At 42.4% G+C, this 72089-nt stretch overlaps 3 protein-coding genes and 1 pseudogene across 3 annotated transcripts in view; 2 read left to right on the top strand and 2 right to left on the bottom strand.

The window, feature by feature from the left end:
• Positions 1 to 3729: 3729 nt before the first annotated feature.
• LOC142214411 (vomeronasal type-2 receptor 26-like) lies at positions 3730 to 20836 on the top strand. Its single transcript, XM_075283358.1, has 5 exons — positions 3730 to 3768; positions 5642 to 6442; positions 9088 to 9318; positions 11399 to 11522; positions 19917 to 20836. The coding sequence occupies exons 1-5, from the start codon at positions 3730 to 3732 to the stop codon at positions 20834 to 20836; spliced, it is 2115 nt and encodes a 704-aa protein (XP_075139459.1).
• Positions 20837 to 27841: 7005 nt separating this feature from the next.
• Positions 27842 to 42561, bottom strand: LOC142214412 (vomeronasal type-2 receptor 26-like; annotated as a pseudogene).
• A 7810-nt stretch (positions 42562 to 50371) lies between these two features.
• On the top strand, positions 50372 to 57161 carry LOC142214413 (vomeronasal type-2 receptor 26-like). Its single transcript, XM_075283359.1, has 5 exons — positions 50372 to 50578; positions 51897 to 52688; positions 53489 to 53710; positions 55048 to 55171; positions 56242 to 57161. The coding sequence occupies exons 1-5, from the start codon at positions 50372 to 50374 to the stop codon at positions 57159 to 57161; spliced, it is 2265 nt and encodes a 754-aa protein (XP_075139460.1).
• Positions 57162 to 61353: 4192 nt separating this feature from the next.
• Positions 61354 to 72089, bottom strand: part of LOC142214415 (vomeronasal type-2 receptor 26-like) — a 22283-nt gene continuing 11547 nt past the window's right edge. Inside the window, exons 5-10 of the mRNA XM_075283360.1 lie at positions 70534 to 70671; positions 70089 to 70169; positions 68088 to 68906; positions 66755 to 66985; positions 64039 to 64162; positions 61354 to 62273 (exon numbers count right to left, since the gene is read on the bottom strand). Of these exons, the coding sequence (XP_075139461.1) occupies positions 61354 to 62273; positions 64039 to 64162; positions 66755 to 66985; positions 68088 to 68906; positions 70089 to 70169; positions 70534 to 70671 (2313 nt within the window). The remainder of the gene's footprint in view (positions 62274 to 64038; positions 64163 to 66754; positions 66986 to 68087; positions 68907 to 70088; positions 70170 to 70533; positions 70672 to 72089) is intronic.

Consider the following 72089-nt stretch of genomic DNA (forward strand, 5'->3'; position numbering starts at 1 on the left):
CTGATTTGCAGAGGTTGTCTCTTTGGAGCAGACTCATAAACGCACCCACATGGCAGATACTCACTCTGCCCTTTTCATTGCCCGTAAATGGTTGAGGAACCATCTGGACATTTTTATGAATTTGGGAACAAATGTAGCCGCGCGTTAGCCAGATCCCTTCGGGAGCAGAAGTCTCGTAATTACGTACCCTCAATCACGGGGGCGTCAGGTGGTAACTTAATGGACCCACACCATATTGCAGAAGAGTTTTCACGGTTTTACTGTCGACTCTACAACCCCCCCCCCTCTTGGCTCCTCCCACCCCTTCCCTTCTCTCTGCCATCTGGCAATATATTGAAGCTTCGGGTCTGCCTGAGGTCTCTGATGATCTAGCTGCGCTCAGCCTCCCTATATAGGGGGAAATAATTGTGCAGGCTCTCCATACAATGCAACCTAGCAAGGCCCCTGGGCCTGACAGCCTCCCTGCTTCTTATTATAAGAAGTACTCATCCGTTCTCTTGGGCCCATTGGTGCGTGTCCTGAATTCCCAGTCGACAGTTGGTTCTCTCCCTTCAGATTTGACTAGAGCTCATATTGCCGTCATACATAAGGAGGGGAAGGACCCTGCGCTTTGTGCCAGCTATAGGCCCATCTCTCCTCCTTTTATTCCAATCCGTTGGCCTCCACCAGAATCAATAGGATCTAGTCCTCCCCCTGACGTGGTAGGGAACAGCACGTGTTAGGGTTGCTCTCTCTCCCCCATAATTTTTGTCTTGAACCTAGAGCCCTTGCTTCGGAAGATCAGGGCCAATCCCGCTGTGACGGGCCTCTAGATGAGGGGTAAGCACCTCAAGATTGCCGCTTATGCGGACGATCTCCTTTCCTTCTCTCCCTGCCCTAATGTCCAAATTTCAGGAGTTCCATCACCTCACTAATTTTACAATAAATTTCCAAAAATCAGAAGTGCTCAACGTCTCTCTCCAGGGCAGGCTTCAGTCCTCCCTCAAATCTTCCTTCTCCTTTAAATGGTCTTTCTCGGCCATTCGATATTTAGGAGTCTTGATTTTGGGTGATCTTGGTGACCCCAAGAACTACCTACCACTGCTGCAGGTTATCAGGACGGACCTGAAACGGTGGTCTAAGGGCATGTATACATGGTTTGGCTATTGTGCTATTTATAAGATGAATGTTATGCCTCGTTTACTTTACTTACTCCAAACCCTGCCAATACATGTCCCTCTCAAATTTTTCAAATTATTGTACAGTGACCTCTTGAATTTCATGTGGCAGGGTAAGCGTGCCAGAATAGTTTGCTCAATTGTTGGCATAATGCATATTTGTTTATATGTAAGGCAACAACTACTACTGCTGTGTTATATGATGAGACAATCTGTCTGTGTTCATATTGTTAAGTTGTTAAAGTTCTGCTGAAAAGAAAAGACACTCACAGATAGGATGTTCCTCCCCTTCTCTCTCTCTCTCTCTCTCTCTCTCCCCACATGTCATGGCTGCAGAAGCTGCTGCAATGTCTCCACAGAACTGGATTCTATAAGTTTGTAAGTTGTTTGTTGTGCTAAATAAACGCACATTGTTTGCTACTCAAGTGAGACTAGGTGCTGATTAATACCGCTGCTGACATCAATCCTAACTTTGTCGAAACAGTAGGTGGGTTTGGACTCCCGAACTCCCACAGGTATTATGAGGCTTCCATGCTGAGTGTTGGATTGGTGCAGCAACTCCTCAAATAGTGAATCTCATTGGAGGGCTCCTTTTCGGGCCCCCCTCTGCATCTTCTTCCCTTGTTGGACTCCACCCCCACCCTGCGGGTGCACCCTACTATTGGTCCCACTTTGAGGGTATGCAAATCGCTTTTTAGCAAGGAGCAGCCTCCCCCCCATCCCCCTTGCTTCCTATTTTAAGGTAATCCAGCCTTTCCCTGGGGCCTTTCCGGCAATGGCAGGGGGCCATGAACTTTCACTCCAGGGGCGCTTAGCGGTCCTCCCCTGGGACCGTGGTGGGTGTAGAAGCTCTCCCAGTTTCTCACCTCGCTGTCCTGTTCTGAGGGCTATGATAGGCCCCTCACAAGTTTCGAGAAGGCCTGTGTCAGCTCCATCTTGCTCAGATACTCCCTTTTAGACTTTTACTTGCTCCTGGTTTCCACTCCTCTTTGCCACAGACCTTCCTTCCTCTATAAATGGGAGTTGGACTTGAATCTATGCTTTTCAGACTTGCAATGAACTAGAATTCTTGAGTTTGCTCATAGGAGTTCGGTGGCTTGTAACTATCAGGAGGCGGACTACTGTATAACATCCTGACTAGGTGGTATCATGTCCCTTCTAACTTACACAGGCTCTTCCGACTGAGCATAGTGGGGCCCAGATATATCTGGGAGAGGCTCGCTTCCAAGAATGTCCACTCCACTCTGTCAAATGTCTTCTCTGCTTCCAGGGAAAGCAGAACTATGAGGGTATGGGAGCACTGTGTGTAGTGGATTGCAGAGAAGGTTTTTAAGGTATTGTCAGGTAAGTCGTCCCTGATCGTATGCGCATCATACAGGATTTGGGAGGGCTTTTCAAGAGTATTTAAGCCCTTATCATTAACAGTGGATATCAAAATGTCTGCCATGAGGGGGTGACGGGGTGGGGAGCGGTGAAGGGCAAGTAAGAGAGAGAAAAAAAGAGTGACAGAAAAGAGAAGTAAGCAGTAGTAATAAGAGGATGGACAGACTACAGATTAGGAGCACTGGTCTCTGGGTGGTCCTGCACAGCGAGACCCTTGCTATGTGGGGATGTGAAAGGCACGATACGTGCCAGGTGGAGTAGTGAGTGTACAAAGTAGAGAGAAAGTGGAGCTAGTTTTGCCCAGTATAAACAGGAGGTGAAACAGAATATGAACAGAGTTGTAAGAAAACGTGTAATGATGAAGACAGGCTAAAAAGAACAGTCTAAGCAATAGCATAACAATGGAAAAACAAAAAGTCCAGCAATTGTAGATGACCTGGAAGAGGTCACTTCAGGCAGGACTATCTCAATCTTGACCCATTCATTGACTACGGTGGGATCTTTCAGATCTTGCGGAATTCATGTCACGACTCTCAGTAGAGTGCTGTGGCTGCTGGTTGACATCAGAAGGCTCAGTGTCATTGAGGAGCAGCTCCAAGGCTGGGAGTTGGCTAGACAGCAATCCAAGTGCTAGGAGAAAATTCCAGAGGACATTTGGGGAGGTGAAGGAGAGTAGTCCATCTTTCAGGTGGACCTGGAGAGTGAACGGGAAACCCCAGTGGTAGGGAATCCCACATTCCTTAAGGAGAGCAAATGGTTTCAGAGCCGTCCAATGGTGTAGGATATGCTTGAAGAGGTCTGGAAAGATAGAGAGTTTGGTTCCATCAAAGTCAATATTTTGTCAGGTTATCCATGTCTCTTTTGCTTGGGAGAAGAACAAGTAGAGCCTGTAGTTCTGGGTGTCCCTGGAGGGTGTGTACGGTAAATAAAGATACTAAACAAGGTGTCAACGTGTGGCGAGCAATGTTGGCAGGTTGGCTCCTTTGAGTCTTCCTGCAGGTTACAGGAGAGACAGCTTCATCCTCTAAGGACAGATCAAAGCTAGATGGGGGATGAGGTGGTGCAGAAGGAAGCTGCTCGTGGCAAGGAGACTGTAATTGGCTGACAACCCAATCAGAGTCTCTAAAATGTTCCTGGGCTTGAGTGGAGAAGGACTTGAAGAGTGGTGGAGTAGCCATGAGACCCTGACATGGAGTTTCATCCTCCATTTCATCTTGAAGTGGAGGAGGTAGCTGGCAGGTGTGTAGGAGCAGGGGACAGAGGCTGAGCAGATGTGCTCAACAAGGGAGAAAGGGCACCAAGGGTCTCTGGAAACTGCAGGTAGACCTCCAGGCACAGTTAAGTGGAGCTGTGCAGACCGCTGAGATGAGGGAGCGAGCACATAACTATTGGCTGAGCTGCATGTCTCCAGAAAGGGAAGAAAGCAATTTGATTTCGGCACCTCTGGTACAAGGGCAGGTGTAGGGTCTTCCACCTGCTTTCTGGATCATGTCTTCCCCATCTTGGAGTGCTGAAAAGCTCGCTAGTGGGGCCCTGAGCATCTAAGTTCTGCTGCTGTCCAATAGCATGCCAAGCCACGCCCTCCCTGGTGGTATTTTTTTTGTGAAAAGCCAATTTTTTGTCACTTTTCCAATGGCTCAAAGACACAAATTTAATTCCCAAATAACAATAAGTTTATAAAACTTAAGTCATCAAAAGGGTCTTTTTTTTCAACAAAAACCTTTTCCCAATAAGGGTAATTTTTGGGCTTTTTAAATATTCAAACATGTAAAAGTGAGAATCAGCACAGTTCATGGTTAAACTCTGAGTTTGTATATTCTGCTTACCATCTATTATTCCATACATGTCACATTCTTTTTGACATACTATAGGTTCCTAGGAATCCTGACCGTGTTATACACTATGTATTATAGATAGATCCTAGGAGCCCTGACAGTGTCATACACTATGTATTATAGATAGATCCTAGGAGCCCTGACAGTGTCATACACTATGTATTATAGATAGGTTCCTAGGAGCCCTGACAGTGTTATACACTATGTTTTATACACTATGTTTTATAGATAGGTACCTAGGAGCCCTGACAGTGTTATACACTATGTTTTATAGATAGATCCTAGGAGCCCTGACAGTGTTATACACTATGTTTTATAGATAGGTTCCTAGGAATCCTGACAGTGTTATACACTATGTTTTATACACTATGTTTTATAGATAGGTACCTAGGAGCCCTGACAGTGTTATACACTATGTTTTATAGATAGATCCTAGGAGCCCTGACAGTGTCATACACTATGTATTATAGCTAGATTCCTAGGAGCCCTGACAGTGTTATACACTATGTTTTATACACTATGTTTTATAGATAGGTACCTAGGAGCCCTGACAGTGTTATACACTATGTTTTATAGATAGATCCTAGGAGCCCTGACAGTGTTATACACTATGTTTTATAGATAGGTTCCTAGGAATCCTGACAGTGTTATACACTATGTTTTATACACTATGTTTTATAGATAGGTACCTAGGAGCCCTGACAGTGTTATACACTATGTTTTATAGATAGATCCTAGGAGCCCTGACAGTGTCATACACTATGTATTATAGCTAGATTCCTAGGAGCCCTGACAGTGTTCTACACTATGTTTTATAGATAGGTTCCTAGGAACCCTGACTGTATTCTACACTATGTTTTATAGATAGGTTCCTAGGAGTCCTGACAGTGTTATACACTATGTATTATAGATATATATAGTCCTAGGAGCCCTGACAGTACGATACACTATGATATAAGCCATTTTAAGGTGTGGTTCATATCGAACTTGTTTGATCAGAAACTAATCTTGGATCTGAGTCACCCAAACTCAGAATGAATCTTAAGAGGTTCGGCCATTTCTGTTATTGATGCCATTATTTATGACTATCTTTTCAGCATGATTTTTATTTAACTGTATGATTTTACTTTTACATCTATAACAAATGAAATCTTTGAAAGCTAAAGCTGTACTGTTAATAAATGTGACGCATCGTACATCCACGCATGTTGAATGTTTCTCAGATTATTTCCCAGATAATTTATGCTTTTTTAATTAATAATACAGATTAGTTATGGAGCCACAGACCCATTGCTCAGTGACCGACATCTGTTTCCGTCTTTCTTCCGGACTGTTCCTGATGAGTACACAACCTATTCTGTCATATGTCATTTTCTGAACTACTTTGGATGGAACTGGGTTGGAATCATAACTTCTGATGATGACGCCGGAGAGAAAGAAGTGAGCTTACTGACAAAGGTTCTCGCCAGACATGAGATCTGTGTGGAGTTTGTTATAAAAGGAAGATATTCACAATTACGTCATGAAAAAAACATTGAAGAAGACATTGATGTGCTAGATAAGTCATCTGCTGAAGTTATTATACTCTGTGGAACTCCATTACAAATTTTCACAGAATATCTTCATGAGATTGTAGATTTGATACATAAGAAGACCCTAATTTTTAATCCAGAACTCTCTCCAAACTGGAAATATTATGGTGAACCTTATGCACAGATAATAAATCTCTCTTTATCATTTTTCCTGAGACAAGAAGACGGTCCAGATATAGAAAATAACTACAAGAGTCCCCATCCGTTTAAGTATCCTAAAGACTCGATGACTGTTGCTCTCATGTTCATAACATATAATGTTACATCACTAAAAGAAGTAGAAGATAAAATGTATGAAACACATTTTCAGAAACAGAATGAGACAGGAGAACTCGATGAACTTTTACATGTCGATTTTGGTAAACTCAAGTTTCAAGTGTATTCCGCTGTCCTGTCCCTGGCCATGGCCTTAAATAATATGTACAATTATCATGGCCATCCAAATACAGACCAGTTATATCAACATAGACATAAGGTAAATTGATAGAGATAATTCTTTCAAAACAAATGAACAATGTAGATGAACATGGTATACTGATAGCTCTATATAGTGTAATGAGATCCTTGATGGTGTCAGGCAGTGGTACTGCAATGTGCAGTATGTGTATCCAATGGGGTATGTCCCACAGTCTAAAGGGTTACATGAACCACAGCATGTGTGCAGCCCACAGCCTCAGCTCCTCCATACACGTATGTGGGCTCCTGTCATATAGTTATGCCGGGGGTGTTTCCGGACTTCTTTAAAGATGCTCCTAAGGTTCTCAAATATTCAAAACAAAGAGACAGAGGACATACACAGTCCAGTCATATTAATGTGACCACCGCCTACTTTTTATGTCAACGTTAAATAACCAATCGCAGAAGGCGCGTGTCATCATCCATCTGGGTGCACTCATCATTGTGGAAGTCACGATGGATCAACACAAGTATGCATCTATCCTTGCAGACCATGTTCACCCCTACATGCAAGCTGTTTTTCCTCAGGATGATGGCATCTACCAGCAGGACAATGCCACGTGTCATAAAGCGCGCAGTGTATGTGCGTGGTTGAGAAGCACCAGGATAAGTTTACCGTACTCCCTTGGCCAGGAAATTCACTGGACTTGAACACAACCGAGAATATGTGGCACCACCTCGATCGGGTTGTTCACGCCATGGATGCTCAACCACGTAACCTATTTGATTTTTATTGAAAGAAACAAGGGAGATTTTACAATATAATAAAAAAAATAGGTGTGGAAACTAACAAGAAACCGTACACACAGGATATGAACAGAAGGACATTGCTCCACTCAATATTCGGGATGCGAAGTACACACACAAAAAGAGCATGCTTATACAAGAAAGAACCATAAGACAGGGCTGACGTGGGCTCTCAAGGCACATATTGTCCAACTCACAAAAGAGAGATCATATGAAGTCAGGAGCAGGGGGAGGGAGGGAGGGAGCGGGAACAAAAGGGGGGGAGGGGAAAACAAAGGGAGGGGAAGGGCAAGGATAACCAACAAGAAAAGAAAACAAAATACATAATCAGAACAGTATACCAGGACAAACACCTAGTGCCACGGAGGGCACAAGAAACATGAGGCAAAGGAGTAGCAGGGTAGGCAAACAGCAGCCACCAGAACCAGTTACATAAGGCATACGGAGCCACCCAGTTCCATATACCAGCTAAGGAGTCGCAGTCGGGCCATGTTGGGTCTGAGGGGGAGAGGCCGGCTTCCTATTTTCCATGTAGGAGGACCAAAGGGACAATTTGGCTCAAAAGCTGAAAAAGGTGTGATTCCCATTAGCCAGCATTTGCTCCAAAGTAAAGGCAAAGTCAACATGGTGAATTAGTTCGTTAATGGTCAAACAAAGCACAGATTTCCACTGACGGGCAATCATGGACCGGGCCGCCAGCACTATCTGACCCAGCACCACCTGCGTGCCCGTCAACCACGTAACCTAACGCAGCCGGCCACGGCACTGGATTCGGCATGGCTCAACATCCCCTCTCTTCTTGCACGTCTTGCAGCGGTCCGCTCTGCGAAAGGTGGTTATTGTGGATTTTGACAGGTGGTCACATTAATGTGAATGGACTGTGTATTTGACCTAAGTATCTGAGTCTATATGCCTGTGGGTACGTATTTATGTGCTTGGGTCTGTGTATGAAAAGCGCTACTACTCTTCTCCAGCATATACAAGCACTACACAGCACTATTACTCTTCTCCTGTATATACAAGCACTACACAGCACTATTACTCTTCTCCTGTATATACAAGCACTACACAGCACTACTACTTTTATCCTTATCCCTTCAGTCTCTAGATTTGCCCTGTGGCAGACTATTGAGTGATAATAGCTTCCCCTTGCCTCAATGATCAGATGTATTTGTGTATTATATTTGTGGATAGAGAGAACACTGCAGCTGTAACTGAACAGTTCTCTCTATGATCCAACAGTGGTGTGAAAAAATCAGTGACGACTCAATCCACTGGTGAAGTGAGCCGTGACTGATACTTTACACATCTCTGTTAATAGTATCTAACACTTCATATCTCTTGTGAATGTAGTATCCCTTATTTCATGTCCATAATAATAGATGGCATATGAACCCATTATTTTTAAAGGCCCCATTCACATGGCCATATTTTTTACAACTCCATAGGGAGCCATAAGGAATAAATGGCTGATCCATCACGAAATGCCATATTAGGTTCTGTTCACACAAAGTTTTTTGGCAGCGGATTTTGACGTGGAATCTGCCTCAAATTCCGCTGCCAAAAACGGCTCCCATTGAGATCAATGGGAGCCACTCGCTTCTTTTTTCTGCTAGCTAGTAGCGAGATGACCCTTCATGCTGTGGATTCTGCAGCTGAATCAGCCGCAGGGTCCGCATCGTGATGATCCCTCCCGATTACACTCATTCATTTGGGACTAATCTGGAGCGGAATGCTGCGATGGGATGAGATTAGCTGTGCAGAATGTTCACACGCAGAATGAAATTCCGCCATGTGTACATACCCTTAGAGTACAACTGCTTTCGAATAACTGTCCTGTAACGTGTGCTAGTTATTTATTCCTATTCTTTTTATTCTAATATTATATTTGATGTTATCTCCATCTCTTTATGGAAGCTGAAGAAATACGTAGAGGCGCTGATGTGTCCAGATGAATATGGGAATGAATATAAATGTTTCAATGAGAAAGGATATAAAGTATTCGACTACAATGTTAATAATCCTATTTTATTGAACGGTCGATTGTCAGATTGGAACACAGTTGGACAGTACGTGATAAACTCTATGGATGACTTGGTTTTTTGGGTTGACAAAAAAAACATATTATGGAAAAATAATGCAAATGAAGTGAGTTTTTGGATCATTTTGACACTTGCTCTCATAGAATGCATGGTATTTGTTTTATTTTCTAATGATTTTGTTTCCCTTTATTCATTCCTCTTCCAAGAGCCATAACTTCCTTCAAAATAATATGAGGGCTTGTTTTTTTGCAGGATAAATTGTCTTCATTTGTAACATAAGAAGTTATAGTAGGGTGAGTGGCAGCACAAAAAGAAATAGAGCACCTAGAGTAAAACAAAAATTACAAAACGGATTGAATGTACTTAATATCACTATTTATTTTGATGAACCACATATTTGCAATGTAAGATACTGCTCTCTTCTCTTGTTTTTATAAAATTGCAAAAATCAATAAAAATTTGAAATCTAAAATCACAAAAATTAAAATGCTCAGAAAAAAAACCCAGGCTAAATCCACAAAATAATCTGACAACCGTTCTGTGTTTTCATGGCGGCTTTGCATTCATTTGGTTCCTATTTTCACGGAGCTTTAGTGTATTAAGGGATTAGTCAAAATTAAGAAAAATAGGACCTTGTATATATGTTTATTAATGGACTATTACCCAACCCCCTCTGAGGTGGGGGTGCACTTTGTGTAGTTGTGGTAAAAAATTTGGATTTGGATTCGGCTGGAATGTTCCAGGAGTTTTGGGTTTACCCCAAACCTGAATCTTTGTGGATTAGTAAAAAAACAAAATACAAGTGAGACCATTATACCCCAGAGTATGGTGTTTTTTGATGTCTGCAGTATATGGTTCAGTACTGTCTTGCTGAAATATTCAAAGTTTTCCCTGAAAGAGACATTGTCTCGATGTGTTCTATGTTCTACCATGAATAATTTCGGTTAGCAGAGAAATCATAAAAATTGTATTCTTGTTTTCTTTACATTTTACAGTGTCCCGACTTTTTGGTAACGGGGTTGTACCTCCATTAAAGTACCCATGGATCCCTTGAATGAGCAGGGATCCATCTGCTTTGTCTTTGGGTAGGTGTTATGGTCAGCAGGATTTATTTAAAAAAAAACTAAACAACTGAAAAACCCTGCGGAGCCCTCTGGGCTACTGACTGCTAAAAACCTGGTGTGAACAGTGTCTGACAGTTGATGTCACTGCCAGCTAAATTAAAGAACCAGGTTTGCTCTGTTACAAATCACAGAGACCTGTGCAGTCAGAGCAGCCGCACAAATAAACAAACTGGCTAGCCTGAACTCCAGGACAAGCCAGAGACCAAGTAAACCCTGTGTGTAGTTGTTCCACCCAACCACCCAGGCAACTACTGCCAAGCCCACTTCCAGTGACCCCAGACTGAGAAGTAATGTTAGCTAAACCTACTGAGTTCTACCACACACATACAAGGCAGCATGCTGCCTGGCTAACAGTGGTATTGCTATCTCAGGGATAAATTGCTAGCTGGGACAACTAAGGATTACAGGCTGGAAACCATACACACATGCACTCACAAATTATTTCAGGTTTGAGTATGGATCTTAGAGTGCCAGGCGTCCAGACCAGCCCCCTTATATAGGCAAGGGGCGGTTACCAGCAAATAGCCCAGCTGCCCAATCTGAGCGCCCATTGGTCGACACACCAGTCCATCAAAGAGTCACCGGCTGTTGCAAGGCAGGTTAACCCCTGCAACCCTGGACCGTGCAGAAGAACAGGCAGCGACGCCCATCCCATGGCCGCAGCTTCTGCACAATCCTAACAGTAGGGCACTGTACAGACAGGCGGATTTCGACCACACTACACAGAATAAGTAAAAATAGTTCAGTTATTTCTAAACATGATACTAATTATGTGTAGCTTATTTTTAATAGGAATTTTTAAATGTGTTTTTATGCAAGATTTGTATTTAATTTAAAAAAAAAAAAAAAAAAAACTATTTTAGGTCCCCCTATGGTACTTTATCAATAGAGATCTCATAAACCATAACGATATACTGTAATTCATATGTATTGCAGTGTATCATGCCAGTTATCTACTGTATATCATGACAGGCACCTTATAGACCCATGTTCTGTGTCTGTGTGATCACAGTGTATTATGGGATTACATATAACAATACAAATCTTGTCTGCTTTTTGCAGATCCCTTGGTCTCGATGCTCAGAAAGATGTAAGCCTGGAGACCGTAGAATGACGATTAATAATATACAATTGTGCTGTTATGGTTGTGTCCCATGTTCAGAAGGAGAAATATCTAATATCTCAGGTATATTATAAAGCCAAAAGGCTCTTTCACCTGAATATACTGACTGATCTTAGGGTAACATATTACAGCGATATGTCTGCTGCTGTACAATTTGACGGCGGTCCCAAGTTGGGGAAACAGCTTTGTATTTGTTGCAGATTTTGATTTTTTGATACAAAGCCAAGAATGGCTACAAAAGGAATGGAAATATATATAGAAAGTTCTTAGTCTTCTCTTAAGTAGTTAGAGTTCTTATACTTATTTTGAGTATAAGTTCTTAAGTATATAGAATGTTCTTAGACTTCTCCCTTCTGCTCAATCCGTTCCTGGTTTTGGTTCAAAAAACTGCAGCAAAATCTGCAACAAAAAAAAAAAGGCTGGGTTTCTGCAACATGCGGCCTTAGCCTGAGACTTTCTTGGCTGATGCTTAGATTAGGAGGAGTGTTTATTACAGTACTATACATAATTATTTGGGGTGGGGGTGGGGTGTCAGGTTAATATTTTAGGACATTAATGTAAATATACAATAAAATATTTTTGCAAGAATTTCACGCCAAGTAGATTAGAAGTATAAAAAGAATTCAAAATACCTACTAGGAACGTAGTTAATGAGATTAAAAGCTCTATACTATACTTGTAATGTATATAATGTATACTATACATGTGACTAGGCGCATATCTCGTATTGGTTTATGAGGTGTGACTATGCAGAGTAGTAGAAGAGGTTCATATAGTTTAATCTCACCTAGTGTATGTATATGTGGGCTAAATTTTTGGTTTTGTAATGTGTAAGGGGTGTCTAAAATCTGAAATATCAAAAGATTTACCTCCCACAGGATTTGCCAGGGCTTGGCCAAGAAAAGAACAAGAGTACAACTTGCAGGAACCCCCCCCCCCCCCCACAAAAAAACAAGCCCTCATACAGCTACAATGATGGAAAGGAAAAAATGTTATGGCTCTGAAGGAGGTGGTGTAAAACAAAAAATCCTGCAGTACTGAGTATCAAAATATATAATATAAATATCATAGTATAATATGTTATTTTAATACAAGTGTTGTGTAAAACTTGATGAATATATTATTATTATTATTATTATTATTATTATTATTATTATTATTATTATTATTATTATTCTGGCAGAAAATCCATTCAACCCCTGACACGTTGACAAGCCATCTGCACTTAGCAATTTGGTTGCAGGGGGATATTGAGGGGTCTGTGATGTGGGAAATCTAACTTCTTAGATGTCATGATTAGAGATGAGCGAACACTAAAATGTTCGAGGTTCGAAATTCGATTCGAACAGCCGCTCAATGTTCGTGTGTTCGAACGGGTTTCGAACCCCATTATAGTCTATGGGGAACAGATACTCGTTAAGGGGGAAACCCAAATCCGTGTCTGGAGGGTCACCAAGTCCACTATGACACCCCAGGAAATGATGCCAACACCTCTGGAATGACACTGGGACAGCAGGGGAAGCATGTCTGGGGGCATCTAACACACCAAAGACCCTCTATTACCCCAACATCACAGCCTAACAACTACACACTTTACACACTCAATACCACCTCTCTGACAGTAGGAAAACACCTTGAAACATGTGTATTTGGCACTTGCAGTGAGGAGAGCTTGTCACCAGCAGTGAATTTGGCCCTTGTAGTAAGTTGAGGTTGGCACCAACATTTGTTTTGAAAATCAGGGTGGATTGAGCCTCTAACCAGCAGAGTTTGGGCAAATTCATGGTGGAGGGAGCCTCTAAAAACCCCAGTTTGGACCAATTCATGATGGAGGGAGCCTCTAAACAGCTCAGTTTGGGTAAATTCATGATGGAGGGAGCCTCTAAACAGCCCAGTTTGGGCAAATTCATGGTGGAGGGAGCCTCTAAACAGCCAAGTTTGGACCAATTCATGGTGGAGGGAGCCTCTAAAAACCCCAGTTTGGACCAATTCATGATGGAGGGAGCCTCTAAACAGCCCAGTTTGGGCAAATTCATGGTGGAGGGAGCCTCTAAAAACCCCCAGTTTGGACCAATTCATGGTGGAGGGAGCCTCTAAAAACCCCAGTTTGGACCAATTCATGGTGGAGGGAGCCTCTAAAAACCCCAGTTTGGACCAATTCATGGTGGAGGGAGCCTCTAAACAGCCCAGTTTGGGCAAATTCATGGTGGAGGGAGCCTCTAAAAACCCCAGTTTGGACCAATTCATGGTGGAGGGAGCCTCTAAAAACCCCAGTTTGGACCAATTCATGGTGGAGGGAGCCTCTAAAAACCCCAGTTTGGACCAATTCATGGTGGAGGGAGCCTCTAAACAGCCCAGTTTGGGCAAATTCATGGTGGAGGGAGCCTCTAAAAACCCCAGTTTGGACCAATTCATGGTGGAGGGAGCCTCTAAAAACCCCAGTTTGGACCAATTCATGGTGGAGGGAGCCTCTAAAAACCCCAGTTTGGACCAATTCATGGTGGAGGGAGCCTCTAAACAGCCCAGTTTGGACCAATTCATGGTGGAGGGAGCCTCTAACCAGCAGAGTTGGTGGAAATCAGGGTGGAGGGAGCCTCTAACCAGCAGAGTTGGGGGAAATCAGGGTGGAGGGAGCCTAGTATTAGCAGAATTGTGCAACGCTTATGGTGGATGAGTATGAGGATGCGGAGGAATTGGAGAGGTTGAGTACAGACATGGAGTTTCATGTTGGGGTGCTTTACACAGGTGGGCACAAAAATGAAGGCTCTATCCAGTGGTGGTTCATTTTTATCAAAGTGAGCCGGTCGGCACTCTCAGCTGACAGACGGGTGCGCTTGTCAGTGATGATGCCACCGGCTGCACTGAACACCCTCTCAGATAGGACGCTGGCGGCAGGACAGGACAGCACCTCCAAGGTATATAGGGCAAGTTCAAGCCACAGGTCCAACTTCGACACCCAATACGTGTAGGGCGCAGAGGGGTCGGAGAGGACAGGGCTGTGGTCGGAAAGGTATTCCCACAACATGCGCCTATACTTCTCACGCCTGGTGACACTAGGACCCTCCGTGGCGGCACTTTGGCGAGGGGGTGCCATCAAGGTGTCCCAGACCTTAGACAGTGTGCCCCTCGTTTGTGTGGACCGGTGAGAACTTGGTTGCCTACTGGAGGAACTGCCCTCCCTGCCGCCAACGTCACATGCTGGAAACATCTCCATCATATTCTGCACCAATTGCCTGTGACAAGCATTGATGCGATTGGCCCTCCCCTCTACCGGAATAAAAGACGAGATGTTGTTTTTATACCGGGGGTCAAGGATAGCAAAGATCCAGTACTGGTTGTCCTCCATGATTTTGACAATACGCTTGTCGGTTGTAAAGCACCCCAACATGAACTCAGCCATGTCTGCCACAGTGTTAGTTGGCATGACTCCTCTGGCCCCACCGGAAAGTTCAATCTCCATTTCCTCCTCATCCTCCATGTCTACCCATCCGTGCTGCAACAATGGGACGATTCGAAGTTGCCCGGAAGCCTCCTGTATCACCATCACATCATCGAACAACTCTTCTTCCTCCTCCTCCTCCTCCTCCTCCTCCATTAAACGCAGTGAAGCGGACAGATGTGTGGACCTACTCTCCAGCTGTGACGGATCGGATGCTATCCCTAACTCCTCTGTGTGATCTGAGTTATCCCTGATGTCAATCAGGGATTCTCTCAGAACACACAAGAGCGGGATTGTAAGGCTCACCATCGCATCCTCAGAGCTCACCCTCCTTGTGGACTCCTCAAAGACCCGTAGGATGTCACAAAGGTCTCTCATCCATGGCCACTCATGGATGTGAAACTGAGGCAGCTGACTTTGTGGCACCCTAGGGTTTTGTAGCTGGTATTCCATCAAAGGTCTCTGCTGCTCAACCACTCTATTCAACATCTGAAACGTTGAGTTCCAGCGTGTGGGGACGTCGCACAAAAGCCGGTGTTGTGGCACATGCAGGCATTGCTGGAGAGATTTTAAGCTAGCAGCGGCTACTGTCGACTTGCGAAAGTGGGCGCACATGCGCCGCACTTTCACCAGTAGCTCTGGAACATTGGGGTAGCTCTTTAGGAAACGTTGCACCACTAGGTTGAAGACGTGGGCCAGGCATGGAACATGTTGGAGTCCGGCAAGCTCCAGAGCTGCTACCAGGTTCCGGCCGTTATCACAAACGACCATGCCTGGGCCCAGGTGCAGCGGCTCAAACCATATTGCCGTCTCATCGAGGAGGGCATCCCTCACCTCGGAGGCAGTGTGCTGTCTGTCCCCCAAGCTGATCAGCTTCAGCACAGCCTGCTGACGTCTACCAACGCCAGTGCTGCAACGTTTCCAACTCGTAGCTGGGGTCAATCTAACAGCGGAGGAGGAGGCGGTGGCGGAGGAGGAGGCGGTAGAGGAGGAGGAGGAGGGGGTGTTCTTCTCGTGTCCCTGCCAGGAATGTTAGGCGGGGAGACGAGGTACACCGGGCCAGTTTGGGAAGCAGTCCCAGCCTCAACTACATTCACCCAGTGTGTCGTCAGTGAAATGTAGCGTCCCTGTCCGCATGCACTTGTCCACGCGTCGGTGGTCAAGTGGACCTTTGTGCAAAGCGCGGAACTAAGGGCCCGCCTGATGTTGAGTGACACGTGCTGGTGCAAGGCGGGGACGGCACACCGGGAGAAGTAGTGACGGCTAGGGACGGCATAGCGAGGTGCCGCAGTTGCCATCAGGTCCAGGAAGGCGGGAGTTTCAACAAGCCGGAACGCCAACATCTCCTGGGCCAGCAGTTTAGCGATGTTGGCGTTCAAGGCTTGCGCGTGTGGGTGGTTAGCAGTGTATTTCTGCCGCCGCTCCAATGTCTGAGAGATGGTGGGTTGTTGTAAAGAAGTGCCTGATGGTGCCTTTGATGGTGCAGGAGAAGGAGATAAGACAGGAAGAGGGGAGGATGAGGGAGAAGTCAACAAAGTGGCGGAGGCAGATGAAGTGGTGTCCTGGCTCGTCCAATGGAGTGCATCGCCAGCACAGTCAGCAGTGGCAGTGGCAGAGGCAGAGGCAGTGGCGTGAACGGCAGGCGGCCTTTGTCCTGCCGTTGCTGCCTGCCACTGATTCCAGTGCTTGGATTCCAAATGACGGCGCATTGAAGTGGTGGACAGGTTGCTCTTCTCAGAGCCCCTAATCAATTTCGAGAGGCAAATTGTGCAGACAACACTATATCTGTCCTCGGCGCATTCCTTGAAAAAACTCCACACCTTCGAGAAACGTGCCCTTGAGGTGGGAGTTTTTCGGGGCTGGGTACGAACTGGAACATCTTGGGAGATTCCGGGTGTGGCCTGGCTTCGCCTAAGCTGCTGACCTCTGCCTCTGCCTCTAGCTACCCTTTTTGGTGCTGCACCTGCCTCAACATCCACACTACTTTCCCCGCTTGACATCCCCCCTGTCCAGGTCGGGTCAGTGTCCTCATCATCCACCACTTCCTCTTCCAACTCCTGTCTCATCTCCTCCTCCCGCACAATGCGCCGGTCAACTGGATGCCCTGACGGCAACTGCGTCACATCATCGTCGATGAGGGTGGGTTGCTGGTCATCCACCACCAAATCGAACGGAGATGGAGGAGACTCTAGTGTTTGAGCATCTGGACACAGATGCTCCTCTGTTAGGTTCGTGGAATCGTGACGTGGAGAGGCAGGTTGAGGGACAATGAAAGGAGCGGAGAACAGCTCTGGGGAGCAGGGACAGTTGGGGTTATTGTTCTGTGAAGCTTGGGAATTTTGGGATGAAGGAGGACAAGACTGTTGGGTAATAGGAGGAGAGGAGGCAGAGTCTGACTGGCTGCTGGACAATGTGCTGTAAGCGTTCTCTGACAGCCATTGCAAGACCTGTTCCTGGTTCTCGGGCCTACTAAGGTTTGTACCCTGCAGTTTAGTTAATGTGGCAAGCAACCCTGGCACTGTGGAGTGGCGCAATGCTTGCTGCCCCACAGGAGTAGGCACGGGACGCCCTGTGGCTTCACTGCTACCTTGCTCCCCAGAACCATTCCCCCGACCTCGCCCACGGCCTCGTCCACGTCCCTTTCCGGGAGCCTTGCGCAATTTGAATTCCCAGTTAGAAATTGGCACTATATACCAGTAGCAAAAATTGTGGGTGCACGTAACCCCAATATATTCTTTGAATTACCAGTCAGAAACTGGCACTATATGGCAGTAGCAAGAAATGAGGGTATTTGTAACCCCAATATATTCTTTGAATTCCCAGTCAGACAATGGCACTATATACCAGTAGCAAGAAATGAGGGTATTTGTAACCCCAATATATTCTTTGAATTCCCAGTCAGACAATGGCACTATATACCAGTAGCAAGAAATGAGGGTATTTGTAACCCCAATATATTCTTTGAATTCCCAGTCAGACAATGGCACTATATACCAGTAGCAAAAATTGTGGGTGCACGTAACCCCAATATATTCTTTGAATTACCAGTCAGAAACTGGCACTATATGGTAGTAGCAAGAAATGAGGGTATTTGTAACCCCAATATATTCTTTGAATTCCCAGTCAGACAATGGCACTATATACCAGTAGCAAGAAATGAGGGTATTTATAACCCCAATATATTCTTTGAATTCCCAGTCAGACAATGGCACTATATACCAGTAGCAAGAAATGAGGGTATTTATAACCCCAATATATTCTTTGAATTACCAGTCAGAAACTGGCACTATATGGCAGTAGCAAGAAATGAGGGTATTTGTAACCCCAATATATTCTTTGAATTCCCAGTCAGACAATGGCACTATATACCAGTAGCAAGAAATGAGGGTATTTATAACCCCAATATATTCTTTGAATTCCCAGTCAGACAATGGCACTATATACCAGTAGCAAGAAATGAGGGTATTTATAACCCCAATATATTCTTTGAATTCCCAGTCAGACAATGGCACTATATACCAGTAGCAAGAAATGAGGGTATTTGTAACCCCAATATATTCTTTGAATTCCCAGTCAGACAATGGCACTATATACCAGTAGCAAAAAATGAGGGTATTTGTAACCCCAATATATTCTTTGAATTCCCAGTCAGACAATGGCACTATATACCAGTAGCAAAAATAGTGGGTGTATATAGCCCCAATTCTATTGCTAGGGGACTTGCAGGGTATTTCTGAGGTGAAGGTGGGGGGGGCACACCGTTGGAACGGGGATTTGGGGTGTATATATGGGGTATACGGGAATACACTGTCAGTGTGTTCCATTCAGGATCCTGGGAAAGCTGGGTTGCGGCGATTGAGCCCGTCAGTGCCACGTTACACTGACAAGCTTCTCCCTGGAATTGAAGTTATATGTAAGCCCAATATAGTCTTTGAATTCCCAGTGAGACAATGGCACTATATGGCAGTAGCAAAAATAGTGGGTGTATATAGCCCCAATTCTATTGCTAGGGGACTTGCAGGGTATTTCTGGGGTGAAGGTGGGGGGGCACACCATTGGAACGGGTATCGGGGGTATATATCGGGTATACGGGAATACACTGTCAGTGTATTCCATTCAGGATCTGCGGAAAGCTGGGTTGCGGCGATTGAGCCCGTCAGTGCCACGTTACACTGACAAGCTTCTCCCTGGAATTTAGCTCTTATAAGAGCTGTTGGTTGTCTTCTCCTTCCTATCCTAGCCTGTCCCTGCCTACCCAGAATCTAAGCCCTAGCTAACTGGACGGAAACCTCCGTCCCCGGTGAATTGCAAGCTCAGAATGACACGAAGCTGGGCGTCGCTGTTCTTTTAAATTAGAGGTCACATGTTTTCGGCAGCCAATGGGTTTTGCCTACTTTTTTCAACGTCACCGGTGTCGTAGTTCCTGTCCCACCTACCCTGCGCTGTTATTGGAGCAAAAAAGGCGCCAGGGAAGGTGGGATGGGAATCGAGTAATGGCGCACTTTACCACGCGGTGTTCGATTCGATTCGAACATGCCGAACAGCCTAATATCCGATCGAACATGAGTTCGATAGAACACTGTTCGCTCATCTCTAGTCATGATCATTCTTGACCACAGCACAAATCCCAGCATCTTAGGTGTTTCTAAATCCAGCTATTGGGACAGAACGTAAATAATATGTTAAGGATAAGACCCGTTACAGGTGACATGAGCACAACGTTTGTGCCTGCACTGTCCACTGGATATGACTGTGCACCCATTAGTGCAAACACATCGCCTAAATGGATATACAATTATATCAAAATGTGGAAAGACTTTAAGTAACAGCAGAGATTCCAGTAGACTGGGAGTTGCTTTGGACTAGATGTTCTACAAGTTCACCATTGTCATTCCATTCTGTTTATCTAAGACAATATAAAAGTTTTTGTAATGAAGGTCTACACAATAATAACACAACACAAGCCGCACATGTAACCACAAGTAATGAGCAGATCTCACATTGACTTTATCTTACAGATAGCGAAAACTGCATGAAATGTCCAGAAGACTCGTGGCCAAATGAGAACAGAACATTCTGCGTCTTGAAGGAGATGGAATATTTATCTTATACTGAGGACATCTTATCAAGCGCTTTTTCCTGTTTATCGTCTTTCTTCTGTATTCTGACCATTTTAATTTTTGCAATGTTTGTTTCAAAACGTGACACCCCGATCGTGAGAGCGAATAACAAGAACCTGAGCTTTGTCCTCCTGGTCTCCATCATGCTGAGCTTCCTCTGTGTCTTCTTGTTCCTTGGTCGTCCTGTGGATATAACCTGCATGTTACGTCAGATCTCTGCTGGAATATTACTCTCAGTATCCATCTCTTCATTGTTGGCCAAGACCATCATGGTTTGCATTGCATTCAAAGCCACCAAGCCTGGAAGTGTGTGGAGAAGATGGACTGGGGTAAAACTCCCTAATAGTGTGCTCCTGATCTGCTCCTCTGTCCAGGTTGTCCTCTGTATGAGTTGGGTGACCCTCTCTCCTCCCTTCCAGGAGCTGGACACACATTCTTATAAGGAGAAGACTGTAGTCCAGTGTAATGAAGGGTCAGATCTTTGGTTCTACTCTGTCCTGGGTTATATGGGGATTCTGGCCGCCATTAGTTTTATTATAGCTTTCTTAGTCAGGACATTACCGGACAGTTTTAATGAGGCCAAGTACATCACCTTCAGCATGCTGGTGTTCTGTAGTGTCTGGATAGCCATGATCCCGGCTTATCTCAGCACCAAAGGCAAATACATGGTGGCCGTGGAGATATTTGCCATCCTGACCTCTAATGCTGGACTGTTGGGCTGTATATTTATCCCTAAATGTTATATCATTCTATTTAAGCCTGAACTAAATACTAGAAAACATTTATTAGAACCTAAGAATACCGTGTTACATCATTGATCTCAGCTTATCTGAGCACCAAAAGCAAATACACGTTGGCATGGAGAGTATTGTTATCTTATAGTCACAGATGGGATTAGTGATTTGCAGATTTACATTATTATATGTTACATAAATTAAATGTTTAAGGATAAAATGTGTAAATTGTTAATATATATATTGTGTTAAACTAGTACAGTTTTCAAGGATTGTAACATTGCATGTCAGGGACTAAATTCATGGGTTTCCTGGTTCTTACACATGGACTGTCTATGTATCTGAGTAATCTTCAGAGGTTCCTCTGTCTGTAGTTAGGAATATTATAATGAGACTGTGCTATTAAGAACAAATTATATAAAGTTTGAACTGTCTGTAGCCAAGCAATGCTTGTTTTATATGCAAAAAAATTCACCTTCATAAATAAGTAGACAAGACTTTGTTCTTCAATTTAAGATTGAGACTTTTTTGCAGAAACAAAATAAATGTTAGAAGTTGAATATGGAATGTTTAACTTTTTTTCCTTATGCTTATCCTATCTATCTATCTATCTATCTATCTATCTATCTATCTATCTATCTATCCATCCATCCATCCATCCATCCATCTAATATCTATCTATCTATCTATCTATCTATCTATCTATCTATCTATCTATCTATCTCCTATCTATCTATCATCTATCTATCTATCTATCTATCTATCTATCTATCTCCTATCTATCTATCTATCTATCTATCTATCTATCTATCTATCTTCTATCTATCTATCTATCTATCTATCTATCTCCTATCTATCTATCTATCTATCTCCTATCTATCTATCTATCTATCTATCTATCTATCTTCTATCTATCTATCTATCTATCTATCTATCTCCTATCTATCTATCTATCTATCTATCTATCTATTTATCTATCATCTATCTATCTATCTATCTATCTATCTCCTATCTATCTATCTATCTATCTATCTATCTCCTATCTATCTATCTATCTATCTATCTATCTATCTATCTATCTATCTATCTATTCTCGCATTCTAATTCTCCAGACTTGAGTCCAACTAACCATCTCTGGGAATAGCTTGATCATTATATTAAATCTATGGATCACCCTGTTGTACAATCCAGTAAATCTGATATGTACGACTTACCAGCAGTTTATTGGGTCACTCTGAGCTTGTGTAAATGTTGTCTGTGCTTCACATTCTGGTTACTTTGGATATTAGCTGGTGGTCATAATTAGAGATGTTTGGATCAGCCGATCCGAACAGCACGCTCCATAGAAATGAATGGATGCACCTGGTACTTCCGCTTTGACGGCGGCCGGCCGCTTAACCCCCCGCGTGCCGGCTACGTCCATTCATTTCTATGCGAGCGTGCTGTTCGGATCGGCTGATCCAAACAGTACTCGCTCATCTCTAGTCATAATAATTTGAGTTGATTCTGTCTATTTCCTGTTGTTTTCGCGGATCCTTCCATACACTGAAATGTGAATATGGCCACCTCTCAGGTGTAAGACGGCCGTGAAAAATGGATGACAATTTCCAGACTCTAGACCGTACCTGCGCTCCTCGTCACATCCATTGGCAACCGATTAAAGCAAAAGACTGTCAACACGAAGATGATTAAAGAAAAATCAAAACTTTGCAAAATGTTTAATTATTTATATTTGCAAAAATGTTAAACTTTTTTTTTTTATTTTTATTCTTATTCTTATGGTAGAGTTGGAAGGGACCTCAAGGGCCATCGGGTCCAACCCCCTGAGAGTGCAGGTTTTCCTAAATCATCCCAGCCAGTGGCGTAACTAGGAATGGCGGGGCCCCGTGGCGAACTTTTGACATGGGGCCCCCCCGACACCGAAGATCTCGACCGAGTCCCTCCTACGCATTCCTGCGCGCTCTATTATGTTCCATAGTGGCCCCTGCACACAGTATTATACCCAATAGTGGCCCCTGCACACAGTATTATACCCAATAGTGGCCCCTACAGGACTAAATACTGTCACGTCACCCGCTGACCGCTATACCAGGACAAATTGTGGATAAAAAATCTGGTCATGTGCATTACAATTTAGTAACTCCATGTGCCTCATATTAATAGCAGTTAACCCCATCATCTCCCTCACATTAACCCCTGTGTGCCTCACCATAAGAGTTACTGATATGTGAGAGACATGGAGGTAATAATAAAGTATCTTAATTACTATTACCCCCATATGTCTCACATATCAGTAACTCTTATGGTGAGGCACACAGGGGTTAATGTGAGGGAGATGATGGGGTTAACTGCTATTAATATGAGGCACATGGAGTTACTAAAACACAAGTAATCACCCCATATGCCTGACATTAATAAGTAACCCCAGTACGTACCTGTGTAGCTTTAGTTTCACTTTCCTTCTTCCTTTCTTCCTCCAGTGCAGACGGCAGGAGCTCGGCAGGGATAAGCCCCGCCTCCTCCTCTCATTGGTGGGCAGAGGACAGCAGAGACAGGGAGGGGGGAGAGAGGGAGAGCGTCCTGCAGCGCTGAGAGGAGCCAGAGCTGCAGCTCCTGTGTCTCAGCCATTCCTGCAGCTTCGGGGCCCCCTGTTGGTGGAAAGTATTCCACCAACAGGGGCCCCCGATCATTATACTCGGGGGTCCGAAAAGACCTCCGAGAATAATGATAGCAGCGGTAGCAGCTGTCACCGGGCCCCTAATGTCCCGGGCCCTGTGGCAGCTGCTACCGCTGCTATGGTGGTAGTTACGCCACTGATCCCAGTTATATGTTTATCCAGATTCCGCTTGAAGATTTCCATTGATGGAGCGCCCACCACCTCCCGTGGCAGCCTATTCCACTCTCTCACTCCCCTCACTGTCAGAAAGTTTTTCCTAATGTCTAATCTGTATCTCTTTCCCTTTAGTTTCATCCCATTGCTTCTTGTACTTCCTTGTGCTAATGAGAATAGGGGAGATCCCTCTGCACTGTGACTACCTTTCAGATATTTGTAGACTGCTATTAAATCTCCCCTCAGCCTTCTCTTCTGCAAACTAAACAATCCCAGTTCTTTTAGCCGCTTCTAATTGTGCATTAAGTTAAATGTGATTGTGGTTCAGGGGTAAAACCCATCTCAATAAACTTAGCAATTTTGTACTTAATATAAGCAAGTACATAGACTTTGTATACTATTAATAAAAAAACAGTTACACACAGACTTTGTATACTTTTTACTGCTTCATTTAATCAAAAACATAAACATTACAAAAAAACATGACGTTTTTGTATATTAACTCAAAGTGCAAAAATTAATTGTGACCTCTATGTACCCCACGATAACCCATGGACTCCTGGCATAGTCTACACTTCAGACCATAATTCACATGAAAACACATATGGAAGTGAAAATGGAACCTCCTGTACATTAAGCAAAGAAGATTCCTAATGTAACAGACTAATGTATACTATAGGGTGGGCCATAAGTATGGATACACCCAGATAACATGGAAGTGGTTGCTGATATCACCTTATAGCTGTTCGAAGTTTAAGGTTCGATGCAGAACCAGCGTTGATTGACAGAATGCTATACATTCTGTCAATCAACACTGGTTCTTCTCTTACCTTTAGAAGTCTTCTCCGTGCAGCGTCCCCGCGGCGTCTTCCGGCCGGAATTCACTCTGCCTAGGCATCCGGCCTAGGCAGAGCCGACTGCACATGCGTCGGGCCGGGCAGAGCCGACTGCGTATGTCCGCGCACGACTGCACATGTGCAGTCGGCTCTGCCTAGGCCCGATGCCTAGGCAGAGTGAATTCCAGCCGGAAGAAGACGCAGGGACACTGCGCCGGGAGAAGACTTCAAGGAGAATCCAGCCCGACCGTCACTCATGGACTTGCTAAGTATAATTTTATCGAATTTTGCGTACCCCTGAAACGAGCATTTCCCCCCCATAGACTAAAATGGGGTTCGAAATCCGAACAGTCGAACAGTGAGCGACTGTTCGAATCAGATTTTGAACCTCGGACATTTTAGTCTTCGCTCATCTCTATCACCTTACTGTTTGTGGCATATTAGTACATGGGAGGGAGAAACATTTGAGGCTGGGTGACGCCCGTAGCAGCCAATTTGGATTCAACTTTACTTTTTTCAATGGGAAGGGGGTCATGTGACACATCAAACACATGGAGAATTGCACAAGAAAAACAATGGTGTGCTCGTTTTTAATGTAGCCTTATTCATTATTGACAATTTTGTGACATGCAACAACGACAGTAACCCACTAAAGGATGGGCTCAAGGTGCCCCACATCCTGGATCTTCACGGAGTACACCATGGCCTTCAAATGGCCCCAGAGATAGAAGCCCAAGGGAGTGAGATCCGGAGACCTTGGGTTTATCCAGACTTATGGCCCATACTGGGTGTAACCAGGGCCCACCCTGTAGAATGCAGTAATGTAAGACTGGGATGTCTACCCTAATAACATCTTCATTACAAAAATCAATAAAATATAATCTAGAATCCAAATTCAAAAGGGAAATAATTTATATTGGTATGAATATATGTAAATATATATGAATATGTCCAGCAAGATACACATAGAACGCATTTCCCTCAAGTAGACGAATATGTTCTACTTGTTCTGTTCCATCGGATTTATAAAGAGATATTTCATGCAGCTGTTACATTTGTTCTGTTACATTTATGAAGAGATATTTTGGACAGTTTAGTCCTTCCATCCATGACATGTTCCCATTTATAACAAAAAAACACATTACAAAAGAAAAGGTCGCACAGGTTATAATAATCCAGGCCAATGACTTCTGTATCATCTCGGAGTGTCTTTCAGTATGAGTACGTTTACATTTTAAGACGAAGTCAACACAGATCTCATGACTGGTGAGAAGGTTTGTCAGTAATCTTGCTTCTTTATGGCCAGTGTCACCATCAGAAGTTATGATTCCACCCCCAGTCTAGTCAAAGTAGCTAAAAAAATTACGTATAATGGAAAAAGCTGTGCAGTCATCAGTGATGGTCCAGAAAACAAATGGGAATGTACATTTTTGGAAGTGGAAACGTGTTGTGATTTTCTTTCCCGGAGTTCCCAGCAGAGCATGAATGGGCCGTTAGACTCTGAACACCTGGTAAGATGGCCGGCAAGAGCAGTCTCCTTAAGGAGATATAGTATCCTTCTTGAATGACGTCTATGGCCTCTCACCCAACTAAACCAGTCCTCTGCTCTGCACTGATGAAGGCTCCATACATGAGTTCCTCATCCTTTTAGAGGAGATATTATGGTTTGACTTTAATCCCAAATCATGTCACTAGGCTCCTCTATAAGGAGCTAACTAAAAATAGTGGCACAAGATGAATAGTATTAATTACTTTTTTGCATATTCTTTCATAGAATCCCCAGTAGAGACTTGACATACCCTAAAAGGTGACTATCTCCTTAAGAAAATCTATAACATAGCCAGGACCTTCCTATAATGTCCATTGAATATCTGTTATTTATCATTTCATTGGACAATAATTCCCTTAAAAAATTTTGATCTGTGATTTTAGACACTTATTGATGATGGAAAAAACTCCTAGTGCTGCTGTAGAAATGGCTTCTCATGGTTAAAACTTAATCCAGAGTAACAAACAATGCAGGGACTCCTTCAGTAGCGGGAGTCTCTGCACTCTGACACATACAACTCAATGTATTGGACGACTTCAGTTCTGAAGACTATGTCACGTGCACAGTTTGTTTTTTTCTCAATAAAGTCTACACAGGACTTTGTAGGGGGTTTATTTCAATAAAATATTTTTTTTCAATGTGCATATTGATTTTTAAAAAAACTTTATTATTGCTTTATTATTTTAAGCCAATTTAAGCTGTGGTATGAACTTGTGGTATGGCTGAGAGCATCGTGTAGAATACTCTTAATGCTCTTAGGAACAAATGGTGAGCACCACAAACTTTTTCACGCTTACCATTAAATACCATCTAGAAAAAAAATATTTTATTAGGGAAAGGTGCTTGTCTGGGATTTTTTAGATATACATGGCGGTTATATTGCAAAAAGCCAGTGGCATAACTTGAAAGGGTACAGAAGGTGCAGTCACACCAGGGCCCAGGAGCCTTAGGGGGCCCATAAGCACTGGGATCCGTATTCAGATTGCAGCTTCCATCTGGACCATAAGCCAAGGAGACCACAGATTACCCCGACCTCACTATGCTGGATTAAACTCAGTAGTACTCGTAACCATCACTCACTATCAAGAATTCGCCGTAGGGATCGTAGGGATGAGTTAGGGGCCCAGACAAAAGATTGTACCAGAGCCCACTAGACTTTAGTTACGTCACTACAAAAAGCAATGGCTTTATAGAAAAAATGAGCCCATTTTAAAACTTGTACGTGCTACAGGCTGCTATACGGGAGAAAAAATTGTGTCTGTGGGCCTAATTGAAAAGTGATGAATTGGGTAAAAAAATTAAATGATGTGAAATTAAAAACATTTTATTTTTTGTGCCAACATTGCGGCACCAACAGTGTGGTATAGTGAAACGTGATGGACCAGGCCACAGGACGTGTCTTGCTGAGTGGTGGCAATGGGGTTAGTTGTGGTAACATGTGTGGCAGTACGGCATGGAATAATGTGATGGCCACAAGAGATGATGTCCGACTGGTTAACTATGAATTGGGCCACTGTCCCTTGTCTATTGCTGCAGCAGTCATACTCACACAGCGCAGATATTCTCACTCCTATCTATGATCCTGTAATGGATTAATCTGATGAAATATTCTCCAACACCTAAAACTCTCTCTAGCCGTGTTGCAAACTTTGTTGCCCTTGGTGCTGTGTATTGCTGAATACAATGGAAATGGATCATGCAGTGATGAATAACACATCCATCTCCACATCCGCCATCACTGAAATGCCTGATATTCCTGCAATGTATATACTGTATATGACATCAGCACTGTAAGGTATCATCTATCACTGACTATTGGCTTTACCTCTCTACAGCCACCATGCATTTAGTTTGACTGCTCAAAAAATACTGGATCACTGGTGGGACACAGTATTTTTAGGTTCTAGTAAATGTTTTCTTGTGTTTTGCTCAGGCTTGAACAGAATGATATAACATTTAAGGACAAATATACAGCCCAACAGTCCAGCATTAGAGGTCAGGATGGCAAATATCTCCACGGCCACCATGTATTTGCCTTTGGTGCTGAGATAAGCCGGGATCATGGCTATCCAGACACTACAGAACACCAGCATGCTGAAGGTGATGTACTTGGCCTCATTAAAACTGTCCGGTAATGTCCTGACTAAGAAAGCTATAATAAAACTAATGGCGGCCAGAATCCCCATATAACCCAGGACAGAGTAGAACCAAAGATCTGACCCTTCATTACACTGGACTACAGTCTTCTCCTTATAAGAATGTGTGTCCAGCTCCTGGAAGGGAGGAGAGAGGGTCACCCAACTCATACAGAGGACAACCTGGACAGAGGAGCAGATCAGGAGCACACTATTAGGGAGTTTTACCCCAGTCCATGTTCTCCACACACTTCCAGGCTTGGTGGCTTTGAATGCAATGCAAACCGTGATAGTCTAGGCCAACAATGAAGAGATGGATACTGAGAATAATATTCCAGCAGAGATCTGACGTAACATGCAGGTTATATCCACAGGACGACCAAGGAACAAGAAGACACAGAGGAAGCTCAACATGATGGAGACCAGGAGGACAAAGCTCAGGTTCTTGTTATTTGCTCTCACAATCGGGGTGTCACGTTTTGAAACAAACATTGCAAAAATTAAAATGGTCAGAATACAGAAGAAAGACGATAAACAGGAAAAAGCGCTTGATAAGATGTCCTCAGTATAAGATAAATATTCCATCTCCTTCAAGACGCAGAATGTTCTGTTCTCATTTGGCCACGAGTCTTCTGGACATTTCATGCAGTTTTCACTATCTGCAAAACAAAGTATAGGTGAGGCCTGCTCAATATTTGTGGTTACATGTGCGGCTTGTCTTGTGTCTTACTATTATGTTGTATGTTATTTGGGGGATCTTGAACATACATGACAAATAATTGAGGGACAATAAGTTGGTTCTGAGAAGACAATGCCATGTATAGGCCACTCAATCTGACAGGTTACATGTCTAGATATTATTTCTTTATAAACCATTGCTGTCTTACCCCAGACTCAGACACAGTTGACTTATGTTTGTTTTGTTGGTTCTTTGTCCATTTTTTTAAATTTACAGTGGGGAAAATCAGTATTTAGTCCGCCACCAATTGTGCAAGTTCTCCCACTTAAAAAGATGAGGTTGGCCTGTAATTGACATCATAGGTGACCTCAACTCTGAGAGACAAAATGAGAAAAGAAATCCAGAAAATAACAACTGATTTGGAAAGAATTTTGGGCAAATTATGGTTAATATTGTTTTCCCCACTGTATTTATTAAAGGGGAGATTTTATAAATAATATAATTTTCTTTCCCCATTTTGTGCACCCTATCTAGTAGAATGGAAGCCATGTGGTATGTGGACTCTATCTTCAGAACATGCCACGTGGCTTCCACTCTACTCCTTTTTACCTTCTTACATCCGATGTACCGATGAAGGTCCATGGGACCAAAACATTTTGGTGAATGCTTATTTATTGGACACAATCAATTTATTATGTTTGAAGTCAAATTTGAGTGCCAGAAATCTCTTATCTTTGGTGATAGGACCTGTAGTATCAGTCTTTACAATTCAATTAGGTTTTATTCAATGGGAATGATGCCTTTATGTGTCGCTTCCAATCTGAATTGCCATAGGATATTAGAAGCCAGCCGCCCGACAACTATGTGCAGTGAGCGAGTGGAGAGAGTGGTGGGGGAGCGTAGGGGGGCCGATGTAGGGGGGGGACATGAAGCTGGGAGCAGAGATGGGGGGACAAGAAACAGGGGGCAGAGATGAGGGGACAAGAAACAGGGGGAAGGGATGGGGGGACAAGAAACTGGGGGCAGAGATGGGGGACAAGAAACTGGGGGAAGAGATGGGGGGACAAGAAACTGGGGGAAGAGATGGGGGACAAGAAACTGGGGGCAGAGATGGGGAGACAAGAAACTGGGAGCAGAGATGGGGGGACAAGAAACTGGGGTCAGAGATGGGGGGACAAGAAACTGGGGGAAGAGATGGGGGGACAAGAAACTGGGGGCAGAGATGGGGGACAAGAAACTGGGGGCAGAGATGGGGAGACAAGAAACTGGGAGCAGAGATGGGGGGAAAAGAAACTGGGGTCAGAGATGGGGGGACAAGAAACTGGGGGAAGAGATGGGGGGACAAGAAACTGGGGGAAGAGATGGGGGACAAGAAACTGGGGGCAGAGATGGGGAGACAAGAAACTGGGGGAAGAGATGGGGGGACAAGAAACTGGGGGAAGAGATGGGGCACAAGAAACTGGAGGCAGAGATGGGGGACAAGAAACTGGGGTCAGAGATGGGGGGACAAGAAACTGGGGGCAGAGATGGGGGACAAGAAACTGGGGGCAGAGATAGGGAGACAAGAAACTGGGGGCAGAGATGGGGGGACAAGAAACTGGAGGCAGAGATGGGGGGACAAGAAACTGGGGGCAGAGATGGGGGGACAAGAAACTGGGGGCAGAGATTGGGGGACAAGAAATATAAGCGGTTCAGCGCCACCGCCAACCCGCAGACGAAGTTGTGGGTAACTGCTAGTGATGTATAGTCTTCAATACTTTATCAGAATGTACCTGAGATATTAGCTATTTCTCCTTCTGAACATGGGGCACAATCATAACAACACAAGTGTATACTAGAAGATGTCAATTTCCTGTGTCCAGGTAAACAGCTTTCTGAGCATTTTGATCTGGGAATCTGCAGAACGGAAACAAGGGTTTAATATTATATTTCAATGTGCCCCACTAGAGATGAGAAATTTTTTTAAAAATTCATGTTTGGTTTGGGTTTTCATATTTGGACCAAAATTTCGAACAGCGTGAAACAATTTATTCCATAGGGATAGTGAAAAATGCCTTAGAAAGTCTAATCAGACCCCCTAGGATGCAATACGTTATGGTATATTCTAAAACTTATGAAAACCAAGCATCAAAAACTCACTTTATTTCGGTCATTTTTCCAAACTATGTCTTGTGCCCTAATCCAAAATTCCAAACCATCCATAGCATCTGGCTTGTACGATCCCACCGTCTTCCAAGTAGTGTTCAAAATATTGTTTCTATTTAATAACATCAAACTATTAATATTGTAGTGGGAATATCTATATCCTCTTTCAGTGAAACATTTACATTGTAGCTTAGATTCATCTAAACACTTCAGGGCTTCTAAATATTTGTGCACCTTTCAAAAAAGTTGGAGATGATGTCAAATCGGGAAACATGATAGAAAAAAATAAAAGGAACGATACAAGACGATTTCACTGTATTATGTTAATTTCACATAGCACATTACAAAGATTGCTATAAATTAGGCCTTATTCACATGACAGAGCTGCTTTTGTGAGATCTAATCTCTGTAAAAACAGCTCTTAGAGGGGCAACATGGTGTCTCAGTGGTTAGCACTGCAGTCTTGCAGTGCTGGAGTCCTGGGTTCGAATCCTGCCAGGAACCACATCTACAAGGAGTTTGTATGTTCTCTCTGTGTTTGCACCTCAAACTACTATTCTTCAGTACTTATCTGCTCCTGGCTTATTCCATGTGACCACCGGACTCCAGCTGTGTCTACCCGTATCATAACAAGAACATTCCTATCCGAGACCAATGTAGTAAAGTATAAGATATTCCAGATTTTTCAACTGCCAGGCACTCTGAAATTGTGTCAATTTTTTTTCTTGAAATTCTTTGTCACCATTCCAATGTTATGTTATTGTCACATTGACTTCCATAAACAGATAAAATTTGGCAACTCTTTAAAACTTTTTCTCTTTTCAATCAAAGCACACTGACAGAACTCTGACTGTGTTCTACACTATGTTTTATAGATAGGTTCCTAGGAGCCCTGACAGTGTCATACACTATGTTTTATAGATAGGTTCCTAGGAGCCCTGACAGTGTCATACACTATGTTTTATAGATAGGTTCCTAGGAGTCCTGACAGTGTCATACACTATGTTTTATAGATAGGTTCCTAGGAGTCCTGACAGTGTCATACACTATGTTTTATAGATAGGTTCCTAGGAGCCCTGACAGTGTCATACACTATATATTATAGATAGGTTCCTAGGAGCCCTGACAGTGTCATACACTATGTTTTATAGATAGGTTCCTAGGAGCCCTGACAGTGTCATACACTATGTTTTATAGATAGGTTCCTAGGAGCCCTGACAGTGTCATACACTATGTTTTATAGATAGGTTCCTAGGAGCCCTGACAGTGTCATACACTATGTTTTATAGATAGGTTCCTAGGAGTCCTGACAGTGTCATACACTATGTTTTATAGATAGGTTCCTAGGAGTCCTGACAGTGTCATACACTATGTTTTATAGATAGGTTCCTAGGAGCCCTGACAGTGTCATACACTATATATTATAGATAGGTTCCTAGGAGCCCTGACAGTGTCATACACTATGTTTTATAGATAGGTTCCTAGGAGCCCTGACAGTGTCATACACTATGTTTTATAGATAGGTTCCTAGGAGCCCTGACAGTGTCATACACTATGTTTTATAGATAGGTTCCTAGGAGTCCTGACAGTGTCATACACTATGTTTTATAGATAGGTTCCTAGGAGCCCTGACAGTGTCATACACTATGTTTTATAGATAGGTTCCTAGGAGCCCTGACAGTGTCATACACTATGTATTATAGATAGGTTCCTAGGAACCCTGACAGTGTCATACACTATGTTTTATAGATAGGTTCCTAGGAGCCCTGACAGTGTTATACACTATGTTTTATAGATAGGTTCCTAGGAGCCCTGACAGTGTTATACACTCTGTATTATAGATAGGTTCCTAGGAGCCCTGACAGTGTCATACACTATGTTTTATAGATAGGTTCCTAGGAGCCCTGACAGTGTCATACACTATGTTTTATAGATAGGTTCCTAGGAGTCCTGACAGTGTCATACACTATGTTTTATAGATAGGTTCCTAGGAGCCCTGACAGTGTCATACACTATGTTTTATAGATAGGTTCCTAGGAGCCCTGACAGTGTTATACACTATGTATTATAGATAGGTTCCTAGGAGCCCTGACAGTGTCATACACTATGTTTTATAGATAGGTTCCTAGGAGCCCTGACAGTGTTATACACTATGTTTTATAGATAGGTTCCTAGGAGCCCTGACAGTGTTATACACTCTGTATTATAGATAGGTTCCTAGGAGCCCTGACAGTGTTATACACTCTGTATTATAGATAGGTTCCTAGGAGCCCTGACAGTGTTATACACTATGTTTTATAGATAGGTTCCTAGGAGTCCTGACAGTGTCATACACTATGTTTTATAGATAGGTTCCTAGGAGTCCTGACAGTGTCATACACTATGTTTTATAGATAGGTTCCTAGGAGCCCTGACAGTGTCATACACTATGTTTTATAGATAGGTTCCTAGGAGCCCTGACAGTGTCATACACTATATATTATAGATAGGTTCCTAGGAGCCCTGACAGTGTCATACACTATGTTTTATAGATAGGTTCCTAGGAGCCCTGACAGTGTCATACACTATGTATTATAGATAGGTTCCTAGGAGCCCTGACAGTGTCATACACTCTGTATTATAGATAGGTTCCTAGGAGCCCTGACAGTGTCATACACTATGTTTTATAGATAGGTTCCTAGGAGCCCTGACAGTGTCATACACTATGTATTATAGATAGGTTCCTAGGAGCCCTGACAGTGTTATACACTATGTTTTATAGATAGGTTCCTAGGAGCCCTGACAGTGTCATACACTATGTTTTATAGATAGGTTCCTAGGAGCCCTGACAGTGTCATACACTATGTATTATAGATAGGTTCCTAGGAGCCCTGACAGTGTTATACACTATGTTTTATAGATAGGTTCCTAGGAGCCCTGACATTGTCACAGACTATGTTTTATAGATAGGTTCCTGGGAGCCCTGACAGTGTCATACACTATGTTTTATAGATAGGTTCCTAGGAGCCCTGACAGTGTTATACACTATGTATTATAGATAGGTTCCTAGGAGCCCTGACAGTGTCATACACTATGTATTATAGATAGGTTCCTAGGAGCCCTGACAGTGTCATACACTATGTATTATAGATAGGTTCCTAGGAGCCCTGACAGTGTTATACACTATGTATTATAGATAGGTCCCTAGGAGCCCTGACAGTGTCATACACTATGTATTATAGATATAGAGTATGAGGTTTTCTGACAGTCTCCTACACAATGTTTTAAGCCAATTTAAACTGTGACTATAAACTTATTTGATCCAAAACAAATATTTAGACTGAATCGCCCAAACCCATAAATTCACCTTGTGTGTTAGTTGATGTATCTGATAGTCTGAAGCTTGATGTACATAAGAAAAGTACATATTCTGTAAAGCAGTAGCCAGGCAATGGACAGCAAAATACATGTAGTAGGTGTTTCCATGAGACTGATATAGAAGAATATCTATTTGAGCTGTTCTGTTATATTTATGAAGAGATACATTGTACATTTGTTCAAATATTGTATCCTTTACTATGTTTCCTGACGAGCAATGAAATACTTCCATATAGATATTTTCAAGGATCTTGTCTTCAGGATTCTTCAAGGGATGGAAACTTTTGAAGAAACTCTCCATGTTGGGAATTGTTCCTGGTTTTGGGTCAAATAATAAACTGAGATTGAAAATGTGAGGCTGACTTAGAATGTGTGCATTGTGACTAGAGAAGGTGGGATGGAGGATGAAGGTCCTGTCATGTATCACATGTCTCAATTGCAAAAATAAATATAGCATTGGAAAAGAATAGGTTCCACAGGCTATAACAATCCGGGCCGAAGACTTCTTTATCACCTCAATGTTTCTTTGCATATGAGATCTGTCACATTTTAAGACAAAGGCCAGACAGATCTCATGACTGGTGAGAAGTTTCGTCAGCAAGCTAGCTTCTTTAAGGCCAGTGTCATCATCAGAGGCTACGATTCCAACCCAAGTCCATTCAAAATAGCTCAAAAAATGACAAATAATAGCAAAAATCGTGTAGTCATCGGAGAGAGCCCGGAAAACAGAAGGGAACTGGTGTTTATCACTTAGCAATGTGTCCGTGGCTCCATAACTAATCTGGATTATTAAAAAATTAAACAAAAATTTTAAATAAATGATCAAGAATGTCACGTGTTACTCCTGTCAGTAAGGCAATCTGAACTGTAAGGTAGAATGTTGGTAGAAAAACGCAGGAACTGGAAACGCAGGAAACGCTGGTGTGAACCCAGCGTAATATGTATATACTATATCAATGCTTCTGCTTTTACTTGTTTAGCTCTGCTTATAAGACCCGTAGTCAACACTTAATTATTCAATCAATATTCTTGTCTAACCTGCCAACATAACAAAGATACTATGTTCTGAATAATAAAGATAATGTTACTAGGAAATCAATAATCGTTAGTAGAGATGAGTGAATAGTATTCCAAACTATAGTTTATAGATCGCTGATCTCTAATCGTTAGTCATTAGAGATGAGCGAACACTAAAATGTTCGAGGTTCGAAATTCGATTCGAACAGCCGCTCACTGTTCGAGTGTTCGAATGGGTTTCGAACCCCATTATAGTCTATGGGGAACATAAACTCGTTAAGGGGGAAACCCAAATTCGTGTCTGGAGGGTCCCCAAGTCCACTATGACACCCCAGGAAATGATACCAACACCTCTGGAATGACACTGGGACAGCAGGGGAAGCATGTCTGGGGGCATAAAAGTCACTTTATTTCATGGAAATCCCTGTCAGTTTGCGATTTTCGCAAGCTAACTTTTCCCCATAGAAATGCATTGGCCAGTGTTGATTGGCCAGAGTACGGAATTCGGCCAATCAGCGCTGGCTCTGCTGGAGGAGGCGGAGTCTAAGGTCGGACCTGAATGGAGACTGGTGTGGAGCGATCTTAGACTCCGCCTCCTCCAGCAGAGCCAGCGCTGATTGGTCGAGTTCCGTACTCTGGCCAATCAGCGCTGGCCAATGCATTCTATTAGCGTGAACTGAGTTTGCACAGGGGTTCTAGTGCACCCTCGGCTCTGCTACATCAGATTGCTACATCTGATGTAGCAGTGCCGAGTGTGCATCAGATGTGTAGTTGAGCAAAACTGACTCAGCACTGCTAAGTCTCTGCATTCGCATAGGAATGCATTGGCCAGCCTTCGGCCAATCAGCGCTGGCTCTGCCGGAGGAGGCGGAGTCTAAGGTCGGACCTGAATGGAGACTGGTGTGGAGCGATCTTAGACCCCGCCTCCTCCAGCAGAGCCAGCGCTGATTGGCCGAATTCCGTACTCTGGCCAATCAGCACTGGCTAATGCATTGTATTGGCGTGATGAAGCAGTGCTGAATATGTGTGCTTAGCACACACATTCAGCTCTACTTCATCGGGCTAATAGAATGCATTGGCCAATCAGTGCTGGCCAATGCATTCTATTGGCTTGATGAAGCAGAGTGTGCACAAGGGTTCAAGCGCACCCTCGGCTCTGATGTAGCAGAGCCGAGGGTGCACAAGGGTTCAAGTGCACCCTCGGCTCTGCTACATCAGAGCCGAGGGTGCGCTTGAACCCTTGTGCAGCCTCGGCTCTGCTACATCAGAGCCGAGGGTGCGCTTGAACCCTTGTGCACACTCTGCTTCATCAAGCCAATAGAATGCATTGGCCAGCACTGATTGGCCAGAGTACGGAATTCGGCCAATCAGCGCTGGCCAATGCATCCCTATGGGAAAAAGTTTATCTCACAAAAATCACAATTACACACCCGATAGAGCCCCAAAAAGTTATTTTTAATAACATTCCCCCCTAAATAAAGGTTATCCCTAGCTATCCCTGCCTGTACAGCTATCCCTGTCTCATAGTCACAAAGTTCACATTCTCATATGACCCGGATTTGAAATCCACTATTCGTCTAAAATGGAGGTCACCTGATTTCGGCAGCCAATGACTTTTTCCAATTTTTTTCAATGCCCCCGGTGTCGTAGTTCCTGTCCCACCTCCCCTGCGCTGTTATTGGTGCAAAAAAGGCGCCAGGGAAGGTGGGAGGGGAATCGAATTTTGGCGCACTTTACCACGCGGTGTTCGATTCGATTCGAACATGGCGAACACCCTGATATCCGATCGAACATGTGTTCGATAGAACACTGTTCGCTCATCTCTATTAGTCATTAGGACTTTAATTGTCGTGTAATGGATGGACTTTGGTTATCATATGATTGAGCGCAGCTCTCGAGTATAATACAGGCTATAACTCAGGATCAGTACAGGATAAGTAATGTAATGTATGTACACAGTGACTGCACCAGCAGAATAGTGAGCGCAGCTCTGGAGTATAATACAGGATAAGTAATGTAATGTATGTACACAGTGACTGTACCAGCAGAATAGTGAGCGCAGTTCTGGAGTATAATACAGGATAAGTAATGTAATGTATGTACACAGTGACTGCACCAGCAGAATAGTGAGCACAGCTCTGGAGTATAATACAGGATAAGTAATGTAATGTATGTACACAGTGACTGTACCAGCAGAATAGTGAGCGCAGCTCTGGAGTATAATACAGGATAAGTAATGTAATGTATGTACACAGTGACTACACCAGCAGAATAGTGAGCGCAGCTCTGGAGTATAATACAGGATAAGTAATGTAATGTATGTACACAGTGACTGTACCAGCAGAATAGTGAGCGCAGCTCTGGAGTATAATACAGGATAAGTAATGTAATGTATGTACACAGTGACTGCACCAGCAGAATAGTGAGCGCAGCTCTGGAGTATAATACAGGCTGTAACTCAGGATCAGTACAAGATAAGTAAGCATAGATGTCACACAACATAGTATACATTAAATTTCACTTTAACACAAGACCTACAGTATGACCATGTGGCTCACCTGTGAGTATGGATATATTCCCAGGAGATGAGCTATAGATAAAGTGGTTGATGAGAAATGATCTCCAATAAATCCAACAACCTTCTTCTTAGTACAGGAGTAATTGGGGACAATGTTTCCCGGACCAGATAAAATCTGCAAAATGTTCTGTACTGCCTTCCTGGGATCTGCACACGAGTCATAGATGTGATATCCCAGGGTCAGGTTCGGTAGAATAGAAGGATTTTTATTGATTTCATCCACAGTATAGAAGAAAGCCAATAGATTCTCATAGTAATACAATAATGGACTGTAAAAATAAAGTTTTTGATTTACTAAAATTTACATCTAATATATATTTTTTTAAACATTACAGATCCTGTCTTAGTAGAACATCCTAAAAGTCATATTCATTCCAAAACTTTATGGGCCACCGACACAAATATTAAATGAAGGAGTCTAGGAACAGACAAGCATCAAGTCTTTCTGTCAAAGATGTTTAGGAGGATAGTAATAACAATCAGCATAAGGAATGCCCTGTAATATCTGCTATGGAGGCCCTCTATATACAACAACATATCTTCTCTCTATATACAACCACCACATCTGATAAAATTAGATTTTATTAAAAGAAGCCATATTTAAGGTACAGAATCGGAAGCAGCCCTATTCCAATTGATGTCAGTGGGATCAGAGCTGCATCTCCAGGCACCACCGCTACAGTGTACCGACCAGAAGCAGTATACAGTGTAGAGAGCTCTCTAATGTAGTGGTGGTGCTGGAATACTACAGTCCCTCTCCATTCACTTGAATTAGGACAAGGTCGCTTCCAGCCCTATGCCTTGTATGCGGCTTCCAGTAGCCTCATAAGCTGATCGGTGCAGGTCCAGTTATGGAGTTTGTATGTTCTCCTCATGATTGTGTGGATTTCCTCTGGGTACTAAATTCAAATGGGCCAATCATAGGAAAGTCACTGCTGCTATTGAATTTAATAACAGTGGCTCTTCTGTGATAGCGGGACCACCGCTGATAATACTGGTTGTGATCCCACTGTTAAAGGGGCTCTATCATTGGGAAAAGTCATTTTTAACTAAGCCTTTAGAAAGGCTATTCCTCACCTACCTTTAGCATGTAAATTGCCTCAGTGGTTTCTGAATAAGTCCGTTTTTATTCATATGCTAATTAGACTGGTGCACGATGCATCGTGCACCCCTTTGCCACTGTTTCCTATGGTGTATACAGCAGGGGCTGTTGATGATGATGATGACTCAGCTTCCTGTTTGCACACACACATATGAGATAATAGCAGAGACAAGTGCTGCTGGGAACTTCCTGTGCTGGCTGGAAGCTCATTAGCACCTCAACATTACTTACAGGTTGCAGATGTCTGGACTCTCCACATCATCTCTGAGCTCCGACACCTGTACAAATAACCCTGTAAGCAGGGAATGGGTGGTTGGTAAAGGCATCTGTGTCTGTAAGCAATGTGTAAGTCTATAAGCACAGCTCCCTCTGCGGGCCATTACAATGCTGTATTGATGGAAGTGCTTATTGCAGACCCCCAAATGGTTCCTTAGACACCTTAGAGTGTCTGGCTGGAATAATAGCCGACATCGGTTAGGTCCAAAGGTTCCAGTGTCTAAGGCTTAGACCCTGGAACCTTCTGACTTAATTGATGTCGGCCATTATTCCAGCCTGTCAAGACTTTTATTAGCATGTCATGAGTTTGCAAGACAAATTGGAATCCTTAACCAAACTGAGGGTCAGTTAAGTGTGAACACATGCGTACGTCTTTAGAATTGAACAGATTACACTTCTCTAACAGGAGGTTTCTGCTTTGCTGTGAAGGTTGCCTAAAGTTACCGCTGATATCCCCGGCAATCTGCTATGATCTGTGGGGGTAACTTTGGTGCAAATATTTCATTCCAAAAAGTGTATTGTATTTAAGCCTCTCGATCCCACCCTAGTCCATAATATCACTTACATAAAACACGTCATGATGCTTCTACCCATAAAAACCTCATAATGTACATGAGTGTGGACAGTGACAATCCCTCCGATCATAATGTCTCCGTCCTGTACATATTGATATTCTTCAAGCAGTATCTGAGCCCGGAGCCTACAGGCTGGTGCTGCGGTCAGATGTGCGGATAGACAAGGTGTCAGACACAGGAATAACACACCGAGCAGAAATCTCATTGGAAAAGAAGATGTCGAAGCTGAAGATGATATCACTAAGTGTAAAGTAATATATCCTACAATAAGGAGGAAGAACCCTGGACTCTCCGCATTCAGTAACATAGTGACAGTCAGTAACTTCTGCAGCATCTTAGTGTCGATGCCGAGTGAGAAAAGCCATCCAGTTTATATAGACAGTCCTGCTTACTAGAATACAAGGTCTCATAAATTTACACACAGGTCTCATATGTGTCTGGCTGTAAATTTATTCTGATCAAAAATTAAACTTAAATCATAAAAATACAGATTATACAACATTGCGGAATGATTTCATTAACACTTGCAGTGACGTAGTGATATTTCCCAAGTATATTTCCTGATCTTTTGATTAAAGAGGTCGTCCAGGCAAAAATGGACAAACCTTTTAAGGTTTAAACTAGCTGGGAGCAGTGAAAACATTTTTTAAAAAAATGCATACTCACCTGTTCCTTTTGTTACAGTGTCCTCCCGCACGTCTCATTCCTTCTGCTCCGGCGAATTCTCCCGGGTCTCTTCTGGAATTCCACTGAAGTTGCTGATTGGCTTCAATGAATGCTGACAGCAGACTGTGCAGGGCTCAGAAAGAGGACCTGTGATGTCACAGATAGTGACAATGCAAATTTTCCACAATACAGTCCAGACCTGATATTTTTGTTTTTACTTTATTACTATTTCCTCAGCATAGCTTCCTAGTTGTCGCCCCTTTATTTGTATGCTGGCATCCACTGTCATCAGGGGTACTGGGAAAAGCAACTGGCAATAATGTATCAGCCTCAGTTACAGGAGAAACCAAGAAAAACTATTGTTAAAATGCCCCTCAAGATATCCATCGTGATATCCTAAAAGTTAAGGCAACAAGTTAATAAAATGAATACTTTTTAGTATAAAAAGATACTCAGGAACTGCAATGTTTGAGGATGAAAGCACTGTATCACATAGTTATTTGGCAAATTGTAGGAATTATATTGTATCATTTTATTTGGTGAACATATGGTTTTGTTATTTAGTGCCATAGTGTATGGTGTGTGTTTTTTTCCCCCTAAATGTAGATTGTGAGCCCCATATAGGAATCACAATGTACATTTTTTCCCCTGTCAGTATGTCTTTGTAGAATGGGAGGAAATCCATGCAAACACGCGGAGAACATACAAACTCCTTGCAGATGTTGTTCTTGGCAGGATTCAAACCCAGGACTCCAGCACTGCAAGGCTAACCACTGAGCCACCATGTTGCCCCATTACTGTGCGGTGTTTGATATGTTTGTTTGTACCCTATGTAACATTGCATCATGTCACTGAGGTGACCCAACAGAAGAGCATTATACTAAAAAGGCTGGATAGAGGCTCCTGTTCCTCATTGCTTCCAGTTCTTTATGAATAATGAATCTCCATCTATGTCTATTCTCTTATAACCATGTGGTTTTTTTTCTATGTGTTCTTCCACACATCTAGAGCCGATGATGTCACCTTAATGACACCTTACAGGTCAGAACTTCACCAAACCCATCATTAGGTTCTAACATAAACCAGAAAATCCCACTGAAGCCCGAACCTGCCAAGAGATCAGAAATTCATTCATCGCACAAATCTAAAGCTCAGTTTATTAGTAGAGATGAGCGAACAGTAAAATGTTCGAGGTTCGATATTTGTTTCGAGTAGCCCCTCAATATTCGACTACTCGAATCGAATATCGAACCCTATTATAGTCTATGGGGGGAAAATGCTCGTTTCAGGGGTAGGCAACGTTCGATCAAATTATACTTACCAAGTCCACGAGTGAGGGTCGGGCTGGATCCTCCGAGAAGTCTTCTCCGTGCAGCTTCCCCGCGGCGTCTTCCGGCTCTGAATTCACTCTGCCAGGTATCGGGTCTGGGCAGAGCCGACTGCGCATGCCCGCACTACAAGCAGACATGCGCAGTCGGCTCTGCCCGGGCCCGATGCTTGGCAGAGTTAATGAAGAGACGGAAGACGCCGCGGGGAAGCTGCACGGAGAAGACTTCTGAAGGTAGGAGAAGAACCAGCGTTGATTGGCCGACTGTATAGCATTTGGCCAATCAATTCTGGTTCTGCATCGAACTGTTACATTCGAATAGCGAGTGGCACTCGATCGAGTACGAGTATTTCGAATACCGTAGTGTTCGATCGAATACCTACTCGATCGAGTACTACTCGCTCATCTCTATTTATTAGCTTTCTGAATATTATTCTATAATGTTAAAGTTAGGATTGACCCATGTGAATAATATTCAATAGGGTTGAGCTGATCTTGAGATTTCAGGATCGATTTTAAAATCCGATATCCGATCATTTTCTAGCTGATCCCAATCGCGATCGTGAAATTTGCTCGATCGCTGATCGGACTCCGATCTTTTCGGATCCCGATCGCTCAACCCTAGTCAATGCTTCTCTATGGGAAAAATCACTTTTCGGGTTGAGCCGATCTTGAGATAACCTCTGACCTTGATCCCACTGGGAAAGATTTATGATAGGAAATTCGGTCGCGATCATGAAATTTACTCGATTGCCAATCGGAATCCGATCTTTCCGATCCCGATTGCTCAACCCTAGTATTCAATTTATAGAACCATTTTATTGTTTTCTTTTTTCATGATTGAAATTAATAAAGAGAAATGAAAACCTTTATGAACGCTGGCTTTAATGTTCTAGATCATTTTGATAACTATACATTTTTAATTTAATAATTTCTTAATTTCTCTTTTATACTTGTTGTAGCTCATCCTCTTTGTTGCTGTTGTTCCTGTGTGTTTGGAATGTTTAGACTGATGTAGTCATTTGCATGTGGACATTATCTTCTTTATAGACGACCTTTCACCACCTCCACCAATCTTAAACATGGCACTAGCTAGGACGATGAGTGAGAACCTTACAAAGATACATTAGAAGCAAATGGAATGAGCTGCAAAGAATTTAAAAAGAATCTAAAAATGGACAGTGATGAAAAAAATACATTCCGACACATGAATAGCAATTTACTATCAAACATGTAGAAATGTAGATTTATTTTTTTTGTATGTCATCCTAATTTTTTGCCATCTCTCCACAGGTTTCATTCAGGTGGGATTTTCAGGTTGATGTTAGAATCTAATGACGGGTTCAGTGAAGTTGTGACCTGTAAGGTGTTATTAAGGCGATATCATCTAATTACACACCTGGAAAGTGAGGAGTCTCTAAAGAAATAGAGAAGTGTGGCATAAGACGTGTAAAATAAACCTCATAGTCACAAGAGAGTAGACAAAGATGGAGACAATGCTATCATTATTCACAAAGAGCTTAAAGCAATGAATAACAGAAAAATAAGTTGAGAATATTAACTCTATCTATCCAATATCTATCTATCTATCTATCTATCTATCTATCTATCTATCTCCTATCTATCTATCTCCTATCTATCTATCTATCTATCTATCTATCTATCTATCTCCTATCTATATCTATCTATCTATCTATCTATCTATCTATCTCATATCTATCTATCTATCTATCTATCTATCTATCTATCTATCTATCTATCTATCCAATATCTATCTATCCATATATCTATCTCCTATCTATCTCATATCTATCTATCTATCTATCTATCTATCTATCTATTATCTATCTCATATCTATCTATCTATCTATCTATCTATCTATCTCCTATCTATCTATCTATCTATCTATCTATCTATCTATCTATCTATCTCCTATCTATCTATCTATCTATCTATCTATCTATCTCCTATCTATCTATCTATCTATCTATCTATCTATCTCCTATCTATCTATCTATCTATCTCCTATCTATCTATCTATCTATCTATCTATCTATCTATCTATCTATCTATCTCCTATCTATATCTATCTATCTATCTATCTATCTATCTCATATCTATCTATCTATCTATCTATCTATCTATCCAATATCTATCTATCCATATATCTATCTCCTATCTATCTCATATCTATCTATCTATCTATCTATCTATCTCCTATCTATCTATCTATCGATCTCCTATCTATCTATCTATCTATCTATCTATCTATCTATCTATCTATCTCCTATCTATCTATCTTTCTATCTATCTATCCAATATCTATCTATCTATCCATATATCTATCTCATATCTATCTATCTATCTATCTATCTCCTATCTATCTATCTATCTATCTATCTATCTATCTATCTATCTATCTATCTATCCATCCATCCATCCATCTATATCTATCTATCTATCTATCTATCTATCTATCTATCTTCTATCTATCTATCTATCTATCTATCTATCTATCTCCTATCTATCTATCTATCTATCTATCTATCTATCTATCTATCTATCCATCTATCTATCTATCCATCCATATCTATCTATCTATCTATCTATCTATCTATCCTACACTGTCTACCAATAAGTAGACACCCAGTAAAGTTCTGCGGAGGTGGAGTTATGGTCTGGGGGTGTTTCTCCTGGTATGGACTGGGACCGTTGGTCCCAGTGCATGGTAAATTCAGCGCCAACACCTACTACATTATTTTAGATAACAATGTGCTTTCTACGGTACATTATGATGGTTCTATGGGTCTGACCAATGTTACTTCCATTGGTCCGACCCATGGAAGGTCTACCATGGCTTGGTACAATGACAATCAGGTTAACCTACTGGACTGACGCGCCAGAGCCCAGACTTGAACCCCATTGAGCACCTCTGAGACGAGTTGGATCGCCGAACAAAGGGGTGCAGGAGCCGTCCAAAATCGGTGAAAGAACTTACCAAGCCAACTTCTCCAAGCTGAATGGTACAAAATACCACTAGCCGTCATACCAGGACTTGTAGAAAGCATGCCCCGGAGGGTTGAGGCTTTAGCGTAAGTAAATGGTACCAAGAATGTCCACTTCAAATTTATCTTTATTAAAATCAGAGATGAGCAAGTCAAATTGGCAAAAACCAATCAAATTCCAAAATGCCACCAAATTTTGGGTTTCAACACATTCTTCAAAATTACCATTTTAGATATCAGAACTAAACAGAGAATAGGGAGAGTCCCATGATCTCAGACAACACGCTTCCCAATACTGTCTTGCAGGGAGCCCTCACTCAGTTATGACATGTGAGAGGAATTTACATCAAGCTTCACTGAAGAACTACATGGAGCACCAGAGATGAGTCCAATGATAGTCATTGGATTCATTTCTAGATAAGTATAAAGATTTTTTTTTTAATTGTAGGCAAAGATGGATTTACAAACCCTCAGTCTATAAAGACCTGGAAGTGGTTTATTGTCCAAAATTGACCTAACAGGTTCTATTGAAGGCAAGCTTGTGTGGTGGTGGTGGTGGCATTGGCAGACATGTTTCCAGTGCAGCTGTAGGTAGAGGCTTTGTTCAGTCATCTCCTATGTAGGATTTTTTCTGTACATTAAAAATATGGTAAATCCATGACATTGTACAAGACCTTCAAGCCAAAAATAAGCCAAGATCGTGCAGGCACAAATTTAGTAACTGCGCCTTTCCATACCCACAGAGAAAGACATCACCAACTCATCCATATAGAATTGACATTTGCAAGAAAGTCAGCAAGATCGTCCTACTCCTTCTCCGCTTGTTTTTTTTGTACCCTGACCACATTTGTACTGTGAGAGGGGGCGTTGCTTACTGCCCAGCAATGACGCCGGGCGTTCCTCCCCGGTCTCACAGTACAGCGCTATAGACGCTGCTCTGAGGAAGGGCGTCCCTGACTGACTATCAGAAATGCCCTTCTGCCAGGGAAGAGCTACGGTACCAGCACCGATAGCTCTTCACCGGGGCCACAGAACGTGAAAGCCGATAATGCACTGAATTCAGCGCACTGTTGGCTTTCTAGCGGTGTATAAAACCGCATGTCCCCCAAGTGGTCAAAGATCCTCTGTAAGGAAATCTGACCTGAAATTAATTTCTGGAAATGTGTTCATCTTTAGCCACTGGGCTTTTACAGACATGTACACACGTGGACAACATCGTTGGTCGCCTCGTTTAATGAAAGAAAACCCCACAATAATCACAGAAATAACTGGAATCTGACAAAAGTAATAAAAAAAATAAAAATTCTATGAAAATGAACAAATGAAAGACAGACATTGCTTTTCTCTTCAACATAATTATTATTTTTTATATAAACCTCATGAAACAGGTCTGGGCAGAAATGAGGGTTCCCGTAACTTAATATTTTGTTGCACCTTTTGAGGCCATCGCTGCGATCAGGCGATTTCTGTAACTGTCAATGAGACTTCTGCCCCTCTCAGCAGGTATTTTGGGCCCCTCCTCATGAGCAAACTGCTCCGGTTGTCTCGGGTGTGAAGGGGGCCTTTTCCAGACGCCATGTTTCAGCTCCTTCCAAAGATGCTCAATAGGATTTAGGTCACAACTCATAGAAGGCCACTTCCATAGTCCAATGTTTTCCTCTTGGCCATTCTTGGTTGTTTTTAGCTGTATGTTTTGGGTCATTATCCTGTTGTAAGACCCATGACCTGTGACTGAGACCAAGCTTTCTGACACTGAGCAGCCCATTTCTCTCTAGAATCCCTTGATAGTCTTGAGATTTCATTGTACCCTGCACAGATTCAAGACACCCTGTGCCAGATGCAGCAAAGCAGCCCCAGAACATAACAGAGCCTCCTCCATGTGTCACAGTAGGGACCGTGTTCTTTTTAAATTATACTTCATTTTTCTGTCTGTGAACATAGAGCTGATGGGCCTTGCCAAAAAGTTTGATATTTGTCTCACCTGTCCATAGGACGTTCTCCCAGAAGCTTTGTGGCTTGTCAACATGTAGTTTGGTTATTATTACTTTTGTCAGATTCAAGTTATTTCTTTGACCATTGTGGGTTTTTCTTTCATTAAACGAGAGGTACCAACAATTTTGTCCACATGTGTATGACAGATGCTGGTGACATGCTTACCAAAGACCTGTTCAAGCTTTCACAGGCATGTTGACTCTTTAAATGGGTTTTCCCACAAAAGTAAGTTTCCTCTTATCCAAAGGACTCAACTGCAAATCAGTTGGAGTCGATCACTCAAACCCACAAGGAATAGTCCCCAGGTCTGAATAGAGCAGTGGTCCGGCAGCATGTGCACCAATGGAAGTACCAGCTAAACCATAGTGAAATTTACAGTAAATTTAGCTAATCAAAAATGAATGTAATGATGAATCATCCAACCAAATTGTGAAAATATCAGCTCTTCTGCTACCCCACACAAAATTATGAGAATAGATAACTCCTCTAGCTTTACCATAAGAAGATTAGGGCACATTGGGGTGACACTGACCCCATGGCAGTCCCTTAATGCTGCCCATAATCTTGATCCTGAAATTTAAAAAAATAAATCACACCGTGGAAGATCCTCAAGCCAAAAAAAGGTCACAACAATGCAGCCACAAATTTAGGAACTATGACTTTACAGAGCCACATGGAAAGGCATCACCAGCTAATCCATGTAAAGTTGACATTTGCAAGAAAAATGAGCAAGAACGTCCTTGTCCTGATGAAGCTTCCATTCAAATTGTGGAAACATCATCTCTTCTGTTACCCCACACAAACCTGTCTGAATATATGACTCCTCTAGTTTCACTTAACCACTTCTGGACCGCCCATAGAGTATAAACATCCGGGAAGTGGTTGCCTAGTTCTGATAGGATGTACCAGTACGTCCAGTCAGAACACAGCAGCTGCACGGAGATTGTGCAGCTGCTGAAGCTGAGAGCGGGCTGTAACTTCAGCTAGAGCTCCCAGAGAGAAGGCAGGGAAGGTTTATTCCCTTCCCTGCCTTCTCGATCGCTGTGTATACACGGCTATGGGCGCCGCCATGATGCGGCAGCCCTCTGACCTGGCGGTCACATGATCCACCGGGCTCAGTGTCTTACAAGATCTGCTGGGTCGTACAGGACCCAGATCAGCTCTGTAAGTGTAAAGAATAGTGTGCAGGAGGCTAAATTCCTCCTGCAACTGGGGCTAAATGTACCAGCCTCAGTTATAGGGGAAATCAGCCTCCCTAACAAACAAAAGTGATCAGATGTCCCCAAAGGTCTCTTATGACCTAATGGGGACACAATCTGAGAAAAAAATAAAAATAAAATATAATAAAAAATGAAAATAAAATAATTTAAAAAATAAATAAAATAATACGCTAATAAAACGCCGTTATTAAAGGTTATAGCCCCACCCCCGACAACACCATACAAAATAAAAATTACCGTAGCGGAGAGGAAAAACTATGTCGTAAAGTTTTTTTAGTAGCACTTTGTGTTATTAAATAATAAATAAATAAATAAAGTGAAAACCAGACACAATTTCCCTTCTATTCTGTTTAGATTTTCCTGGATATATAAAAAATTAAAACACATTCGAAAATAAAAACAACATAAAAATAAAGCCCTATGTGTCCCCCAAAAAAGACGCAAAAATGAGTTGAATGAGACATACGAGAAAAATGTTACAGCCCTCAAAACCGCACATACAAAAAAAACCCGAAAATGTGTCTGGTCCTGGACCACAAACTGGCGCAGTACTGAAGTGGTTAAGCAGATTAGGGCACTTGGGGGTCACATTGACCCCATGGCGGTCCCTTAATGCTGGCGATAACATTAATCCTGAAGTAAAAAAAACAGAACAATATATAAACAAGCCCAAAATAGAAGCCAAATGAAGCAGAATCGGACAGAACGCCCACGACCAGGAAGGTAGGGAAGAAGGAGTCGTGCCTTCCCTAAGGATTTACATTATTGCCCATGTCACAACTTTGTGTTTTTCTTAAAAAATCACCCTGCATAGTCAAAAGATCACAATGCTCTTTTAGAATTTGGGATGAACAATCATTTTTATTGTATCCAGTGCCTTGGATTTTCTTCTGTTGGACCGTCCCTTTAAACACTTGCCCAAAATTTGACTCCTCTTCTTTTGAAATGTGACCATTCAATAACACGTGACGTTCCTGTATTACTACAGCACACGACTCTTACACTGCCTGGTTTTTTTTCATTTTATTTTTTTACAATTCAACAAAAATAAATATAATAATAATAAATTGAAAAACAAATCTTTTCGAGCTTTTTTCTCCAGACATTTCACATCTTGAGAATAGACGCGGCTCTCGTCGGCAGAATCTAAATCCAGTTCCCTTTGTTACTGAGCTCTATATAAGATGCCTGACATCGTTCAGACTAAGACAGACTCGTCAGATTCTACAAACCTGGTGATACCGGCAGAATCTTCTTCACAGTGACAGAATTTCTTAATTTGCCTAAAATGCTCTTACTTGTGCTTTTGCTGTTGCTGCTGTGTGTGACACCTTGTAGCTCCGCAACCAAGAATCCGTCATCAGCTTGTAACCTGCAAACTTCCCCAACCTACGAGGATTTTGAATACGTGCAAGATGGTGACATCATCATCGGAGGGCTGTTCTCCGTCCACTGTGTGTTAAGCCAGCTGGGAATACCAGAAAACCCGCATATCATGTCCATGTTGTGCGTCAAGTAAGTTGAACTATACAACTGTGTTCTACACTGGGATAGCCACCGATCAGATGTTTGAAAAGGCTGCAGCACCGATGATGTCATGTGCCGATGATGTCATGTTGGTCAGGCACATAGTACAGCAGCAGCTCAGTCACATTCAATAGTAAGTGCAGGATGATGTGTTTGGTATTCACTTGAATGCTACATCCTGGAGGGGGGGATCCAGGGTGTCGGTCCGCAACAATCACATATCAATGACCTAACCTAGATCTAGACCATCGATATACAAGTCCCTGAATACCAGGACCCATCTTATGCAGACAACACATGTCCTTTATTCTTATAGGGGAGGGGAGTTTTCTCACGCAAGGACCAGGGTATACACTATATGGGATGCAGAGATAGTTGTCACACCTGGTTCCTAAGGGGTTCCAAAAGCAAAAATGTGTCCGATCCTCAAATGGTTAAACAGTCCCTGGATAACCCCTTTAACCAAATTTTATCTGATTGAAATGAATTGACTCGGGTGCCGGATTCTGTTCCTGTGAACCAGCCCAGAGACTCAAGTTGCAGTAGAAATCGAACCCAGGTCGATGAGTATTTAAACTGTCCCCTTTACCCAAATTTGCTCTAAAACATGGGGGACATATGCAATGTAATATATATAGTGTATATCTAATGTATTATATACTGTATGTCATATAGTGGAACTAGAGATAGATATAACTGATGTTATTCTTCTGACAGGCCCCTGTATCAGTTCTACAGGAATCTTCAAATTTTTCTTTTTGCTATCGACCAGCTAAACAAGGACCCAGCATTCTTGCCCAATATGACTCTGGGGTATCACATTTACGACTCGTGTTCCGATCCTCGAAAAGCAATCAAAAATGTATTACAGATGTTATCAGGACCCGGGGCAACCGTCCCTAACTATTCCTGCAGACAGAACTGGAGATTAGCTGGGTTTATTGGGGACCAGAGCTCAACCACAACTTTACCCATATCCCTACTATTGGCAGCGTATAGCTATCCGGTGGTGAGTAAAGAGCCATAAGCTTCATGTAACAAGGATCAATTGGAAGGAGGCTCATGTAAAAAAAATTCTGTTAAAGGGTAGTTCTACTTGATAGATATCTGGTGGTGAGTATGATGACCGTTGAATACTAAGCTTGTCTATGTTGAGGGTAATAAGTGTGAATGGTGTTTTTATGGAAAAGTCTTGAAATGAAAGAATATTTTACACCTACCTGAAGGACCCAACGGGCGACTACTAAGGCCAGATATTTTGTTGCAGATTTTTTTGCATTTGTTTGAGCCAAAATTAGGACTGGATTGAGCAAAGAGGTAGAAGTATGGCCAGGTTCACGCTCGTGCACGGTTTCTGTTCTTGTCCACCTAGCCACCTAGCCACGGAAACCTGCAAACCCCATAGACTATAATGGGGTGTGCCTTGTTTCTGCAGATTTTACAGTGGGGCTTCCACAAGGGTTCTGCAAATGTAACCAAAATCTCAGGCGGAATCGCCTGAACGTTAGTGTGAACCAAGCTTTCTATATATTTCCCATTCCATGTGGACTCATTCTTGGCTTTGGCGCAATAAAAAAAACACAAAAAAATCTAAAACATAAAACAAATCTGATCATTTATTAACAGCCAGATTACATCCACCGCCAGATCAAAATCCGGCACCAAAAAAGATTAAATCTTGTTTGCGAAATTGATCATTTTTGGTCAGGGTTGAACAGAAAAAATTGATCAATGACTGGTTTAGAATGATTACTCATCGCATTATTTCTGAATACATTTTTTTTGTCTATCTAACCGGTGTTGGATTGAGGTTTTTTGGGGTCCTCTCTCCAACAATCCATAGAGATATACTGTAGTAACCTTCAAATTTGGGAGTCTTCTTCTGGACTATAAGGGCCCGTTCACACTGGCACAGAAGGGGTGGATTATGGCGCGTAACCCAAGTCATAATCCGCCCCCTCACAATGGTGGTCTATGGAGACCGCCAGGCTACTTTTTTCCGTGAGCGGCAGAAAAAAGAAGCGGGCTGACCTTTCCTCAGGTGGCTTCCGCGGCTCGGCAACCTCTGGAGTTGGCCCATTCGTTTTAGCCTGCTCCGGAGGGGGAAGCCGCGACTGTCAGAAACCGTGACAGTCGGGTCAAGACCCGCCTGCCACGAGAGTCACTCTCGGTGCCAAAACCTGCTATACCGCCCCCCGTGTGAACTTAGCCTTACTGTGTTAGAGCATGGGCCCATCAGGGGATCCTCTGGTACTCTGATGGGCCAGTCCGACACTGCATATAAGCTAACGCACCTCACTTCTCCGATATATCTTCACTCCCAATAGATCAGTTACGGAGCTACAGACTTGCTCTTGGGTGACCGAAATTATTTTCCCCATTTTTTCCGGACAATTCAAAATGATTACCAAATTTTTCATAATTTATGTAAACTTCTCAAGCACTTCGGATGGAACTGGATTGGAATCATCACATCTAGTAATGAAAGCGGAGAGAGAGAATCCACTTTGTTGACTCGATTTCTGACGTACTATCAGATTTGTATAGCTTTTATCATCCCAAATACTGTGAAAACTTCACTGAATACGTTTGCTGGTTATGAAGTGATTAATACATTTTCAGTGAAGGTGATTATACTTTGCGGGACCTACCATGATCTCGTGTTCGAACCTGCCTTAGGCAAATGGCTCCATAATGTCACAATGATCTTAACTCCTTCCTGGGAGCTTAATATTGTCCTCATTGAGAAGTATCCAGAGATCTTCAATGGAAGTTTGACCCTGGGTGCGTTCTCAAAGCACAGTAGAACACTCAAGCACTTCATTGATGGCTTCTACCCTCTAAACTATCCAGAAGATACGGTCCTTGAGAATTTATGGATGACAGAATACCACTGTGCATCGGGGAAAAAAGCAAAAGATAGAGTGTTTGAAAATATTTATGCAATATCCCTTCACAATTGTACAGGACGGGAACGTATGAAGGATACTTGGAATTATCAGCATGATAAAATTTTTGATCCGGTATTCAATGCAGTGTTCTTTATGGTCAACGCCCTGCATCTAATACACAATACACAAGTCAACCGGTCAAGAACAGACTCATCCTATCGATTCCAGGTGAATAAAAGTGACGTAGACATTTGGTTGGCTGCATACGATGGGCGTCGAGTCTCATTTTTGAGGTTATATTATAGGGGACGTTTTAGCGTAAATGATTGTGTATGGAAATTTATTCTCGTCCATAGATTTTAGCAGAATTTACATTACTCTTTCCTTCTCTCTGAGCCCAGTCCACCATGACAATGCCCAACATGTCTGTCCACACAAGATTCCTGTCATTCCCATCTCCTGTTGGTTCCCCCCCCCCCCATATTGTAATAATACCCCCTTTTGTGTTACAGACTCCACCCCCGTTTTGAAAAATGGCACATTCCATTTAAAGGATTTTAATGATTTGATACAACTTTGCAACTGTTAGGAATTTTGCGCAATGATTCACAAATTCACTAATGTTAAGGGCTCATTCACACGGGCATAGAGGGGGCGGATTATGGCGCGTAATCCACGTCATAATCTGCTCCCTCACAATGGTGGTCTATGGAGACCGTCAGGCTACTTTCTTCAGGCAGATTCCACGCCTCATTGAGCCGCAGCGTCCTCCTAGTGAGAGCAGCCTCTGGAGTTGACCCATTCCTTTGAGCCGCAACAGTCATGGCAGGCGGGTTTTGAGTGCCGGGTCTCTCGTTGCCAAAATCAGCCATACCGCCCCCCCCCCCCCCCCCGTGTGAACTTAGCCTAAAAGGGTTGAATCCACTTCAATTCTGTCCACCCATGATCCCATGATGGGCGGATGGATGTAGGTGCATCTGCCTTGTCTAGAGTACTTATATATATATTATATATTTCTTAATCCCAAGGTACGTCATGCTTTGAAACATCTGAATTTGTTTGGTAATCTCATTTTCTCGGTGTATGGAGAAATTGAACAAGTTTACCAAATTCATAATCACGTTATAGTTAACAAAACATTGTTCTCGAATATTGTTGGCTACGTTTCACCTGAAATTTCAGATACGCCGGACATGCCAAACTTCTATATCAACGAAAGTTTAATAAAGTGGAAAACCATCAACAATGAGGTAATATGTTATATCAGTCCATTGTGTGACAAGCGCATTACAAATGTTCTGGAGGCTTTTCACTCAAGAGATGGGCATTTGCTAAACTATGGCTCCATTATTCCACCAGAACAGTTTCTGATAGGATAGTCACAATTAGAGATGGGCAAATTGTTTTGCAACAAACAGTTCCAAAAGGTTCAGGTTTGTCTGAAGCTAGGGCTGAGCCAATCTTGAGATTTCAGGATCCATTATAAAATTCGATCATTTTCCAACCGATCCCGATCATGAAATTTGCTCGATCGCAGTTCCGATCTTTTCCGATCCTGATCGCTCAACCCTATCCAAAGCCCAAAATTTTGGGGGTTCATCACCAAAAATGAAATTATTATACTCAGGTCTTTTTAGAGGTGTAAAAAAAGAAACAGTTATTTTCACCTTAATGCTTTTTCTGGGCAGCGTTCTTGGATATCAGCTGCTCCTCTTCCAGGCTTCCAGATAGTGTCACGCACACGGAGTTACCGCTTATTGGACCTTAGTGGTCACAAGATGCTTGGCGTGCCACATGTGACCATTAAGGCCACTAAGGCCCAATCACAGGCCTCAGCAGGGACCCATGGTGCATGACGTCACCAGAAACTTGGAAGGGGACTTTGAGATAGCTAAGGCTGCCCCAAAGAGGTAAAGGAATGTGGGTATAATTATTTATTTTTTTCCACCCTGGGCCTCCACCTATTACACCTTATGGTCTGAAGAAACTCCAGAGTATATTAATTTCACTTCCGATTTTATCCGAACTCATTTGACCCAAAATTAATCTTTGAGCCGAACAAGCCAAATATGAACTGAAGCAAATCTTTAGATGTGAACTAAAGTGTTTTACCCAAGTGTTTTATACTTTATCTATCTTGCTCCATTTGTCAGATACTGTCGATTGTGTCTCCTCAATGCTTACAGTTCATTGCCTAGGTTTCAGACCACCTCTGCTATCTAGCGGCAGTGGCCAGGCTGGTGACTTCAGTCCTTGTTCCAGCCCATCTCTATTGTCTCCATTGTGATTGACAGCTGATGGAGCTGATGGGGTCTTCTGTCTTATCCCTTTAAGAGCTCAAATGCCCTTATGCTCATATGCCAAAAACTTGATCAACGGGGGTTGGTATAGGTCATATAACCTAGTGTAATCATAGTAGGTTTACCTTGATTCCTGTACATAAGGGCTTATAGACACAATGGTCTGGCGTAGACCTAATTGACTTTTATTGAGTTTTCTAGGCATGCTCTGTGACCTGTGCATACACATGATAGCTGTGGTCATCAGGGTGCTGAAAAGTGAATGACAAATTGTCTCTTACATTTAGATACCAAAGGCCCAATGTACAAAAAGTTGTGAACCAGGAAGTAGGAAAGTCGCCGGCAAGTCAATATATTATTGTTGCTATGAGTGTATTCAGTGTTCTGAAGGAGAAATATCCAACAAGTCTGGTAGGCATTTTGTTATCATTAAATGTAGTAGTAGTTGTCCATACAGATATGGCTGTAAAGTTTAACGTGACCCAATGTTAACTTAACCCTTTCATTGTATTTTTTTGTCTTCTCCAATAAGATATCACTCTGGAGTAGCAATATATATATATATACTACCATGTGCCTACGACTTCGTCTGCGGGTTGCATGTGGCGCTGAGCTGCTGTTATGTAGCAAAGTCATGGTGGTTATGATCTGCTGCACTTCTTATGCCATTGGGCCCCGTCCCCATTTCCCGCTTTGCCCCTCCTCCCATGCGCACCTGGGCTCTTTCAACCCCCGAAAGCCCTCCTGCATACCTGACCCCTTCCCCCACGCACTCACTCCCGTGCCCATGTGCCTTACCCCCCGCATGTCTGCCCGCACCTATGGCCCCCCTTCCCTTGCGGTGCAACCGCAGCCACCCCTCCCGCTCATGGGCTCCCCCCCCCCCCCCGTGCACCAGCAGCCCTTCCGACCCATACCACCACCACCCCCTCAACCCCCCCCCCTAAATCCGCCACCACCACCCCAAACCACCCCCCTCCCCCCACATCGCGTGTTGGCACATCACAGCCTACGCCACAAAGCCCCACCAGTCATGGCCCACACTGAGCAGCACCCAGGCCCGCTGTGCTCACCAAAGAAATGAGGCGATACACTTCTCCCACGGCTGCTACCTATGCCAGCATGTGCCATCCTTTCTCTTTTACTGTGTCCGGGATCAGGTCACATGGGCTTTCCTCAGCTACTTATCTGCTATTTTACAGTTACTTCTAACAGTATTACATGTAAAAAATCCAGTAGTAGTAATAATGGATGAGAGGGAAGGGTGGACTGTTCTGTTCTGCCTTACAAAGAAATGCAAAATGTAACAATTATCTGAAGTCACTTGCAATGGAATGTACTTAATAAACCAGAAGCTAAAAGGTTCTGCTCCAAAGTTGTAAAATATCAAGTCAAACTACTTGAGAACATGGATAACAAGAGAAGTGGATATCTTGTTGTTGTCATAGTATGTGATATTACTTATATTCTCCTCCCTACAGACAATGAAAAGTGTGAGAGATGTCCCGTCCATGAATGGCCCAATGAGAACAAGACTCTATGTGTTCCCAAACTGATAGAATTTCTCTCTTACTCTGATGATGTGATATCAGTGATCATCCTATCAGGGTCCATGTTACTTCTTACATTGACGGCAGTCGTATTGGGGATCTTTATTATGTATCAAGATACCCCAATTGTGAGAGCGAATAACAAGAACCTGAGCTTTGTCCTCCTGGTCTCCATCATGTTGAGCTTCCTCTGTGTCTTCTTGTTCCTTGGTCGTCCTGTGGATATAACCTGCATGTTACGTCAGATCTCTGCTGGAATATTACTCTCAGTATCCATCTCTTCATTGTTGGCCAAGACCATCATGGTTTGCATTGCATTCAAAGCCACCAAGCCTGGAAGTGTGTGGAGAAGATGGACTGGGGTAAAACTCCCTAATAGTGTGCTCCTGATCTGCTCCTCTGTCCAGGTTGTCCTCTGTATGAGTTGGGTGACCCTCTCTCCTCCCTTCCAGGAGCTGGACACACATTCTTATAAGGAGAAGACTGTAGTCCAGTGTAATGAAGGGTCAGATCTTTGGTTCTACTCTGTCCTGGGTTATATGGGGATTCTGGCCGCCATTAGTTTTATTATAGCTTTCTTAGTCAGGACATTACCGGACAGTTTTAATGAGGCCAAGTACATCACCTTCAGCATGCTGGTGTTCTGTAGTGTCTGGATAGCCATGATCCCGGCTTATCTCAGCACCAAAGGCAAATACATGGTGGCCGTGGAGATATTTGCCATCCTGACCTCTAATGCTGGACTGCTGGGCTGTATATTTATCCATAAATGTTATATTATACTGCTGAAGCCTGAACTAAATACAAGAAAACATTTACTAGAACCTAAGAATACTGTGTCCCACCAGTGATCCAGGATTTTTCGAGCAGTCAAACTAAATGCATGGTGGCTGTAGAGAGGTAAAGCCAATAGTCAGTGATAGATGATACCTTACAGTGCTGATGTCATATACAGTATATACATTGCAGGGATATCAGGCATTTCAGTGATGGCGGATGTGGAGATGGATGTGTTTAGTCATCACTGCATGATGCAAATCCATTGTATTCAGCAATACACAGCACCAAGGGCAACAAAGTTTGCAACACGGCTAGAGAGAGTTTTAGGTGTTGGAGAATATTTCATCAGATTAATCCATTACAGGATCATAGATAGGAGTGAGAATATCTGCGCTGTGTGAGTATGACTGCTGCAGCAATAGACAAGGGACAGTGACCCAATTCATAATTAATAGAGATGAGCGAACAGTAAAATGTTCGAGGTTCGATATTCGTTTCCAGTAGCCCCTCAATATTCGACTACTCGAATCGAATATCGAACCCTATTATAGTCTATGGGGGGAAAATGCTTGTTTCAGGGGTAGGCAACATTCGATCAAATTATACTTACCAAGTCCACGAGTGAGGGTCGAGCTGGATCCTCCGAGAAGTCTTCTCCGTGCAGTGTCCCCGCGGCATCTTACGGCTCTGAATTCACTCTGCCAGGCATTGGACATGCGCAGTCGGCTCTGCCCAGACCCGATGCCTGGCAGAGTGAATTCAGAGCTGGAAGACGCCACGGGGAAGTTGCACGGAGAAGACTTCTAAAGGTAGGAGAAGAACCAGCGTTGATTGGCCGACTGTATAGCATTCGGCCAATCAATGCTGGTTCTCCATCGAACTTTTCCATTCGAATAGTGAGTGGTACTCGATCGAGTACGAGTATTTTGAATACCGTAGTATTTGATCGAATACCTACTCAATCGAATACTACTCGCTCATCTCTAATAGTTAACTAGTCAGACATCATCTCTTGTGGCCATCACATTATTCCATGCCATACTGCCACACATGTTACCACAACTACCCCCATTGCCACCACTCAGCAAGACACGTCCTGTGGCCTGGTCCATCACGTTTAGATTAGGCCCACAGCCACAATTTTTTCTCCCGTATAGCAGCCTGTAGCAAGTACAAGTTATCAAATGGGCTCATTTTCTATAAAGCCATTGCTTTTTGTAGTGACGTAACTAAAGTCTTGTGGGCTCTGGTACAATCTTTTGTCCGGGGCCCCTACCTCATCCCTACGGCGAATTCTTGTTAGTGATGGTTACGAGTACTACTGAGTTTAATCCACCTTAGTGAGGTCGGGGTAATCTGTGGGTCCCTTGGCTTATGGTCCAGATGGAAGCTGCAATCTGAATACGGATCCCAGTGCTTATGGGCCCCTGAGGATCCTGGGCCTTGATGCGATTGCACCTTCTTTACCTCTTCAAGTTATGCCACTGGCTTTTTCCAATATAACCGCCATGTATATCTAAAAAATCCCAGACAAGCGCCTTTCCCTAATAAAATCATTATTTTTGGAGCGTATTAAATGGTAAGTGGGTAAAAGTTTGTGGCAGCGCATTGGATGGTTAAACTCGGAGTTGTATCCGCTGCTTACCATTTGTTCCTAAGAGCAATAAGAGTATGCTACACAATGTTTTAAGCCATATCACAAGGTCATACCACAACTTAGAATAATAAAGCAATAATAAAGTGTTTATTGAAAAAAAATATTTTATTGAAATAAACCCCCTACAAAGTCCTGTGTAGACCCTTTTATTGAGAAAAACAAACTGTGCACGTGACATAGTCTTCAGAGCTGAAGTAGTCCAATACATTGAGTTGTATGTGTCAGAGTGCAGAGACTCCCGCTACTGAAGGAGTCCCTGCATTGTCTGTTACTCTGGATTAAGTTTTGACCATGAGAAACCATTTCTACAGCAGCACTAGGAGTTTTTTCCATCATCAATAAGTGTCTAAAATCACAGATCAAAAATTTTCAGAGAATTGTTGTCCAATGAAATGATAAATAACAGATATTCAATGGACATTATAGTAAGGTCCTGGCTATGTTATAGATTTTCTTAAGGAGATAGTCACCTTTTAAGGTATGTCAAGTCTCTACTGGGGATTCTATGAAAGAATATGCAAAAAAGTAATGAATATTATTCATCTTGTGCCACTTTTTTTTAGTTAGCTCCTTATACAGCAGCCTAGTGACATGATTTGGGATTAAAGTCAAACCATAATATCTTCTCTAAAAGGATGAGAAACTCATGTATGGAGCCTTCACCAGTGCAGAGCAGAGGACTGGTTTAGTTGGGTGAGAGGCCATAGACGTCATTCAAGAAGGATACTATATCTCCTTAAGGAGACTGCTCTTGCCGGCCATCTTACCAGGTGTTCAGAGTCTAACGGCCCATTCATGCTCTGCTGGGAACTCCGGGAAAGAACATCACAACACGTTTCCATTGATCACTACAGAGCTACATACCAATAATGTACATTCCCATTTGTTTTCTGGACCATCACTGATGACTGCACCAACTTTTTCCATTATATGTAAGTTTTTAGCTACTTTGACTAGACTGGGGGTGGAATCATAACTTCTGATGGTGACACTGGCCATAAAGAAGCAAGATTACTGACAAACCTTCTCACCAGTCATGAGATCTGCGTTAACTTCGTCTTAAAATGTAAACGTACTCATACTGAAAGACACTCCGAGATGATACAGAAGTCATTGGCCTGGATTATTATAACCTGTGCGACCTTTTCTTTTGTAATGTGTTATTTATTTATAAATGGGAACAAGTCATGGATGGAAGGACTAAACTGTCCAAAATATCTCTTCATAAATGTAACAGAACAAATAGAAGATGTTCTTCTACTTCCATTTTCACTTCTATATGTGTTTTCCTGTGAATTATGGTTTGATGTGTGGACTATACAAGGAGTCCATGGACTAGTGTGCGATACATGGATGCCACAATTCATATTTGCACTTTGAGTTAATATACAAGAAAGTCGTTATCTTTGTAATCTTTATGTGTTTGGATAAATGAAGCAGTGAAGAGTATACAAAGCCTGTGTAATTATTGTTTATTAATAGTATACAGAGTCTATGTACTTGCTTATATTAGGTACAACATTGCTAAGTCTATGGAGATGGGTTTTACCCCTGAACCACAATCACATTTAATGTAAAGCACCATGGAATTAATGGTGCTATATAAATAAATAATAATAATAATAATAATAATAATAATAACTTAATGCAGAATTAGAAGTTAAACATTTTTGCAAATATAAATAATTAAAACCTTTTGCAAAGTTTTGATTTTTCTGCAATCATCTTCGTGTTGACAGTGTTTTATCTTGATGGATGTGACGAGGAGCGCAGGTACTGTCTAGAGTCTGGAAATTGTCATCCCTTTTTCACGGCCGTCTTACATCTGAGAGGTGGCCATATTCACATTTCAGTGTATGGAAGGATCCGCGAAAACAACAGAAAATAGGACATGACCTAGGAGCCAAATTTATGCTGCAGGATGATGTCCCTTAAAACAACAGATGTCACACGACCAGTTTTCGCTGTAATGTGAATCTAGCCTAACAGATATAGGATGGCACGATTAGATAGATAGATAGATAGATAGATAGATAGATAGATAGATAGGAGATAGATAGATAGATAGATAGATATATAGATAGATAGGAGATAGATAGATAGATAGATAGATAGATAGATAAATAGATAGAGATAGATAGATAGATAGATAGATAGATAGATAGATAGATAGATAGGAGATAGATAGAACATAGATAGATAGATAGGAGATAGATAGAACATAGATAGATAGATAGATAGATAGATAGATAGATAGATAGGAGATAGATAGATAGATAGATAGATAGATAGGAGATAGATAGATAGATAGATAGATAGATAGATAGATAGATAGACAGTAGAGAGTCCATGTGTAAAAATCGAGAAACCCATGAATTTAGTCCCTGACATGCAATGTTACAATCTTTGAAAACTTAACTAATTTTTCACAATATGTATTGAAATTTTACACATTTTTATCGTTAAACACTTAATTTTGCATTAATTTTATTTATGTAACATATAATAATGTAAATCTGCAAATCACTAATCCCATCTGTGACTATAAGATAGCAATACTCTCCATGCCAACGTGTATTTGCTTTTGGTGCTCAGATAAGCTGAGATCAATGATGTAACACGGTATTCTTAGGTTCTAATAAACGTTTTCTAGTATTTAGTTCAGGCTTCAGCAGAATGATATAACATTTAGGGATAAATATACAGCCCAACAGTCCAGCATTAGAGGTCAGGATGGCAAATATCTCCACAGCCACCATGTATTTGCCTTTGGTGCTGAGATAAGCCGGGATCATGGCTATCCAGACACTACAGAACACCAGCATGCTGAAGGTGATGTACTTGGCCTCATTAAAACTGTCCGGTAATGTCCTGACTAAGAAAGCTATAATAAAACTAATGGCGGCCAGAATCCCCATATAACCCAGGACAGAGTAGAACCAAAGATCTGACCCTTCATTACACTGGACTACAGTCTTCTCCTTATAAGAATGTGTGTCCAGCTCCTGGAAGGGAGGAGAGAGGGTCACCCAACTCATACAGAGGACAACCTGGACAGAGGAGCAGATCAGGAGCACACTATTAGGGAGTTTTACCCCAATCCATCTTCTCCACACACTTCCAGGCTTGGTGGCTTTGAATGCAATGCAAACCATGATGGTCTTGGCCAACAATGAAGAGATGGATACTGAGAGTAATATTCCAGTAGAGATCTGACGTAACATGCAGGTTATATCCACAGGACGACCAAGGAACAAGAAGACACAGAGGAAGCTCAGCATGATGGAGACCAGGAGGACAAAGCTCAGGTTCTTGTTATTCGCTCTCACAATCGGGGTGTCGCGTTTTGAAACAAAAATTGCAAAAATTAAAATAGTCAGAATACAGAAGAAAGACGATAAACAGGAAAATGCGCTTGATAAGATGTCCTCAGTATAAGATAAATATTCCATCTCCTTCAAGACGCAGAATGTTCCGTTCTCATTTGGCCACGAGTCTTCTGGACATTTCATGCAGTTTTTGCTATCTGTAAGATAAAGTCAATGTGAGATCTGCTCATTACTTGTGGTTACATGTGCGGCTTGTGTTGTGTCTAGTTACTGTGTAGACCTTCATTACAAATACTTTTATATTGTCTTAGATAAACAGAATGGAATGACAATGGTGAACTTGTAGAACATCTAGTCCAAAGCAACTCCCAGTCTACTGGAATCTCTGCTGCTACTTAAAGTCTTTCCACATTTTGATATAATTTTACATCAATTTAGGCGATGTGTTTGCACTAATGGGTGCACAGTCATATCCAGTGGACAGTGCAGGCACAAACGTTGTGCTCATGTCACCTGTAACGGGTCTTATCCTTAACATATTATTTACGTTCTGCCCCAATAGCTGGATTTAGAAACACCTAAGATGCTGGGATTTGTGCTGTGGTCAAGAATGATCATGACATCTAAGAAGTTAGATTTCCCACATCACAGACCCCTCAATATCCCCCTGCAACCAAATTGCTGCCGGAGGAGGCGGAGTCTAAAATCGGACCAGAATGGAAACTGCTGTGGACCGATTATAGACTCTTCCTCCTCAGCATTGATTGACCGAATGCAGTACACTGGCCAATCAACACTGGTCAATGCATTCCTATGGGAAAAAGTCAGCTCCGGCATATCGCATGCTGACAGGGGATCCCGACATAATAAAGGTACTTGATGCCCCCAGACATGCTTCCCCTGCTGTCCCAGTTGCATTCCAGGGTGTTGGCATCATTTCCTGGGGTGTCATAGTGGACTTGGTGATTCTCCTAAGTCGAATGGTGGGATCCCTTGTAGCGAATTTTATATGTATTTATAAATAAAGATTGTTCATTTTACTCTATAGCGCTTCTGTCTTTGACATTGATACATATTATTCCAAACTGCACAAATAAAATATTGGGAGTCACTTGGTTATGCCTGCGACACCCTGTCATTCACTGTGAGGGGGGTGGGGAGAGACAAGAGGAGTCTTCGCCCCATGAATACACTGGACTCCCAAATAGGAGTTTTCTGTATTCTTTGCTCATATAAGTCACATTGTACAGCGGCAGACATATCTGTTAGGAAATTGCTGGAACAGCAATTCCCCAGTAGCTGCTGGAAATCCTGGAGGAAGGGGCACAAGAGTCAGTGAGCCCTGGTCTGAAACCCCCCACTATCCCTTCCTGCTTGCCGGTCCTAGGTAATCGGCGGCAACTGGATGACAAAACCCTTCCTAAATACGTGACACACAAAATGCGGAAAAGACAAACAACAACAAGGGAGGTCAGCTAGCCAGGGGTCAGTAACAGTCGAGCAATTCATTGTCAAAATCAATATCAAGAATCAAAATGCAAGAGAAAAGCCAGCACGCACAAAGCAATAGCAAGCCCCAATGTCAATGTGAACCAAGTATAAATAGGGAGGAAGAACCAGCCCTGGAGTTGATAGGTGGACAGTCTGTCACTCACACAGCAAGACTAGAATTAACCACTAAATGAACAGAGGCCAAACAAGGGCAGAAGACGGGTGTGGTGGAAATTCAATTACAGAACTAGAGCTGTGTTCACACAGTACAACCAAAAACTCTAAGCAAGGAACCAATCTGCACCCGCCTCCTGCACCGCAGCATGCGAGCAGAGGGTGGCGCAGTGACCGGAACAGGCAGAGACGTTACAATATCTCTGTAATGTGCTACCCTAAGATTAGTCTGTATATTCAGGTGAAAGAGCCTTTTGGCTTTATAATGTATATAGTGAGATGTTAGACAGAATATACCTGAGATATTAGATATTTCTCCTTCTGAACATGGGACACAACCATAACAGCACAGTTGTGTACTAGAACTTGCCACTTTACGGTCTCCAGGCTTACATCTTTCTGAGCATCGAGACCAAGGGATCTGCAAAAGCAGACAAGATTTGTATTGTTTTATTTCAATCCCATAATACACTGTGATCACACAGACACAGAACATGGGTCTATAAGGTGCCTGTCATGATATACAGTAGATAACAGGCATGATACACTGCAATACATATGAATTACAGTATATCGTTATGGTTTATGAGATCTCTATTGATAAAGTACCATAGGGGGACCTAAAATATAAAAAATATTTAACAATTTTTTTTTTTTTTTTAAATCCTATTAATATTATAATTGGATGTTTGTGTGTTTGTGTGTTTGGATGTTTGTTCCTCAATCACGCAAAACCCGCTCCAACGATTTGGCTGAAAGTTTCCACAAACATAGTTACTACACTGGATTGAGCAATAAGCTACTTTTCGTCACAATAGCGCACATACGTTTTTCCCAGCACCCTCACAAAACACAAACTCACATCACCATCTCAGCAATCTCACACACTTTGGACCATAGCAAACCACAAAATTCCTATTGCCCTCTACAGTCTAGCCCCTAACCCCACACAATCACATATACATATACTTTACCACTTTGCCCCTCACCTTAAAGATACTCCAGGAGGCTATCTCTTTAACACTCCGGAGCAGCCATGTTTGCCGACCCTCCACCCCTTTCACGATCCGCGACACCGCCCACCCAGCCACTCCACTGTGTTACCAGGAGCATCGTACCCACCTACAGAACGTGTTCCTGCACGCCCCTGTACACAGTATTATGTCCATTAGTGTCCCCTGCACACAGTATTATGTCCATTAGTGGCCCCTGCACACAGTATTATGTCCATTAGTGTCCCCTGTACACAGTATTATGTCCATTAGTGTCCCCTGCACACAGTATTATGTCCATTAGTGTCCCCTGTACACAGTATTATGTCCATTAGTGTCCCCTGTACACAGTATTATGTCCATTAGTGGCCCCTGCACACAGTATTATGTCCATTAGTGTCCCCTGTACACAGTATTATGTCCATTAGTGGCCCCTGCACACAGTATTATGTCCATTAGTGTCCCCTGCACACAGTATTATGTCCATTAGTGGCCCCTGCACACAGTATTATGTCCATTAGTGTCCCCTGCACACAGTATTATGTCCATTAGTGTCCCCTGCACACAGTATTATGTCCATTAGTGTCCCCTGTACACAGTATTATGTCCATTAGTGTCCCCTGTACACAGTATTATGTCCATTAGTGGCCCCTGCACACAGTATTATGTCCATTAGTGTCCCCTGTACACAGTATTATGTCCATTAGTGGCCCCTGCACACAGTATTATGTCCATTAGTGTCCCCTGCACACAGTATTATGTCCATTAGTGGCCCCTGCACACAGTATTATGTCCATTAGTGTCCCCTGTACACAGTATTATGTCCATTAGTGGCCCCTGCACACAGTATTATGTCCATTAGTGTCCCCTGCACACAGTATTATGTCCATTAGTGGCCCCTGCACACAGTATTATGTCCATTAGTGTCCCCTGCACACAGTATTATGTCCCTTACTGGCCCTTGCACACAGTATTATAGCCCATAGTGGAAACCCATAAACAATTATTATACTCTTTTCAGACCCCAGAGTATAATAATCGGAGACCCGGGGGAATAAAAACATAAAAAATTACTGTTTCTTACCTGTCCCCAGCTCCTACGCTGTCTTCTCCGCTGGCTTCCTTATGCAATGACCTCAGACGTCACATGACCTGGGACGCAGGTTGGGTTCATGTGACATCAGAGATGTCAGAATGGAAGCCTGGCAGGATCGTAGATAGGTAAGTAACACTGTTTGTTATGTTCCCTTACCTCTCCCAGTCCACCAATCATTATACTCGGGGGTCTGCAAACTTATTACTTCTTCTGTGTAGTGCGGTCGAAATCCGCCTGTCTGTAGAGTGGCCTACCCAAAGGCAAAGCAGATGGATCCCGGCTCATTCAAGGGATCCATGGGTACTTTAATGGAGGTACAACCCCGTTACCAAAAAGTTGGGACACTGTGTAAAATTTAACGAAAACAAGAATACAATGATTATGATTTCTCAGCAAACCAAAATTATTCATGGTAGAACATAGAACTCATCGAGACAATGTCTCTTTCAGGGAAAGCTTTGAATTTTTCAGTACTGAACCATTTACTGCAGACAAAAACACAATACTATTTTGTGTATTTAGCCAGTTTTTTCTGAGAATTTAAATTTTTGTAATTTAAAATTTTACATTTTTATTGATTTTTGCAATTTTATAACAAGAGAAGAAGAGAGCAGTATCTTACATTGCAAATATGTGTTTCATCAAAATAAATAGTGATATTAAATACATTCCTTCGCTTTTCTGCACTTTTTGCTTTACTCTAGGTGCTCTATTTCTTTTTGTGCTGCCACTCACCCTACTATAACTTCTTATGTTATAAATGAAGACAATTTATCCTGCAAAAAACAAGTCCCCAGATTGATATTTTGAAGGAAGTCATGGCTCTTGGAAGAAGAATGAAAAAAAGTGAAAGAAAAACTTTAGAAAATAAAATAAATAGCATGCATTCTATGAGAGCAAGTGTCAAAATGATCCAAAAACTCACTTCATTTGCATTATTTTTCCATAATATGTTTTTTTTGTCAACCCAAAAATACAAGTCATCCGTAGACGTTATCACGTACTGTCCGACTGTGTTCCAATCTGACAATCGACCATTCAGTATAATGGGATTATTAATATTGTAGTCGAATACTTTATATCCTTTCTCAGTGAAACATTTATATTCTTTCCCAAATTCATCTAGACACATCAGCGCCTCTACGTATTTCTTCAGCTTCCATAAAGAGATGGAGATAACATCAAATATGATAGTAGAATAAAAAGAATGGGAATAAATAAATAGCACACGTTACAGGACAGTTATTCGAAAGCAGTTGTACTCTAAGGGTATGTACAGTGTTGGCCAAAAGTCTTGTCCCCCCTGCAGTTCTGTCAGATAATCCTCGGTGTCCCCCAGATAATGATTACAAGCACAAACTCTTTGGTAATATCTTCATTTATTTTGCTTGCAATGAAAAAACACAAAAGAGAATGAAAAAAAAGTCAAATCATTGATCATTTTACACAAAACTCCAAAAATGGGCCGGACAGAAGTATTGGCGCCCTCAGCCTAATACTTGGTAGCACAACCTTTAGACACAATAACTGCGCACAACCGCTTTCGCTAACCAGCAATGAGTTTCTTACAAGGCTCTGCTGGAATCTTAGACCCTTCTTCTTGGGCAAACTGCTCCAGGTCCCCCCTGAGATGTGAAGGGGGCCTTCTCCAAACTGCCACCAAGAGATCTCTCCCCCTCCCCCACAGGTGTTCTATGGGATTCAGGGCTGGACTCATTGCTGCCACTTTACAAGTCTCCAGGGCTTTCTCTCACCACCATTTTCTAGTGCTGACCTGAAGTGTGTTTTGGGTCCTTGTCCTGCTGGAAGAGCCCTGACCTCTGAGGGAGACCCAGCTTTCTCACACGGGGCCCTACATTATGCTGCACAATGTGTTGGTCGTCTTCAGACTTCATAATGCCATGCACACGGTCAAGCAGTCCAGTGCCAGAGGCACATCTATGTCCTCTGTCTCTTTGCATTGAATACTTGTGAACCTTAGGAGCATCTTTGAAGAAGTCCGTAAACACCCCCGGCATAACTATATGACAGGAGCCCACATACGTGTATGGAGGAGCTGAGGCTGGGGGCTGCACACATGCTGTGGTTCATGTAACCCTTTAGACTGTGGGACATACCCCATTGGATACACATACTGCACATTGCAGTACCACTGCCTGACACCATCAAGGATCTCATTACACTATATAGAGCTATCAGTATACCATGTTCATCTACATTGTTCATTTGTTTTGAAAGAATTATCTCTATCAATTTACCTTATGTCTATGTTGATATAACTGGTCTGTATTTGGATGGCCATGATAATTGTACATATTATTTAAGGCCATGGCCAGGGACAGGACAGCGGAATACACTTGAAACTTGAGTTTACCAAAATCGACATGTAAAAGTTCATCGAGTTCTCCTGTCTCATTCTGTTTCTGAAAATGTGTTTCATACATTTTATCTTCTACTTCTTTTAGTGATGTAACATTATATGTTATGAACATGAGAGCAACAGTCATCGAGTCTTTAGGATACTTAAACGGATGGGGACTCTTGTAGTTATTTTCTATATCTGGACCGTCTTCTTGTCTCAGGAAAAATGATAAAGAGAGATTTATTATCTGTGCATAAGGTTCACCATAATATTTCCAGTTTGGAGAGAGTTCTGGATTAAAAATTAGGGTCTTCTTATGTATCAAATCTACAATCTCATGAAGATATTCTGTGAAAATTTGTAATGGAGTTCCACAGAGTATAATAACTTCAGCAGATGACTTATCTAGCACATCAATGTCTTCTTCAATGTTTTTTTCATGACGTAATTGTGAATATCTTCCTTTTATAACAAACTCCACACAGATCTCATGTCTGGCGAGAACCTTTGTCAGTAAGCTCACTTCTTTCTCTCCGGCGTCATCATCAGAAGTTATGATTCCAACCCAGTTCCATCCAAAGTAGTTCAGAAAATGACATATGACAGAATAGGTTGTGTACTCATCAGGAACAGTCCGGAAGAAAGACGGAAACAGATGTCGGTCACTGAGCAATGGGTCTGTATCTGTATTATTAATTAAAAAAGCATAAATTATCTGGGAAATAATCTGAGAAACATTCAACATGCGCGGATGTACGATGCGTCACATTTATTAACAGGTGCACACCCATTATTAAATTTAGTACAGCTTTATCTTTCAAAGATTTCATTTGTTATAGATGTAAAAGTAAAATCATACAGTAAATAAAAATTGTGCTGAAAAGATCGTCATAAATAATGGCATCAATATTAGAAATGGGCAAACCTCTTAAGATTTGTTCTGAGTTTGGGTGACTCAGGTCCAAGATTAGTTTCAGATCAAACAAGTTCGATATGAAACACACCTTAAAATGGCTTATATCATAGTGTATAACACTGTCAGGGCTCCTAGGACTATATATATCTATAATACATAGGGTATGGCACTGTCAGGGATGCTAGGAACCTATCTATAAAACATAGTGTATGACACTGTCAGGGCTCCTAGGAACCTATCTATAAAACATAGTGTATGGCACTGTCAGGGATGCTAGGAACCTATCTATAAAACATAGTGTAGAATACTGTCAGGGCTCCTAGGAACCTATCTATAATACATAGTGTATAACACTGTCAGGGCTCCTAGGAACCTATCTATAAAACATAGTGTATGACACTGTCAGGACTCCTAGGAACCTATCTATAAAACATAGTGTATGACACTGTCAGGACTCTTAGGAACCTATCTATAATACATAGTGTATAACACTGTCAGGGCTACTAGGAACATATCTATAAAACATAGTATATAACACTGTCAGGGCTCCTAGGAACCTATCTATAATACATAGTGTATGACACTGTCAGGGCTCCTAGGAACCTATCTATAAAACATAGTGTATAACACTGTCAGGGCTACTAGGAACATATCTATAAAACATAGTGTAGAACACTGTCAGGGCTCCTAGGAACCTATCTATAATACATAGTGTATGACAATGTCAGGGCTCCTAGGAACCTATCTATAAAACATAGTGTATGACACTGTCAGGGCTCCTAGGAACCTATCTATAAAACATAGTGTAGAACACTGTCAGGACTCTTAGGAACCTATCTATAATACATAGTGTATAAAACTGTCAGGACTCCTAGGAACCTATAGTATGCAAAGTGAATGTGACATGTATGCTTATAGAAAAATGGATGGTAAGCAGAGGATACAAACTCAGAGTTTAACCATAACTGTTCTTATTCTCACTTTTTGCCTTTTGAGCCCAGGGGCCACTCCTATGGACTTTTTCAACTCTGTGGTTGCTTCAGCCATCTTCTTTGGTGTTGCCTGTTGGGGGAGCAGTATATCAACCAGGGACAGAAATAAACTTGACAGGCTGATCAGAAGGGCCAGCTCTGTCCTGGGGAGCCCCCTGGACTCAGTACAGGTGGTGGGTGACAGAAGGATACTGTCCGTGGTGAGCCAATTATAAAATCCTCTCTCATTGGTATAGAGTTCCCTTTGATCTACCCCTTAACCTCGGATCCATGCTGGAGATACAACCTAGACCATGGTACGATGTTGCACATTCCTTCACCCCCTTCTGGACAGATGTCCATCACGTCATAAACACGGTCACTGAAATTGAGCTGGATGACGATCTGACCCAACTCCTCCTTCCTATCTTCCCTCATAAATTCCAAAAACAGACTCGTAAACTACTTGGCTTCCTACTAGTTGCAGCTAGGTCTGTTATATCTTGTTTATGGAAGTCTCCAAAATTCCCTTCCTTGATATCCTGGGTACAGGAAATCCTCCACATACGTAGCATGGAGAACTTATTGCAGAACTGAAGCAGGATGATAGGGTTCACCAACAGGTATGGCTCCAATCAAATACCTTTTACTATTCTGCGGACTTCCAGTCTGCCTTTCCTACCCCTCCTCTCTAAATCCGTTTTCCTATCCAGAAGACTCTTGTTTGTCTCTTTATCTCCATTACCCTTCTTTACTCTATGCCAGGGGTAGGGAACCTTTGGCTCTCCAGCTGCTGTGAAACTACAACTCCCAGCATGCTCCATTCACTTCCATGGGAGTTCCCAGAACAGCAGAGCCAGTATGCATGCTGGGAGTTGTAGTTTTGCAACAGCTGGAGAGCCGTACGTTCCCTACCCCTGCTCTATGCTCTGCCTTCTCTCTTACCCCCACTTCCTAATTGCCGGTGGTGGGTGGTTTATCCCCTTCCCCTTCTTTACATAGATTTCTTTGTACCATTGTTTCTGTTGTTTGACTGTTGCGATAGTCTTTGTACAACCATCTTCCCCCCACTCCCTTTTCTTATTTTCTGCCCCTCTGTTGTCATTCCCTGTGTGGTTTACTCATCCCCGCTCCTTCCCATTCGGTCCTCATATTGATGGTTGACATTTCCGTTTTTTGTTTATTTCCTCACCTTTATTGTAAAACGTCAATCAAAGTTCTTAATGTAAAAAAAATTCTACTACAGATTATCCCTTTATGAGAACAGAAGGCTGCCCCAACATGGCCGAGGGATTGGAAGAAGCAGCAGCGTGGCAGTGGCGTGAGGCTCTACCGACTATAGAATCGTAAGAAAAATTTGGAGCACACCATCAGCTTGCAGAGTATAATACGAAGGCCATTTTAGTTTGAACAATTTTGGATATTTTTTCTCAGTATGAACAGGTTCTCCCATCTCTAATAGAAATCTTTGCATATCGGGTCCCTAGAGGTGTAATTCCCACCCTATTTACCCTATTTAAATTCTTCACGATTAGCAGCGGAGGACAACTGGAGATTTTGGCTCCATAACTTATTGCCAGAAGATTGGGAAGCTTCCTTACAATCACTATTATACATACGGAGGATTCAGCTAGATTCTGTGCACTAGTGCTATCTCTCCCCACTGAGGCAATGCATGAGGCATATCCCACATATAAGGTGTCATAGGTGTCCTAATCTGAGTGCTGATTTTTGGCACATGGTGTGGGAATCCTCTAACATCAGCCTTTTTTGATACAAGGTTGTGACTAGTGTTAAGAGAATAGTATTTGAATCCTAGTTTCGAATTCCTTGCTCCCATAGGAATGCATTGAAGCCGGCTTAACCCTTTTGCGATCGGCCGCTCCCATGCATTCCTATGGTATCTAGGATTCAAATACTATTAGCTCAACACTAGTTGTGACTATTATGTCTAATATTATCATGGTCTGGTACTGGCTACTCCAGGGGTCTAATTATTGGACCTTCTTAA

This window comes from Leptodactylus fuscus, chromosome 7 (genome assembly GCF_031893055.1).
Source record: "Leptodactylus fuscus isolate aLepFus1 chromosome 7, aLepFus1.hap2, whole genome shotgun sequence".
NCBI classification, from domain to species: Eukaryota; Metazoa; Chordata; class Amphibia; order Anura; family Leptodactylidae; genus Leptodactylus; species Leptodactylus fuscus.

What these genes read in the sequence shown, in the direction of transcription:
- LOC142214411 (XM_075283358.1), top strand. Translation starts at nt 3,730, where the DNA reads ATGGAGTTTCATCCTCCATTTCATCTTGAAGTGGAGGAG. An exon ending in TTCATCTTGAAGTGGAGGAG is followed by an intron (nt 3,769 to 5,641) that starts GTAGCTGGCAGG and finishes TTAATAATACAG; the next exon opens with ATTAGTTATGGAGCCACAGA. An exon ending in GGAAAAATAATGCAAATGAA is followed by an intron (nt 9,319 to 11,398) that starts GTGAGTTTTTGG and finishes TGCTTTTTGCAG; the next exon opens with ATCCCTTGGTCTCGATGCTC.
- LOC142214413 (XM_075283359.1), top strand. Translation starts at nt 50,372, where the DNA reads ATGACTCTGGGGTATCACATTTACGACTCGTGTTCCGATCCTCGAAAA. An exon ending in CAGCGTATAGCTATCCGGTG is followed by an intron (nt 50,579 to 51,896) that starts GTGAGTAAAGAG and finishes CACTCCCAATAG; the next exon opens with ATCAGTTACGGAGCTACAGA. An exon ending in ACTCATCCTATCGATTCCAG is followed by an intron (nt 52,689 to 53,488) that starts GTGAATAAAAGT and finishes CTTAATCCCAAG; the next exon opens with GTACGTCATGCTTTGAAACA.